This window comes from Podarcis pityusensis, assembly GCF_964106645.2.
Source record: "Podarcis pityusensis genome assembly, chromosome: 1".
NCBI classification, from domain to species: domain Eukaryota; kingdom Metazoa; phylum Chordata; class Lepidosauria; order Squamata; family Lacertidae; genus Podarcis; species Podarcis pityusensis.
The window spans coordinates 14,670,468-14,742,556 of record NC_138028.1 but is presented as its reverse complement, the minus strand read 5'-3'; the positions used below and the strand labels follow the sequence as shown (position 1 = coordinate 14,742,556).

At 44.9% G+C, this 72,089-nt stretch overlaps 1 protein-coding gene across 2 annotated transcripts; it reads left to right on the top strand.

Moving 5' to 3' along the window:
* Positions 1 to 19,761: 19,761 nt before the first annotated feature.
* TNFAIP2 (TNF alpha induced protein 2) lies at positions 19,762 to 53,046 on the top strand. Of its 2 annotated transcripts, XR_013977813.1 has the most exons (13): positions 19,762 to 19,887; positions 28,065 to 28,437; positions 31,001 to 31,640; positions 33,741 to 33,855; positions 36,683 to 36,805; positions 39,580 to 39,680; positions 40,463 to 40,564; positions 42,266 to 42,386; positions 44,055 to 44,177; positions 45,622 to 45,777; positions 48,165 to 48,286; positions 50,617 to 52,624; positions 52,665 to 53,046. XR_013977813.1 is itself a non-coding variant. In XM_080974107.1 (12 exons), exons 2-12 carry the CDS (start codon positions 28,074 to 28,076, stop codon positions 50,753 to 50,755), a joined length of 2,106 nt encoding a protein of 701 aa, XP_080830233.1. In that variant the 5' UTR covers positions 19,762 to 19,887; positions 28,065 to 28,073; the 3' UTR covers positions 50,756 to 53,046. The 2 variants fall into 2 exon arrangements, 1 of the variants encoding a protein (XP_080830233.1); XM_080974107.1 differs by having other exon boundaries at positions 50,617 to 53,046.
* The last annotated feature ends 19,043 nt before the right edge of the window (positions 53,047 to 72,089 follow it).

The following is a 72,089-nucleotide window of genomic DNA, read 5'->3' as shown; positions in this document are numbered from 1 at the left end:
TGATAAAATTATTATTATTATTATTATTATTACTACTACTACTACTACTACTATTACTATTATTACTATTATTGGACAGCACAATGTCCCTGCAATGTAGCAAACACTGCAATCTTACCCAAAAGTAACTACTATTGAATTAATGGGGCCGTCACCCACGTAAATGGGTTTAAGCTTGCAACCTCAGACTATGTAAGATTATTATTATTATTATTATTATTACTTCTACTATTATTAAAAAGTATGTCCTGCTGCATTTAGGGAGAACTTTCTCCCTTTAGAAAGCAGACCGCAACATCCCTATGGTTCTAGATTCAGATAGGTAGCCGTGTTGGTCTGATGCAGTTGAAATAAATTAAAAAATTGTCCAGTAGTACCTTAGAGACCAGCTAAGTTTGTTCTGGGTATAAGCTTTCGTATCTGAAGAAGTGTGCATGCACACGAAAGCTTATACCCAGAACAAACTTAGTTGGTCTCTAAGGTGCTATTGGACAATTTATTTTTTATTTATCCCTATGATGTAAGTCAGGGGTCTGCAACCTTTAAGACAAAAGGAGCCACTTGGACCCGTTTCCCAAGAAAAAAACAAACTGGGAGCCGCAAAAGCATTGCGACATTGAAAGCATGCGCGCCGCTGCCCTCCGATCTGACAGCGGGCGGGAAGGTGATGTTGGGACGGTGCGTGACTAACGCACGCACCGCCCCCATGCGACGTCACAGCCAGTACAGCGCCTGCCACAGTGGGGAGTGTCAGGGCGCACAATGCGCCTCCTCTCCTCACTAGTATCCGCCCCGGGGCCGCGGCAAAGGTGTAAAAGAGCCACATGCGGCTCCGGAGCCGCGGGTTGCAGACCCCTGATGTAAGTGATCCCTTGATCACTGAGTAAATAAGGCACCTTTGTTGGGGGGGGGGATTTGCTCTGTTTCTGGAGTGAGCCCTGTTTATTGCTCTGCAAGTTTGGTTGCTGTCAGATAAGCAAACAACCCCCCCCTCTCTTTTCTTTTTTAGATTCCCCACCCACTATGTTTCTTTCTAGAGGGTATTATTACAGAGGTAATCCTATGCATGCTTCCCCAGAAGTAAGTTTCACTGGGTTCACTGGAGCTTGCATCCGGGAAACCTAACGTGGATGCAAGTTAATTAATGATAGATATTTGTAGCTGCGATAGTTGCCGTTGGCCTTTTTCTGAAGCTGATCCAGTGCTGACAATGAGCGAATATGCAAACAGAGGCAATATCCACACTTATTTCTGCCTCAACCAGAGTTCTCTGACATCCCAAAGCACCGGTAATCCAAACCATAATCAGCATGGGAGCAAGACCAGGAGTCAGGTACATTTACAGAATTTCCTGACTGGCTTTGGTAAAATTCCTGGAACTTTCATTAAGGAAACAGATTCCATTAAAAAAAAAATGTGTAGACACTTCTGAGAAGTCAATGCTTTTGTTTACATACCCTGTCGTGAGCGGGGCTCCTTCGTGATGAAAGTGTTTTCCTGCTTTTGAGATTACTTTAATTCATATCTCCGGTGATTAATCATTAGGAACCTGGCTCCAAACTCTACACAAGCAAGGGAGATCTTCTTGCCAACATTTTAATTTTAATGTGTGTGTGTTTTTTAAAAAAAATCACCCTGTGCATAGCATAATGTATATGTCCGAGGGCAATTTACAGTGGAAATTAAAAAGTGCAATGCAAATTAAAACAAAACAAAAAAGATACAATAAATCCTAAACATAAAGTGACCTGACTGTGAAAGAGCTCCTTTGGAAACAATGGGATATGCTTCAGTGTACACGTGGATAAAATTGGATTGTGAGCCAATTAAAAACCAATAAATACAGTTTAAAACAGTTTAAAAAGCTTGCAGTTAAAAAAATAGTCACCAAAAATAGAGTGGGTCTAATTTACACCTTCTAAAGCAATGAGAACCAATTCGTAAATGTCTTCCAAAATTTGCATTTCTCTGAATTTTGCAATAAGAGCTCTCCAGCCAGGTACAAAAATGCCTATTACTGAGGTAAAGTGTGCTTAAAAATGCATATATTGGTGACAATAACCTACAAAAAATGCATATACAAGTGAAAGCAACATCCAACAATGCATTATATTAGGAAAAATTGCTTTGCAAAGGATATTTACATTAGGCAAAACTGCATACAGAATGTGTGTATTAGGAGAATGTTGATGAATCTTCATGAGGCCTTTAAAAATACTGCAAATTGAAGAACTAAATTAATGATTGGAAGAATGAGAAACGGAGAGAAGCCCAGACTGGTGGTATCACTCATCACTGCTTTACATAGAAATCATTAATCTGCTTGAGGGAATAAAGTATGTCTTAAAATGAAGGCCGAAAAGATCATTGAGTGGGCACCAGGCAAGTCTTCTTTGTTTGATTATTTCTTTAACAGAGTAACAATCCACTTTTAACACAGTTATAATCCAGCACTGCCTTCCCAGAAGATGAATCACTGCTCCTGACCGGAAGAGAGGGAAGAGCAACGCAATGGGGAGGTTGTTGCCGTGCAAACTTGTGTAGCAGTTGCACTCCACACAGCAAGCAGCTTTTAGAAATCCCTCTCCTTTGTTATAATAATAATAATAATAATAATAATAATAATAATATTTTTTTATTTATACCCCGCCCTTCCCGGTTCAGAAAACCAGGCTCAGGGCGGCTAACAACAAATTTAAAACACTTAATTGATGCAACAACAAAAAAAAAAAAGCATAAAATACAGTATAAAATGTGAATAACAATAAATTCAGAATTCAAAATCAATTTAGGGGGGAAATCCATCCAATAAACATTAGATGATCACCAGGGCTAGCTGGTTAAATTAGTCCTATTTGGGCCAGCGAGGAGACCAGGGGAGAATTAGCTGTGGGATCCCAGAGCAGGTAATCTTCATAAAAAGGGGAGGGGGAGAGAAGGAAGGGGAATAAAAGATCAGGCTAAGTTCAAATTGAAAGCTAGGCGGAATAGCTCTGTCTTACAGACCTGACAGAAGGAGATTAAATCCTGCAGGACCCTGGTCTCATGGGACAGAGCATTCCACCAGGTCGGAGCCATCACTGAGAAGGCCCTGGCCCTGGTGGAGGATAATCTGACTTCTTTAGGGCCCGGGACCTCTAAACTATGATTATTCATGGACTTAAGGTCATCTGCGGGGCAGACCAGGAGAGGCGGTCCCTCTCCTGTTGAACTCTGACTGTAATCACACTCTGAAAGGTCCACCCTTGGGAGAAGGAGAGCCAATCTCAAAGATTCCCTCAGAGAGGGTGAAAGGAAGGTGTTTTTGGCCGGGAGGGGATCCACTGGAAGAGGATGTGGGCTCCCTGAATCCAAAGCCATCCTCTTCCCTCAAAATGCTTCCAAAATGGGGGACAAACTATACTTAGCCCTGCAGCAATTGTTTCCCTCCTGCCAGACTCAATAAGATGGAAGGAATTTAAAAAATTCTGAACAGGAACGAAGAAAGGAAACCCACTGTTGGAGCAAGCCAAACGTTGCATAGGTTCTTTTCCCATCCACTTTTGGTTTGGTTTGTTAGGTTTCCTTTCCCAATATGTGCCTTACTTCTGTAAACTGTGGAATATGCTGATCCCATCTTGTTTCTCATCGGCCCTCACCAGCTAAGTTCGCTATTGGAGGAAGCGAGAATGAGGATTGTATATTTGCACCCATAACCCTTCTTCTTCCTGAATACTCTGAGGAGCTGACACAAACTCAGGAGGACAGGACAGGAAATGGGTATTACTGACTCCTCAGGAAAATTAGATGAGCCCTGGCAACTACAGGGGAAGCCAACCCATTGACAAAGGGGAACGGAATAAACATAATTCTCCTTCTTGGCTGGCTGTGAGGGAACAAAAATACAAAACAACTAGATTCAGGTTGTTAATTATATTCAGTGCTGTAAATGTCAGCTTTAAGAATGAGTTTAACTTGGTGCAATACCTTGAATAAATATGGCTGCGCTCCTTATTGCCTGTGCTTGGGGATATGGCATTTTGTGTAATAAACTTCATTTGTGATAAGTATTAAACTCCACGTCAAGTGTCAGAAGCTAAGAAGAGATTGCATATTTTTTTGTGATGGCTTTGTCTAAAGATATAATATTTGTATGGTCCATCTTGTCCAGCATCCTGTGGTCAAACAGAGGCCCTTGGGAAACTGGCAAGCAGGATTCTTCCCTCTTGTGGCTTCCAGCAACTGGTTTTTAGACACATTACTTCCTCTGACCATGGAAGCATGACACAGCCATCAGGGCTAGCAGCCATTGAGAGCCTTGTCCTCCATGAATTTGTCCAATCTTCTGTTAAAGCCTCCCAACTTTCTGAGTCTGCCCATGAGGTAGGCCTCTAGGCCTCCACAAGTGACTCCCTGGTCTTGTTTCAAGGGCTTCTGCTAGCAGGCCTCGATCTCTCTGTTGCTCTGCTTTCTCCACCCTGCTCTCCATCATGTCTGTCTTAGGCCCAGCCCTGCAGTGGACTCTGTCCCCAGAGTGGCCTTCCTGTTGACGTAGAAAGAGAGGAAGCTGCCTTATCCTGGTCCATCTAGCTCAGTAATGAATATCCGCAGTCACTAGTAGAGGTTCTCCATGGTTTCAGAGCAGGAACACTCCCAGCCCTACCTGGAGATGCCAGGATTTAACCCAGGACCTGTCAGTTTGCATTTCTTAGTACAGAAAGCATTGAACTGATGTGTAGAGATCTTTTCTATTCTACTTAATTCAAGAGGGTTCTGGAAGCTTCTCTGCGTGAAAGAAACAAGCAGAAGGTTCATGATGTTTGGGTTATTCCTTCAGAGAAGCTGAGTACAGCTGGCTTAAACTGGTTCCGTTATCTCTCCTGTCAAGGTCATGCTGACTATAATAATAGGCCAGAAGGAGCCTGAGTTTCACATTTTCTGTTTCTGTCTCTTTTCCATCTGGTGTGGTGTTCTGTACAGTGGAACCTCGGGTTGTGAATGTGATCCGTGCGGGAGGCACGTTCACAACCCGCAGTGTTCGCAACCCACAGCGCGTGTCTGCACACACGCAGGTCGCGATTTGGCGGTTCTGCACATGCGCAAAGTGCAATTTAGTGTTTCTGTGCATGCACGAGCGCCAAAACATGGAAGTAACCCATTCCAGTACTTCCGGGTTTGGCCCGGTGCGCAACCCGAAAACATGTAACCTGAAGCGTCTATAACCCAAGGTACCACTGTATGTAGTGTTAAGGTTTAGTCTTATTGTAAGTTATTGTAAGTTTAAGTTAAGTCTGCTGCAACTGGACTTTATTAGGGACAGTGCCAATCCTGATTGTATTGGATTTGTGACCATTATGCTCATTTGCCTTCAGTAGCAGTAAAGCTCTGCTGGATGAAATATAATTACCCCTGGTCTATTTGTGGGGGGGGGGGGATCCTGCAATGTGTTTAAGTTGTTACTCTGCTAACTATACATTAGAGTTCTGCTCTGAATCAATATTGAGTAGAATTCTGATGACAGGGCCTTCTTCATGAAAGGCCACTTCACCCGACCACTGAGTCCTTCCTCCAGTGTTATATCCAGATCCAGAGCCGGTCCAATATGACTGGCGCTTCAACTCCTTTAGATGGTCTGCCGTTTCAGGACCACGGCCAGGTTCATTTTCATTTCCGCAGGGCATGTGGTTTCCCACAGCACAAATGCAACGCTCTTAATAGAACAAGGGCATTTACACAGGACTCCACAAATGTATGTTATGAAGGAGCCCTCCGCCTCCTGCTCATTGCTAAGTGACTCTCTCATCTTTGCCAACCATCTTTCATCGCTCCCTTGCTGTCTTTCCTCCCTCCTCCTTCCCTTTCCCATTGTGATTCTAAATTCTCTAAAGGCCCAACACCTTTCTGCCAGGAATACTTTCTCGTGGATCTGGCGGGATTCCCCAGCCAAAGCTGTGTAGCCCAAACAGGATTCTGTGACCTTTTTGAATCAGCACTTGGTTTTTCTCAGCTCTAAATTTAGGTTTCCCTTACCACCACAATCCTCAGAATGCAGGCCGGGCTTTGATAGTTATATAAACAGCAGCATTTCGTCGTACATGTGTTTTGAATGTTCAAAGGCAGCAGGGGAAGTTACAGAGTGTCACAATATTAAAATTAGCATTCAGTATTTAACATTCAAATTTGTCTCCGGCACAGCGGCAGGTGACTTGGGAAAGTTGAAAGTGAAATGGACTTTGCTGCATAACTATTTTCAGCAGGGTTTCAGGTAACATAGTGTCCTCAGTTGGGAGGGCAAATGCTTTCTAAACGGCAGCCGGAGAGCATATTTCTACTTAACATTTTGAAAGTGCTTTAGAACAGTCGAACTACATAATCTCAGTGACTATTACAACAGCCCTGCCAGGTAGTGCAGTATTATATGGCCCTTCTATAAAACCTACATTAAAATTAACATAACTAACCCCCCAAAAAACAACAACAACCAGGACTGGTGTTGACAACATTGTTTTTATTTTATGCATATAAGCGTTCATGCTCTTGAGTGATATGGCCAGGGAGTGTTCAGCTTCTACAGATACATAGATTACTGGCTTTCTAACTAGCTAACAAACATTATATGTCTCAGAAAAAACAACCGGATGACTTGTTTATAGAAAAGTGTAGCATCTTGGTGATGTAATAAGACTCAAGAAAATGTCCAACCATACTACTAAAGAGCAGTATCTGATATAGTTACACTTAAGTCTGTATTTATTCATGCTTACACTTTGTTGGGCTTTCCCGTTACGAGATGACTTTTTATGCTGTGTTTGTTCTATATCTTGCATTTCTAAATAAAGAAATAAATTTTAAAAATGAGGAGAGAGGTTACTTGTTCCACTTGTGTTCATTGCCCACTTAGTTTTTGATTGGATTTGTTTTCAGTGCGAACCCCAGGCTTAAAGGGCGCTCAGAGGCCTACCAAGACGCCTACTTCTTAGCAAGTGGAAGACACTTACGCAGTGGTGTTATCACAGGGGCAAAAGTCCATTGCCTCTTCTCCTCAGAGATGTCACAGTGACTAACCAACCGTTGCCAATACATTCGACACCACATTCCCCATCGGGTTGGGCAGAAGCAAGTGGTTGTGTGCCGCATTTGGGGGGGGGGGGGTTGCAGCTTGAAAGGTTTCCACAAAACACTCCAGGCATGTACAAATGCCTGAAGGGTGATTAAGATCACAGAACAGTGAGAGGATGGGAAGAGGACCAGGCTAAAGGCCTTATTTAGCACAGCATCCAGATTTCTACAATGACCAAACAAATAAATGCCTGCGGGAAGCCCTAAAGCAGAACTTGCAGCTGGCAATGGCACACTTCCACCCCTGGCATTCTCTCAGTCCTGGAAGCAGCATTTAGCCATCCCCACTAATAATAATAATAATAATAATAATAATAATAATAATTTATTTATACCCATCCCATCTGGCTGAGTTTCCCCAGCCACTCTGGGCGGCTCCCAATCAAGTGTTAAAAACAATACAGCATTAAATATTAAAAACTTCCCTAAACAGGGCTGGCTTCAGATGTCTTTTAAAGAGAAGATAGCTGCTTATTTCCTTCACATCTGAAGGGAGGGCGTTCCACAGGGCGGGCGCCACTACCGAGAAGGCCCTCTGTCTGGTTCCCTGTAACCTCACTTCTCGCAGTGAGGGAACCGCCAAAAGGCCCTCGGCGCTGGATCTCAGTGTCCGGGCTGAATGATGGGGGTGGAGATGCTCCTTCAGGTATACAAGACCGAAGCCGTTTACAAGCCATTGGCAGCTTTATCCCAAATGGAGTTGTCTCACCACCTCTTGAAATTGTGTAAGTTGGTGGTCATCTTGTGGAAGCAAGTGCTATCATTTGACTATGCAGCAGAGGCCAGCCTGAGGGGGGCAAGTGGGGCTCTGTTTCACCAACCTCAGTTTGCCCACAGTCAGCTCTCTCTACACACACACACACACACACACACACACACACACACACCAAAGGGGTGACGTTGCCTGTCAGCCTCCTCCACTTTCGTCTCAGTGTTGCCCGTGTAAAACTCAACCAATTGGAGGATGGGGACAAAACTTGAATTTAGTTGGTCTGTGGTCTAAACCGCTGAGCCTAGGATTTGCCAATCGGAAGGTCAGGGGTTCGAATCCCCGCGACGGGGTAAGCTACTGTTGTTTGGTCCCTGCCCACCTAGCAGTTCAAAAGCACACCAGTGCAAGTAGATAAATAGGTACCACTCCAGCGGGAAGGTAAACGGCGTTTCCGTGTGCTGCTCTGGTTTGCCAGAAGCGGCTTAGTCATGCTGGCCACATGACCCAGAAGCTGTCTGTGGACAATTGCTGGCTCCCTCGGCCTATGGAGCGAGATGAGTGCCGCAACCCCTAATGGTCAGGGGTACCTTTACCTTTACCTGTCATAGGGGACGCGGGTGGTGCTGTGGGTTAAACCACAGAGCCTATGACTTGCCGATCAGAAGGTTGGCGGTTTGAATCCCTGCAATGGGGTGAGCTCCCGTTGCTCTGTCCCAGCTCCTGCCAACCTAGGTAGCAGTTTGAAAGCATGTCAAAGTGCAAGTAGATAAATAGGTACCACTCCGGCGGGAAGGTAAACGGCGTTTCCGTGCGCTGCTCTGGTTCACCAGAAGAGGCTTAGTCATGCTGGCCACATGACCTGTATGCCGGCTCCCTCGGCCAATAAAGCGAGATGAGCACCGCAACCCCAGAGTCGGCCACGATTGAACCTAATGATCAGGGGTCCCTTTTCCTTTACCTTTACCTGCCATAGGCTCTGTTCCAACTGCAGCTGAGCTCCCTGCCTTCTGCCCCACCAGCTCAAGGGGCATCACTTAGCAATGACGATATAGGCAACTCCCTATTTGTATACAGGGCTTGCATTCCGGGTCATTGTGCACTTGCATGAAATTACGTGAAATCAGAAACCCGTCGATAAATCCTGCAAACACGCTGTCTTGCCCTTTTAGTGATGTTTCAGTGATGTCCTTATGAGTCACTTCAGTGTTCGGCACTGTGCTCGTGCGCGCAATCGTGCACATATTGGTTGCACCTAAAATGGGAGTTGCCTGTTATGAAGAAGTGCTTTCTTCAGTCTGTCCTGTATCCTCCAATAATCACCTTCATTGAATGATTCCAGGTTCTAGGATAAGAAGAGTCCTTCTTCCTGTTCATAATTTTATTCACTTCCCTGCAGTCACCCTTTACTTGCCTTTCCCTCCTAAACGAAAAAGCAGTATGTGGCCTCGGTTGCTACAACCACATAAAGTTATCTTCAAGCAACAAAATATATCTAAACACCCAAAGTTCAAAGCGGACTACCATAAATACCGTGTGTCTCCTATTGTAAGGACTTCCTTGTTTTGTACTGGAAACCTTGCACACTATTTGGTGACGTTTCGTTTGGCCTAATAAAAGCATTATTGCCGTAATACGCGTTTTGGAATTTTCCTTATTTGAGGGACAAGGGAAGGCTGAGAAATGTCTACCCATTTTCCTGTGATGGGCCTTTGCTCCCTTCCGGATGACACTGGCATCTGCATCCCAGATCATTATCAGGCCTCCCAAGGGGGAGGAGAAAAAGCATAAATCCTTTCCTTTGTTAGCAGATATCTACACACCCAAGGTACTCAAGCGCCAGCCTGCTCCACGGCAGCCAAGAAGCTTATTGTCAGATGAAAGGTGACATTTCCAGCACTGAAAGAAATTCTTTGTGCAAGTGTTGGCCGGGGGCTCTGCTGAGAGAGCCAACGCCATTAATCCAAGGCGTTGTGTGTTTCCCCCAGGCAAAATGGACATGCTTAAGCAGTAGCACTTGGTTCTAGATTATTGACTCACAGTGATGTAACTGTCTGTATACAGCGGGGGGGGGAGGTTAAGAGGGCTACATTGGCAGGCAGCCACCCCTCCAAGGATCGCATGGCAACATTTCCCATCATGCGTATACACACATGCAGTTCTAGACCCTCCAAGTGTCCCTATTTTCCGGGGACAGTCCCAGATTTACAAAAGCTATCCTGGTTTCTGATTTGATCCCAGAATGTCCCGTCTCTACAGTGGTACCTCTGTGAAATATACTCGGAGTCGAGAGTGGATTTCATGCTCTTTATTCAGCTCATAGTGGTGAGGAGGAATGGAAGTTCCCCCAGAATGTCTGCTTTATATACATTGTTTACACAATGGGCCCCACGGGATTGGCTAATTCTGGGATTCTCCTGTAGGCCAATCAGGTTGCGGATTCACTTCCACCTGGAGCTGGATGGGGTGGCTCCTGTGGACCAATCAGACTGCTGCATTCTGAATCCTATTGTTCTAGGACCAATCAGACTGCTGCATTTTGGATCCTATTCAACTCAGTACTTAACACTCTGGTTGTGAATGGGATCCATTACGGAGCCCCGTTTGCAACCTGAAAGGAACGCACCCCATGTCTGTGCACACGTGGGTTGCGATTTGCCACTTCTGCGCATGTGCACGATGGCATTTTGCATGTCTGCGCATGCATGAGCGGTGAAACCCGGAAGTAACCCTTTCCGGTACTTCTGAGTCACTGCGGGACGCAACCTGAAAAGACGTAACCTGAAGGTAACATAACAAGAGGTATGACTGTATTTTCATCAGAGAAATGTTGGAGGGCATACAGCACACATGCAGACCACACCCCTAAACTCATCAGACTCAGAATTTCTCTTTAAGGACATTTATGTGTGTGTGACCATTAATAATATCCAGTGATTATAGATTCCGTATTTTAAAATGTTATTATATGAAGCAGCTTCCTTTAATTGCCCTGAACTCGCCAGAAATTTTACTGAATGAGTCTGATTCTGTTGAAGAAGAATAGCTTCTCTCTTTTTTTACTGTTAATGATTTAATAAATGCCTGTTGTGTCTGTTGTCTTGTCCTGCATAACTAAAAGGGTGGCTGGGAGGAGGGGGCGGGACTCAACTTGTTTGGGGAATGGAAACCCCCCCGTTTTTAAAGCCTTTCTTCCAAAGAAAGCTACCTTTGAAGGTGACTCGGAAACTACAACTAATCCAGAATGCGGCAGCTAGACTGGTGACTGGGGGCGGCCGCCGAGACCACATAACACCTACACTGGCTCCCAGTATGTTTCCGAGCATAATTCAAAGTGTTGGTGCTGACCTTTAAAGCCCTAAACCGCCTCGGTCCAGTATATCTGAAGGAGCATCTCCACCCCCATCGTTCTGCCCGGACGCTGAGGTCCAGCGCCAAGGGCCTTCTGGCGGTTCCCTTGCTGCGAGAAGCAAAGCTACAGGGAACCAGGCAGAGGGCCTTCTCGGTAGTGGTGCCCGCCCTGTGGAACGTCCTTCCAGCAGATGTCAAAGCAATAAACAACTACCTGACATTCAGAAGACATCTTAAGGCCCGTTCAGGGAAGTTTTTAACGTGTGATATTTTACTGTATTTTTGGTTTCTATGGAAGCCGCCCAGAGTGGCTGGGGAGGCCCAGCCAGATGGGCGGGGTATAAATAATAATTTTTTTTTTTTTTAAATAATCTTTATTAAAGTTTCAAAAGGTTACAAAAAACAAAACAAAAACACACACAAAAATAACACAAAACACAACATAAAAAATTCCACCTTTTAAGTCTCATTTTCAATAACTTCTTTTCATGACTTCCCCACGCCTCCCCTTATTGTATTCCAACTCCGATTGTTTATTCAAGCAAGTTTTTATCCTTAATGTCCTAATCATAATTTATTAATTTACTTAACCATAAATTATTAATATGATTCTTTATAATAATTTTAAACCTTAATTCATTATTATCCATTAATTTAGATTATTTAGCAATTTTTAGTATATATACCTTAATCATACATAAAAAGAGAAAAAAAAAAAAGAGATATAAAAACAAATAATAAAATACCTTCCCTAAGATTGTCCCTAATTCCCATCCACAGATTCCCCATTCTTATAATAATAAAGAGCATATAGTTTTACACTGCAAAATAAAAATCAGGCCCCCTTTGGACTTCTAAACCCCACCCTTCTCTTCCCGGTTTCAATCCCAAACCAAAGTCCAATTAATCCATCTTTTTAGCCTGGTGACCTTACGTCCGAGGCTCTCGAATCTCTCTCAGTCCCTTTCCGCCGGCTTCTTCGAAAATCTTTCATACTGAACACCCCAGGTCGGGGAAGTACCTTCTCCATGTTAACCATATTTCTTCCAGCAAGGCCTACTTGTTTAGAGGTGGAGCTCCAACTCTGTTTCTTAAGTCTATATGTCCCAAATAATCCAGTTTTCATCTTAGTCGAATTGGAATTCTTCTTGGCAGGTCTCCGGCTCTCTTTTATCTTCTGTAACTTTTCAGCCACCCCTTCTTTCTGCTCCTCCTGTTCAGCTGATGTCTTAATCTTTGGTTTCTTTTCTTGTCCAGCTGCCTGTGTTTTGTGCATCAAGTCCCTTTCCAACTCAGTAGGTATATTTTCTATAAATAATAAATTATTATTATTATTATTATTATTATTATTACTCCATTCTGTTGATAATTTTAGAGGTCATTTTGTATACAAGCCCTTGGAATATCCTTTTTTTGTGATAGGCAGTGACCAGGAACCCAAAACCACATGCAGTATTCCAAATCTGGATATGTCACCAATCTATAGAAAGCTACTCTGAGATCCAGCTCTGAGGGCCTTCTGGCGGTTCCCTCATTGACAGAAGTGAGGTTACAGGGAAGCAGACAGAGGGCCTTCTCGGTAGTGGCGCCCGCCCTGTGGAACGCCCTCCCTTCAGATGTGATGGAAATAAGCAGCTACAGTGGTACCTCAGGTTAAGTACTTAATTCGTTCCGGAGGTCTGTACTTAACCTGAAGCACCACTTTAGCTAATGGGGCCTCCTGCTGCTGCCGTGCCGCCGGAGCACGATTTCTGTTCTCATCCTGAAGCAAATTTCTTAACCTGAAGCACTATTTCTGGGTTAGTGGAGTCTGGAACCTGAAGTGTATGTAACCTGAGGTACCACTGTATCTTCTCTTTAAAAGACATCTGAAGGCAGCCCTGTTTAGGGAAGTTTTTAATATTTAATGCTGTATTGTTTTTAACACTCGATTGAAAGCCGCCCAGTGGCCGGGAAACTCAGCCAGATGGGTGGGGTATAAATAAATTATTATTATTATTATTACTATTACTATTACTATTATTTTGATACTTGTTCTTTTATGCCCTCTTCTAATCAGTCCTATTCCAGTGTTATTTTTCTGGAAAAAGAAGTGCCAGAACTCACCATGAACACCTCCCTTGTTGTCTTATAATGGCAACAGTGCCCACCTAAGAGGTGCTGGAACTAGTTTCATTGAGTTGTGGTTGAAGAAAAGCTCTGAACGGTGCCCTTCTCACCAAGCTGTAATTTAAAATAAAACTCCATCTATCAAATCTGTCAGATGGGGTTAGGCACAAAGACTTCCAACACAGCTTAAATTGTTTCATAAAAATGAAACTGTTTAAATAGATTAGATAAACATATCAAAGATGATGAAGGAGCACGATAAAAACAATAAAACGATAGTAAAACCAACCATTTAAATGGCAGGAAAAACCTCAAACAAATCATAAAACCAAAAGCAGTAAAACCAGCTAGACGGTTTTCCGTAGCATTCTAGCAGCCTCATACATACTCTGAAATTCCAAGACACCCAAAAAATTGATGTGGTTTTGAAACTGACGGCTAAAACCATCAGTTTCGAAAGGTTTGATCCAACTTCTTGATTCAAAATGGTGTCCCACTGTATCCAAACATAGATGAAAAACTTGCTCCTTGAGGTCAGGAACCATGATACAAAATTTATTTATAGCATCTTAAGAGGTGCCAACAAAGGTCTGTATAGTTAAAGCTATGGTTTTCCCAGTAGTGATGTATGGAAGTGAAAGCTGGACCATAAAGAAGGCTGACCGCCAAAGAATTGATGCTTTTGAATTATGGTGTTGGAGGAGACTCTTGAGAGTCCCATGGACTGCAAGAAGAACAAACCTATCCATTCTGAAGGAAATCAGCCCTGAGTGCTCACTGGAAGGACAGATCCTGAAGCTGAGGCTCCAATACTTTGGCCACCTCATGAGAAGAGAAGACTGCCTGGAAAAGACCGTGATGTTGGGAAAGATGGAGGGCACAAGGAGAAGGGGACGACAGAGGACGAGATGGTTGGACAGTGTTCTCGAAGCTACCAGCATGAGTTTGACCAAACTGCGGGAGACAGTGGAAGACAGGAGTGCCTGGCGTGCTCTGATCCTTGGGGTCATGAAGAGTCGGACACAACTAAATGACTAAACAACAACAACAAGAGGTGTCCCAGTGGACAGCGAACAAACAACTCTCTCTCTCACTCTCTCTCTCTCTCTCTCTCTCTCACACACACACACACACACACAAATATCTGACTAAGTGTATTTAATTTACAGATGAGAACCAGATGTTGCTGAACCACATTGCCATCATCCTTGGCCTCTGTGGTTCAGCAATGTCTGGGGAGCCAAAGTTTCCCCACTCTGGATTTAAACTGGCTGGCAGCAGTTCCCAATGGTTTCAGGAGGAATCTTTCCCAGCCCTGTCTAGAGATACCCAGGACTGAAGTTAGGACATTTTGCCATTTGCATGCCAAGAATGTGTTCTACCACTAAGCTATGGCCCTTCCCTTTCTGCAGTTGGCTGGATACGCTTGCCCTGAAATTTGTGTTGAAGGCGGTACCCATGTTTGTGGTTTAATCTCGTGCCCCTCTGCCACAAGTGTTTGTGATATGCAAGGATGTGGTATTTGTGGGCAATGCGCAGTGAAGGTATGCTATACGGATAAGACAACCTTTTATGGAAGCTGTCGGCAGAACAACAACTTTTACACCACGGTTCAAGAGGCGCCATGATAAGTCAAGTTATTCTGGAAGTTCTTTGCAGAGAAAGATTGTGGTTACCTTAAAAAACAAAAGATTGCTAATTTCAGTGCTAGAAACAAAAATCATATTTGTTTAGAAGAGAATCACTGGGTTGTTCTTTTTAAGTGTTTTTTGTTGTCGTTGTAGTTGTCTTGCTAGCTGCCCTGAACATTTTAGGAAAAGCAGGATATAAATGTTTTAAAATCAGTCAGCACATCACACAGTGCGATGTCCCGACAGACCACTTGAAAATGACTGAGGGTCTTGGCAGGCCACTTCATGGCTTTTTTTCTGCTCGTTGTAACAATTATAAGGCATTGTGCTAGATGCTGTATGATTTTTATTTAATTTCATAAACTTTATACACTGCTTGATTGTAAAAAAAAAGAAACAGTTTACGAAAAGGTAAAACAATAAAATCAAGAAAAAAATTACAATACTTTAAAACACAAAAAAACCCTTTAAATATTAAAAACAGATTAAAATCCACACCAGCATTTCTAAGCATCTGGGTAGGCTTGCCTAAACAAGGATGTTTTCAGCAGGCACCAAAAAGAATACAGAGAAAGTGCCTGGTTAATATCAATAGGCTGCGAGTTCAAAAGTGCAGGTGCTGCCACATTAAACAATCAAGTTCTTGAGATTCCTGCATTGCATTGGGTTGGACTAGATGACCCTTGAGGGACCCTTCCAATTCTACAGTTCCACGGTTTGATTTATTATATGTTGCATTTGATTGCATTGCAGCATGAACTCCATAGAACTGCAATACAAATGCAACACAAGAAAAAAGAAGAAGTAATAGAAATACAATTAAAAACCAATAGGAATATTTTATTTATTTATTTGCATTTATATCCTGCCTTTCTTCCCATTTCTCCATATAAATCCTCACAACAACCCTGCGAGGTAGGCTAGGCTGAGAGTTCTTAGACTGGTCCAAAGTCACCAAGACTTCTCGTAATAATGTTCCAGCAACTGCATCACACTGGCTCTCACGACACCAGTCCAGGTCTCACACCACACAGGTTGTGCCTGTTGTGTTAAACAAAGTTCTTTGATGTTCAGTGTAATACTTGTCAGTTGGAGTCTGAGGTCAGATTCAGCATTCAAGGCTTCAGAATGTCTTGAGCTCCTTTGGGAGGGAGGCTGATATGTAAATAGAATGAATGAATGAATGACTTGTGCCTGCCATTCACAGCTGCTGCTCCCCCCATTCCTCAGACACGTGCCATGGACCACCTGCATGAAGCTTAAGGACCACAGGCAGCCCACGGACCACAGTTTGGGAACTCAATGCAGAGTACCTATTGTATTTATAATGACTTAAGTAGCAAAAACGAACAACCTTCCTCTGCTGTTGAGCTACAAATTGACCTTGTTCCTGCAGTGAGTCAACCTGCGGATACATTCCATCAAGCTGCTGTAGACAGCAATGTGTCTCATAATAATAATAATAATTTATTATTTATACCCCGCCCATCTGGCTGGGCTTCCCCAGCAACTCTGGGCGGCTTCCAAAAAAATATTTAAATACTATAATACATCAAACATTAAAAGCTTCCCTAAACAGGGCTGCCTTCAGATGTCTTCTAAAAGTCTGGTAGTTGTTCTTCTCTTTGACATCTGGTGGGAGGGCGTTCCACAGGGAGGGTGCCACTACCGAGAAGGCCCTCTGCCTGGTTCCCTGTAACTTGGCTTCTCGCAGTGAGGGAACCACCAGAAGGCTCTCGGTGCTGGACCTCAGTGTCCGGGTAGAACGATGGGGGTGGAGACGCTCCTTCAGATATACTGGACTGAGGCCGGTCAGCACCAACACTTTGAATTGTGCTCAGAAACGTACTGGGAGCCAATGTAGGTCTTTCAAGACCAGTGTTATATGGTCTCAGCGGCCGCTCCCAGTCACCAGTCTAGCTGCTGCGTTCAGCAGCAATGTCTGGGAAAACAGGAATGGGTTCTAACAGGCCAAACGTACACATAGAGAAACTGGAATTAAAGACCCATTTGTGATACAGGATCCCAATCTGGAAGCACGCTAGATGAATTTGTAGAGAAGTCCTAAGAAGAAGAACCTTGGTGGATCATATCAAAGCATTCTCTTCTCACAGTCGTCCTCCAGAGTCCTATGGGAAGCTCACAAGCAGAGAATGAGCCCAAATCCTTTTCCCCTTTCTAGCTTATTTTGAGCTTTGACCTCCCTGGACAAATGTATTTTCCACTTCTGCGTTCCATTGTTGTCCCTTCACTTCTCCATATATACAGGAGTCAACAGATCTGAAAAGGCATCTATAGTTTTAGCAAAACCAGGATGTTTTTCACTTACTCGTGGAAAACCCCAGACGGAAAAGAATAACCCTTCCCTGGAAAGTCCGAACAGCTAAACTAGTATTGAAAACGCAGTTAACAAAATTGGTTGAATGAACAGACACTTTGAATGAATGACAACTTGGAAGGAAGCACACCCTGTAACAATAGCACCTACATTACCAGACAACCTCATTTTGCCAAACCTGCTATGGAATTTATTTAAAGGACAATGCTAAATGAGAAAGGGAAGGTGTGCCTATTTCAATGGTGATTTTCATCTTCTTGTTAAAAAGAAGAAGTCACTTAGACTTAAAAAAAAGAAGTTCTGGAATATTAAAATGCACTTCCCCATCTAGGGCTGAACGTCTTCTATGTGAAGGACCATGGAGATAAGGACAGGCTAACAGACCCTAGGCCACAACAAAGGCATGTCTCCCCCAACCCAAAATGACAGCTATATGCATCAAGGTGACAAAGTGACAAAGGAGATGGTTCCTGGGTACAGTTTCATGTGTGCAAGCTCTCTCCACCCGATTAAAAAACTGCACGATTATAGGTGTCGCCTTTCAGGTTTTGCTGGGAACACCTAGACACCAGATATGGGCAGTGGTTGAAGGCAGGACCAGCAGGTGAGGCCTCACTACTCCCAATACACCTGAGGGGCTGGGAGGAAGACACAGGACTGTTGTTTGAACTCCACCCTTCATGCTGTGCATTAAAAAAAAAAAAGGATCTCCTTTTTGTTGTTGTTGTTGCAATGTCCTCCAGAACTCCTAGGCTCTACCAGCTAATCATCAAACTCTGGGCATTCTGTGCCATTACTCTGAAGTACCAATCATAAGAACAGGGTTGCCAACTTGAATAAAATATTGTGGGGGGGGGAGGCAGATGAGCCCTGCCCTGTATAACCAATCACATGACATGGCACACACACACCATTTGAATGACAGTACAGTGGTACCTCAGGTTACATACGCTTCAGGTTACAGACTCCGCTAACCCAGAAATAGTGCTTCAGGTTAAGAAATTTGCTTCAGAATGAGAACAGAAATTGTGCTTTGGCGGCACGGCGGCAGCAGGAGGCCCCATTAGCTAAAGTGGTGCTTCAGGTTAAGAACAGTTTCAGGTTAAGAACGGACCTCCAGAACGAATGAAGTACTTAACCCGAGGTACCACTGTAAAGGTAAAGGGACCCCTGACCATTAGGTCCAGTCATGGCTGACTCTGGGGTTGCGGCGCTCATCTCGCTTTATTGGCTGAGGAAGCCGGCGTACAGCTTCTGGGTCATGTGGCCAGCATGACTAAGCCGCTTCTGGCGAACCAAAGCAGCGCACGGAAACACCGTTTACCTTCCCGCTGGAGTGGTACCTATTTATCTACTTGCACTTTGGCATGCTTTCGAACTGCTAGGTTGGCAGGAGCAGGGACCGAGCAACGGGAGCTCACTCTGTTGCGGGGATTCGAACCACCGACCTTCTGATTGGCAACTCCTAGGCTCTGTGGTTTAACCCACAGCACCACCTGTGTCCCTTTTGAATGACAGTGCCCATCCTCAAATATTTTACTGAGGAGGCCGAAGAGACCTCAGTGGCTAGGAGTTGGCTCCTGTGCATAAGAATAGAAGAAGAGCCTGCTGGATCAAGCCAATGGCCCGTCTAGTCCAGCATCCTGTTCTCACAGTGGCCAACCAGGTGCCTGCCTGAGACTCTCAAGCAAGACCTGAGCGCAAGAGCAACTCTCCCCTCCTGTGGTTTCCAGCAACCGCTATTCAGAAGCATTGTACAGTGGTACCTTGGGTTAAGAACTTAATTTGTTCTGGAGGTCCGTTCTTAACCTGAAACTGTTCTTAACCTGAAGCACCACTTTAGCTAATGGGCCTCCCGCTGCCACCACATGATTTCTGTTCTCATCCTGAGGTAAAGTTCTTAACCCGAGGTACTATTTCTGGGTTAGCGGAGTCTGTAACCTGAAGCGTATGTAACCCGAGGTACCACTGTATAGCCATTCATGGCCCACTCCTCCATGAATTTGTCCAATCCTCTTTTATTTACTTGATTTAGGGGGGCTGCTGCTCTCCCACCCACTACCCACCTTGGCTACCCCTTTCTGTTATTTGCCCTGAATCTCCAAGCATTCAGCTTCACTGAGCGCAACGAGAGAGGGACCAAAGCTGTTCCCTGCCCGCTCTCTCCATCCTGCCACGCATGATTTTTTTTATAAACTTCCGTCGTGTCTCCTCTTCCTGGCTTTTTCTCCAAATAAATCCCTCGCTCTGAAAATCATTTGAAGCAGACCCTCCTGCGATGCCTACCCCAGGCTTTTTGCTGCCATTGAGGAGAGAACAAGTCCTGGTCATTTTCTTGCTCTGCCTTGACTTCTCTCCCTGCGCTCCAGAGTAGGAAATCCCGCCTTCTGGATTTTCCTTGCGCATCTGTAACCACCTAACCTGATGCAAGTTAGACGGAATTTCCAAAGGCGCCCACGCGGGAGCGGGGGAAGGTGGCGGGCGTGGTAACTTCGCTTTTCCCCTCCTCTTCCTCCTCCTCCCTGCTTTATAACCCTGGGTGCTCTCTAGAAAATTAGAAACCGCGCTGCAGCCAGCCCAGGGAGAGGGACAGAGAGAGAGGAAGAGGAACCATCCCGTCGTCCCCGATCCAAAGTCAACTAGAATCCGCTGTAAGTCCTTCTTGCCCCGCTCCCCAACTCCTCATCTCAGGGCTGGGTCCTTCTCTCCCTCCACGTGGCTGATCTCAGACCGCCTTAAGGGGGTCGCCAGCCCCTCTTCCCCTCGCTGGTCGACTTCTTGACCCGCCTGCCTTGCGCTCTGCTGGGAACCCGGGAGCTTACTGTAAACCGAGCTCTCCGCGTGGTCTTGTGCAACGACAAACTCTCCAGGTGAGTCCAGCCAGGACTTGTTATTTTTCGCCCCTCTGGCTGATGCCCCCCGATGAACTGATGCCCTTCTAACTGCAGCCTTCACAGGCTCATCCAAAATTTACCCCTGGAGCTCCCGGAAGAGGGAAGAGGGTGGCTGGTGTAAAGAGTGTTGTGTCACTTCGTTGCAGCAACAATGTGTGAAAATTAAGTTAATCCGGGCAGGGCTGGGTTTGGCAAGGTCTGTGGTGGTTTGCTGTGGAAGCCTAACCGTGTCTACTCAGAAGTAAAGCCCACTGAATTCAGTGGGGCTTACTCCCAGGTAAGTGAGCTTAGACTTGCAACTGTAGGCAGTGATGGTCACAGCTTTGTTGTTGTTATTGTTTAGTCGTGTCCGACTCTTTGTGACCCCATGGACCAGAGCACGCCAGGCACTCCTGTCTTCCACTGCCTCCCGCAGTTTGGTCAAACTCATGCTGGTAGCTTCGAGAACACTGTCCAACCATCTCGTCCTCTGTCGTCCCCTTCTCCTTGTGCCCTCCATCTTTCCCAACATCAGGGTCTTTTCCAGGGAGTCTTCTCTTCTCATGAGGTGGCCAAAGTATTGGAGCCTCAGCTTCAGGATCTGTCCTTCCAGCAGTGGCGTAGCGTGGGGGGTGCAGGGGGGCCCGGCCGCACCGGGCGCAACATCGGGGGGGGGCGCGCTCGCACTCACAGCTCTCTGCCCCTACCTGGCTCACTCACTCTCTCTCACTGCAGTGCTGGCTGTGCGAATCCGAGCCGAGCCGCTGGGTCGCCGCCCACTGTGGAGGGGGTGGGTGCCAGGCGTGAGGTGCGGAGAGAGAGCGAGGGACTATCTGGGGGAGGGACAGTGCAGCGGCCGCCCAGCGCAGCGCTGAGCACGGGAGAGAACCACACCAGACCAGGCAGCAGCAAGAAGAAGCTGGCAGCGGCGGCAGGTTAGGGGTTAGGGGGCGCAAATTACTTGCCTTGCCCCGGGTTAGGGGGCGCAAATTACTTGCCTTGCCCCGGGTGCTGACAACCCACGCTACGCCGCTGCCTTCCAGTGAGCACTCAGGGCTGATTTCCTTAAGAATGGAGAGGTTTGATCTTCTTGCAGTCCATGGGACTCTCAAGAGTCTCCTCCAGCACAGCTAGATGCTGCTTTGTATGTGTGACTCGGGCAGCTTGGGGCGGAGGACCTGTGACCCTCTTGATGTTGAACACCCATCAGCCCCAACCAGCATGGTCAGTGGGGGATGGTGGGAGTTGTAGTCCAGTTACATCAAGCGGGACACAGGTTTCCTACCCATGGTGTAGCTATTTCACCCTGCAAAGCAGATGTTGATGCATCTGGATCTGGCATACAGCTCCTGATTATGGGACTCTGGTGGGACCTAAACTTTGAGATCCATTGACTAGCATTTCTGGGTTGGACTGTAACTCATGTCAGCAGAGCATGAGACTCTTGATCTCAGGGTCAAAGGTCCCTCCATTGCAGGGGGGGTGGGACAAGATGACCCTCATGGTCCCTTGCAGCTCTACAATTCTATGATTCTGTGATCCAAATTGGAACTCCTGCTCAACTCAGAATTGCACAGAATAGACAAGGGCACAGAGAAGTTTCCATGCAGTCTTTGAGCTTGTCTCACACTGTTGACGCTAGTTCACACTAATGTCAAATACTGTACCTCTTTCACATGTGACACGGACAAGCACATGTGAGACTCTCGCATGCTCTGTGTGTGGATCGTGTGACTGCAATGTTGAATGTGGAATTCTGTAGTCTCACTGATCCTAAGCATTCTTACTCACAAGCAGACCTGGCCAATGTTTTATGTTTGCATTACTTTATTTAGTGTAAGCGAAGAGCAGTTTAAGCTTATCAGGAAAATGACTCAACAACAGGGAGTTTCTGCTATTGCACAGGCTTTAAAAAACATAATCTGCCTCAGCTCTTCCAAGCAAACCCGACGAAAAGACCTTGAGAGTCGTTGTTTTGCACTTGTTGAGAAGGAAAGGTGACTAAGAAAGAAAAAGTTGCACCCTTTGAATCCAGTTTGCTCACAGGAGAAGAGAGTGGGATGGCATGCTTCTCTCAATACATGGCCAGGTCTCAGGAGCCTCTGATGCCTTGCTAAAATAAATGCAAAGCACTCAGAAGAAAACGCTGTTAATAGCTTTGGATTTACTAATCCGACAACCTAACCAAAGTACCTAATAAGAGTCAAGCACAGTATAGTGCCTTTCCTGTTCCTAAAAAGCTCTTATGTAAATGGTGCATTCGTTTCATGACTTGGAAATCAAAAGTGCTTTATGGCACTCATGTCCTGCTTGTGGATTTCCTACTGTCAACTGGCTAGCCACTGTGAGAGCAGGATGAGGGACTTCTATAGAAGCAATCATATGGGGGGGGGATCTGGATGGCTGTCTGTCTGGGATTCAATAGTTGCAAGGTTCCTTTTCTGAGCAGGGATTCTGTGGTTGCAAGAGTCTCACACTAAGCAAGGAGTTTGACTACATGACCCCCTAGATTTGCAGTGTCCAACTGGGTGATTAAAATAAAAAAAATCCTTCCAGTAGCACCTTTAAGACCAACTAAGTTAGTTCTTGGTATGAGCTTTCGTGTGCAAGCACACTTCTTCAGAAGTGTGTATCTGATGTGTATCTGAAGAAGTGTGCTTGCACACGAAAGCTCATACCAAGAACTAACTTAGTTGGTCTTAAAGGTGCTACTGGAAGGATTTTTTTTATTTTGACCATGGCAGACCAACACGGCTACCTATCTGCAACTGGGTGATTGTGTGTGCTCCTACTTTTTATACTCTTTACTGTGCAATCCCATGCATATTATATGCTCAGAACCCTTTCAGTTCAATGCATCTCACTCCCAAGGAACTGTGAATAAAACTGTATTGCAGCCTGGATTATCTTAAATCTGCAATTGTACAGTGGTACCTCAGGTTACATACGCTTCAGGTTACAGACTCCGCTAACCCAGAAATAGTGCTTCAGGTTAAGAACTTTGCTTCAGGATAAGAACAGAAATTGTGCTCCGGCGGCGCGGCAGCAGCGGGAGGCCCCATTAGCTAAAGTGGTGCTTCAGGTTAAGAACAGTTTCAGGTTAAGAACGGACCTCTGGAATGAATTAAGTACTTAACCCAAGGTACCACTGTATAAGCAAAAGGCATTTCCTTTTCAGTTTAGGAAAGTAAATGCCACCAGCTGTTTGCCTCAGAAAAGTTCCGTCTGTAATCAAATAAGTTGTCCCTAATCCAAAACAGATGACTCGCATGAGCAAAGGTTTTGGAATGGGAGCAATGGTGGGATTGAAACATGATTTAGGGGAAAACGGAAAACGAAACTGAAAGGAGCAGCACTGGAAAAAGTATACTGTATACTGTTAACATATCATAGAAGGTGCCACACTGGGCTCTTTTGGGAGGAAGAGCAGTCGACACATGAGATAATGATAATAAATAAATTTAATTGTACACTTAGCATGGATCATTATTTAGGAAATCTACGGTGTGCCATTGAGAAACCTGATTTTATTCTGATTCAAATCAACTGCTCCCTTCCTTTTTTATAATGATGTGTTTGCAAACTTTAAATCAGTGTGGTGTAGTGGTTAAGAGCGGTAGACTCGTAATCTGGTGAACCGGGTTTGCTTCCCTGCTCCTCCACATGCGGCTGCTGGGTGACCTTGGGCCAGTCACACTTCTCTGAAGTCTCTCAGCCCCACTCACCTCACAGGGTGTTTGTTGTGGGGGAGGAAGGGAAAGGAGAATGTTAGCCGCTTTGAGACTCTTTCAGGTAGTGATAAAGCGGGATATCAAATCCAAACTCTTCTCTTCATCAAGGCAATGCAAAGATTTTTAAACTAACTCACCCTGTACATAATCCTCTAATATAAACATGAAGTTTAATCAAGCAGCAGGTGGTATATTTAGTTGTCCATAGACATGCTTACATGCATCGTTGTTTAGGAAATAGACGGTGTGCCATTGGGGGAACTTGATAATAATCAATTGTTCAAATCTGCTTCCCCCCCCTTTTTTCATGATGGTTTTTTAAAAATAAATTGCTGTTTTGAATTGCCTTGATTTAAAGTTTTCAAACCAACTCACCCTGCTTTACAAGGTCCCCGTGCATAATCCTCTACTAAAAAACACTGAGATTCCTGATTGCAGGGGGTTAAGGGATCCTCAGGGTCCCTTCCAACTCTACAATCATATTATTCTGTGATAATAAATATCATGTGAAACATTTTTTTTTAAGTTTTTTTAAAAAAGGGAATTCCGGAGTGCAGTTTAACAAAGGGAGAACTGCATGGTTTCCGCTATCCTTCTTGGACAACATAAACTTGGAAAATTATACAGCCATTGTTTCCGAAATATAATTAGTGCTGCATCAAAGATGTATCCCTCCCTTGAGACGCCTGTCTAGCTTCCGTGTCACCACTAAAATAAACAAGAGAGTTTGCCTGTTTAAAACACATTATTCCAGAAACCATGCCATGTGACCGTTCCAGTGGCAAGGCTGCTGTCACTCACATGTCCCTGAATCATTTCTTCTTCTTCTTCTTCTTCTTCTTCAAGTAATTGAACACTTTTTCCACTTCACTGGAAAATCTCAAAAGAGTAAAAGAAAGAAAGAAAAACAAACTCTGCTGAAGTCAGTGACAAATGTTCCATTGGGACCAATGAAATCAGTTGGTGCTCACTGTGATTTTTCCATGAATTAATGTGGGGGAGATTATGGGCATCATCATTGTACAGATGGACTTTCTCTTCCTCTCTCCCCCCCTACCCCACATGCAGCCCCCACTATCAAACTGTTCCAGAGCATGTTTTTTTTAGGGGTCAAGGGAACTGCAGAGAAGGGGAAACCCATTCTGCTAATAATGGTGTCCATTCCACTGGCAGACCCAGAAGTATTTTGCACAAGAAAACTCAAGTGGAAAGGGTAGCCTTATCTCACACTTCACAGTCCTCTCTATCTGAAGGGCCGCCTGGTCCATGTGCGGTTTAAAGATAAAGAATCGTGGGGAGGGAGAGCAGATGGGCTTTGGAGTTGGGTACCAAACTGGGCACGTACACAGCTCAGTTGGCCACACTCTTCTCCAATATGGTAAGATGTGTTCCTATTTCCATGATAATAATTACTTCGAAATTTACATCTATATACAGTGGTACCTCTGGTTAAGAACTTAATTCATTCTGGAGGTCCGTTCTTAACCTGAAACTGTTCTTAACCTGAGCTACCACTTTAGCTAATGGGGCCTCCTGCTGCTGCACGATTTCTGTTCTCATCCTGATCAAAGTTCTTAACCTGAGGTACTATTTCTGGGTTAGCGGAGTCTGTAACGTGAAGCGTCTGTAACCTGAAGCATCTGTAACCCAAGGTACCACTGTACATATAAGTTAGGGACGCGGGTGGCGCTGTGGGTTAAACCACAGAGCCTAGGGCTTGCCGATCAGAGGGTCGGGGGTTCGAATCCCCACAATGGGGTGAGCTCCTGTTGTTCGCCGCAACCCCAGAGTTGTCCGCGACTGGACCTAACGGTCAGGGGTCCCTTTTCCTTTACATATAAGTTAGTGTGTACCGATTCCTTGTGTGTGTAGATCTGTGTTCTCTTTGGCACTATATCTTGGTGACACATTCCCTAGGAGTCAATGGCTACCCTAGGAGATGAGGAGACCTCCCCTTTTGTGGCGTGTATCTGTTGTTGGGTAAGGACAAGCCATTACATTTATTTTTGCTGTAGGGGTTCTCTTGCGTGTGCTTGGCTCTGTACAGGCTATGCACTTAAAGTACATTCTCTCTCCCCACCCTGTTCCCCCAAGAATCATGGGAACTGTAGTTTGTTAAAGGTGCTTAGAATCATAGTTTTATGGAGGGTAAATTACAGTTATCAGGATTCCTTGGTGGGGGAATAGGCTTTAAGTTTACGGTGAACCTCTAGCAACATAGCACCTCCTCGTTAAAGGGTCCCTTGTGCTTTCCACACACTGATTTGCACTGTGTTCTCTTTAATATAATTCATCAATGCTTCCTGAATATTTTCCTTAGCTTAGTTGGGTGGAGAGCAGTGATGGCCAAACCATCAATCTGGGTGGAAGCTGGCATGCTCCATTAATATAAAACAAGACCACACTGGGACACAGTCTGTTATTTTAAAGTTCTGAATACCTGAAGAGGAAACCATCCTTCTAACCTTGGATGTTGCTAAAATAAAATGTATCCTTGACTGCCAAGAGTGCAACATGAAATGTGAAACTAAGGTCCAGACACCCCTTAGTCCCAACTGCTGTAGAAGTCTAATTAATTTTAATTTGTTATTGTATGAATCTCATTCTACTCTAGGTACACAGGTGTGCTATTTTTTTCTCTTTTGATAATAGATTTTCAGTGTTAACCTCAAGGCGTTCCGATTAAGACCATCTCCAATTACCGTATTTTTCACTCTATAAGACACACCTGACCATAAGACGCACCTAGTTTTTAGAGGAGGAAAACAAGAAAGAAAATATTCTGAATCAAATGTTGTTGAAGAGGCTTTGCGTGGCTATCCCTGAAGCCAGGAGAGCAAGAGGGATCGCTGCACAGCAATCCCTCTTGCTGTTCTGGCTCCAGCGATAGCTGCGCAGCCTGCATTCGCTCCATAAGACGCGCACACATTTCCCCTTACTTTTTAGGAGGGAAAAAGTGGAGTCTTATAGAGCAAAAAATACGGTATATCCAATTATAAGGGAATTTGTTTTAAGCATCAGTTTCCTCTAATAAATTATCTGGATTGTGTTAGGGGCCTACACAGTTCCTGGCATGAATAGTTGTTGGCCATCAAGTTTTTATTTTAAAACCTAAACCCTTTTTCAGCACCAGGGCCACTCCTCCTTGATTTTGAAGCCCCCACAACTATGATTTGTTCACCAAACCATAAGTAGTTGAGCTGGGGCACTATTGAATGCCTGCTAAGAGCAACAGACCCTCAATCATTTCCTCAATTAAAATAGGAATGTCCTATTCCTAATAATAATAATAATAATAATAATAATTTATTTATATTCATCTAACTGGGTTGCCCCAGCCACTCTGGGCAGCTTCCAACATATCTGAAAACATAGGTAAAGTTAAAGTTAAAGGTAAAGGTAAAGGGATCCCTGACCATTAGGTCCAGTCTCGGACAACTCTGGGGTTGCGGCGCTTATCTTGCTTTATTGGACGAGGGAGCCAGCTTACAGCTTCCGGGTCATGTGGCCAGCATAACTAAGCCGTTTCTGGAGAACCAGATCAGTGCACGGAAACACCGTTTACCTTCCCGCTGGAGCAGTACCTATTTATCTACTTGTACTGCATGCTTTCAAACTGCTAGGTTGGCAGGAGCTGGGACTGAGCAACGGAAGCTCACCCCATCGCAGGGATTCAAACCGCCGACCTTCTGATCGGCAATCCCTAGGGTCTGTAGTTTAACCCACAGCGCCACCCGCGTCCCATCTGAAAACATAACAAACCACTAAACATTAAAAATACCCTTCAGATGTCTGCTAAAGGTTGTATAGTGACTTATCTCCTTGGCTCGGAGGTTGCATAACTCCATACCCTCCAACATCTCTCCATTGAAAATAGGGACATCTTAAGGAAAAGCAGGACATTCCAGGATCAAATCAGAAACTTTGACAGCTTCTATAAATCCGGGACTGTCCCTGGAAAATAGGGACACTTGGAGGGTATGAGAACATCACTCAGATAAGTGAACTTGTATGTGTCACAAATGACACGGTGTCCACTAAAAGTGCTGTTGTGCTACTAAATATTTAAATAAGTATCAGCTTTTTTCACTGTTTTGTTAAACACAGGAGCTGGTCACTGAACTTTTCTTCCTCTGTCTAACCTTTGACCATTGGATGGTTTTCCTTTTTGGCTTCTTGAATGCAAATCCTTCAACCTGACAACTTCTTAATTGTCATTTGCAGGCTTAGAAGATGATGGGAATGAAAATGTTCACCATATTCTCTAGCGGTCCTGTAAAAGCTGAGGATTCAAAATCTAAGGTCAAAAGTGAGGACCCCAAGCCTTCAACGTCTTCCGAATCAGAATTTGACTCCACGTCAATCGAATCCTCGACAGAAGAAGCTCCACCGAAGGACAAGGTGAAAACTGAAAGTCAAGGGTTGCCTTCGAAAAACAATGCCACATGCCATTGTACTCCTGAGCAAAATAACAAGAAGAAAATGAAGAGGGGATTCATTGGTGGTCTGAAGTACTTTGCACTTGGAGAAAACAGAATAAAACCCTTAAGAGAAGAGAAGGACCCTCCAAATGAAAAGGAAAGCAAACCAGTTACAGGTACAGTATGACCACCCCGAAGGACCACCTGCCCCCAACATAAATTTGTCCATCAATTAAGATTCTCTTCTGACCAAATTTATTGGTCTCTTAGATCAGGGGCTTCCAACATGGTCTCATGGGCACAACGGTGTCCTTTTACATATGTTTCCAAATGTATAAAATACATTTAGAAGTGCATACTCAGAGAAAAAAACGTTTTATAAAAATGTTTTCTCATATAATAAAGAAAATGCATTCAAAAGCATGTACTTATAAAAAAAGCATGTACTTATATACATATTTAAATATAGATTTTTCTGCAATATTAAAAAAAAAAAAACCTAAGATTGATGCGGAAAGAGGATAGAACAGAGTTATGAATGAACACATGTGAACTTGGCATGGGCTGATCCCTCCATCCCTGGGTATCAAGAGTATTGATCCTTCCTGTGTCACTGATCTAAAAATGCAAGTGGAGAAGGCAACAGAGCCCGTGCATGGCAAAAAGAAAGCTAGCACATCAGGGGAAATCTTCCAGCTCAACGCTTTGCTTGCTTTGCTCATTTTCTACTTGCAGGGAATCATAGACTCAAGGGGAGTGAGGACACATTAGGACCCACAGCTCCAGGTGTTGAAGCTAGAGGCAGGAAGCAGTTTAGGGGTTTATGTGAACACCCCCTCCGAGATCTTGCAGCCTGCCACAGTTAGCATTTTTAAGTGCTTTACAGAAATAAGCAAGGAACCACAAATGTGCTCGCCAGTGGCGAACACCACTTTTGCTCCGGGAGAGCACAAAGAGAGACTTTTCCCTTCTCCGAGGCCTGGAGAATAGCGAGGGCTCTCTATGATGCCAGGCTTTCAGAAACATAAGAGAATGGCACTACCAATTCTGCTCTGAAGGCACTTGGAAAACTGTGAGACTCCTTCTTGTTGTTTAGTCATGTCCGACTCTTCGTGACCCCATGGACCAGAGCACGCCAGGCACGCCTGTCTTCCACTGCCTCCCGCAGTTTGGTCAAAATCATGCTGGTAGCTTCGAGAACACTATCCAACCATCTCGTCCTCTGTCGTCCCCTTCTCCTTGTGCCCTCCATATTTCCCAGCATCAGGGTCTTTTCCAGGGAGTCTTCTCTTCTCATGAGGTGGCCAAAGTACTGGAGCCTCAGCTTCAGGATCTGTCCTTCCAGTGAACACTCAGGGCTGATTTCCTTAAGAATGGAGAGGTTTGATCTTCTTGCAGTCCATGGGACTCTCAAGAGTCTCCTCCAGCCCCATAATTCAAAAGCATCAATTCTTCGGCGATCAGTGAGACTCCTTGCTTTCCTGTATATATACCCAGGGCACTCCCACTGCTGGTTTGTGAAGGCATGTGATCATGACATGAGTCACAAGCCGCCTCTGTCGTGCAGTTTCTTGAGAAATAGTGTGTTTTGATGCATTCCACCCTAAAATCAGCTTCTATCCCATTTGAAAACTTAAGGCATATGAAGCCATCCATGCCCTCTATCTGCCCACTGGTGTGGACAAAGAGTTGGCAACTTGTAAATACATCCAGCCACACTGAACATCATAATGATAAGCAGAAGTGATCTGAAATGCTGCAGCAGCATCGACTTCGCTGTGTTTTAAGCTAGTGATGTGTACACATCCTCAGTGTACACCAGGGTTTCCCAAACTTGGGCCTCCAGCTGTTTTTGGACTACAACTCCCATCACCCCTAGCTAGCAGGACCAGTAGTCAGGGATGATGGGAGCTGTAGTCCCAAAACATCTGGAGACCCAAGTTTGGGAAACTCTGGTGTACGCTAAGGCAGGAACTCAAACACCCACCCCAAGTCAGGCATGACAGTCCCATGTTCACTGTCTTGAGCTCATTGTAATGTCTGAAGACTCCCTTGGCAGAGGAAGAGTCCTGGCAAGATCACATTCTCTCTGGCTACCAGTTGCTGGAAACAATAATATAAATTGCTGGAAACAGGGACAAGACATCTATCGTTTCTACTCTCAAATTATGAGCTGTGCATATGTCTACGGCCTAGGACCCTTGTACTCCCAGTATGCCCCACGGAGAGCCTCAAGGTCCATAAATAGCAACACCCTAGAGGTCCCGGGCTCTAAGGAAGTTAGATTAGCTTCAACCAGAGCCAGGGCCTTTTCAACTCTGGCTCCGGCCTGGTGGAACACTCTGCCTCATGAGACCAGGGTCCTGCAGGATCTGATTTCTTTCCGCAGGGCCTGTAAGACAGAGTTGTTCCGCCTGGCCTTTGGCTTGGAGCCAATTTGATTCCCTCCTCCTCTTCCTTTTTCTTTTCTCCTCTTGTGATGAGGCTGCATTTTAATATTTTAATATTTCAATATTTTAATGTTGTATTTTAATTTTGTTTTAAAGTTGTATTCATTCAACTTGTTTTTATTATTGCTTGTTAGCCGCCCTGAGCCCAGCCTTGGCTGGGGAGGGTGGGGTATAAATAAAAATTATTATTATTATTATTACTGCAGGATGTAAGTTAAATGCATGGACAAATGAAATTTGAATCTCCATGTTATTGGGTACCAAGTTGTTCTTCCTTTTGTTTTGCCAGCTGACCAAATCAGGGAGCTGATTAAAGATCAAAGATTCTTTGATGCCAGCCAACATCTCCTGGCCATGGAGAGGGAATGGCGCAGTGATTCTGGCAGCAAGCGCAAAGAGGACCATGTCGACCCTCAGAGTGAAATTGAAGATCTGTTTGGACTTTTGAAGCAAGAGGTCCTCAGGATCATCCGGTCGTCTGTTAGTATCGCAAAGGCTGAGCCAGAACTCCTGAGGGATGCAGTGAGGACAGTAGCAGAACAGGTGGAGGAGGACAGGAGGTGCACATTGGAAGAAAAGGCATCTGGGAAAGCTGCGCATTGCCAGCCCAGAAGATGGAAGGATGAGTGGAGGAGTACAGTCCAGGAGTCCGTAACCGACAGAATGAAAGAGCCTCCGTTTGACAGCAACGAGGGCCTCTCGACAACTGCCCACAGCTTCCTGCACATGGGGAAGGCTATGAAAGATGACCTGATCACTGTGGTGAAATACATCAAGTGCCATTACCCAGAGGACTTCCAAGTGTGCAGCACCTATGCGCAGTTCTACCACAAGTGCTTCTCTTCTCAGATCGAGATGGTTGCCCAGTTCGAACTGGGCAGGAAGGACACTTACCTCCTCCTCACCTGGGTGCAGAATATCTATCCAAAGTAAGTAGCGGTTTTGCCCTGTGTCCGGGTTACGCTGCAGGTCTGGCCAGCCCAAAAGCAGACAGTGTGCCTCTCTGTTCACTGGCTGAACCGTTTCCTCTTTCCCACATCTCAACATCTACCATCCAAATTCTGCCTCAAACAAACCGTTGGTTCATAAAGAGTCAGACCATTAGTGCATCTAACTGTCAATTGCTCTCAGGGTTTCAGACAGAGATACAGTGGTACCTTGGGTTAAGAACTTAATTTGTTCTGGAGGTCCGTTCTTAACCTGAAACTGTTCTTAACCTGAAGCATCACTTTAGCTAATGGGGCCTCCTGCTGCTGCCGCGCCACCGGAGCACGATTTCTGTTCTCTTCCTGAAGCAAAGTTCTTAACCCGAGGTAATATTTCTGGGTTAGCGGAGTCTGTAACCTGAAGCGTATGTAACCTGAGGTACCACTGTATCAGGTCTACCTTTTGCATGCGAAGAGTGTGCTCTACTACCGAGCTATTCTGGACCTTCCCCTTTACACTCTGCACTCAAAATGAGTTATGCTGAAGGAGCACTGCAGAAAATGGAATTGAGGGATGAGATTCGAAAACATGTTTCACATGTTTACTAGGGCTTTGAGGCTACCTTTTCCGCATGGCAGGCTTTTGTCCCACACCCTTGAAAAATGCTGGTTCTGAAGGTTAAGGAACTGCAGAAGCAGAATTTCAACAATCCAGGCATCCAATGAAATGTAGGCATGTTTTAGTGGGGGGGGGGTGTCCAATGCAAGAGAGGCTGAGCCAGGGCAAACAGGAACTGAGCAGAACAGCTTTCTGTTCGTAGTCTGATCTAGTATATGAAAAAGTCTCCTTTCTTCCGTTGATCAGAATGGGGTGACAGGGCTCAATTGACTGTGGCATGTTCTGCTGCTGCATATTTGGATGCTTTTGATGGTGATGACAAAATATATACCGTATTTTTCCTTGTATAACACGCCACCATGTATAACATGCCCCCTATTTTTTGGGACTCCAAATAAAGAACTCCCCCATATGCACAATCCGTGTATAAGACAACCCCCCCAATTTTAAACTTGGAAAAAATAGGGGGGGAATATTGTCTTATAAACAGAAAAATATGGGGTGGGTGGGTGGGTGTATGAGACACCCATTTTGATTCTAATGGGAATCATTAAGCAATGGTTTGCAGTGAGATGGGGTTATGGCTAAACATTTCAAATATTTCTGGTAACCCAATTGCCACCAGGTCAGGTTTGAAATTTTTGTGTTAATTCGCAAAGCCCTATATAACTTGGACCCAAAGTTCCTTACAGACTGCCTGATTCCTTGTGCTCCACCTTGATCACTGGGGTCTTTTCATGGGGCACTTATGGGGGTCTCACATGCCCCTAAGATTTGGCTTCAGGGTGGCAGGCCCTGTTTCCCACAGGCATCTGGTTGGCCACTGTGAGAACAGGATGCTGGACTAGATGGGCCCTTGGCCTGATCCTGCAGGCTCTTATTATGTCCTTATGACTACAGTGGTACCTCGGGTTAAGAACTTAATTTGTTCCGGAGGTCCGTTCTTAACCTGAAACCGTTCTTAACCTGATGCTAATGGGGCCTCCCACTGCGGCTGCGTTATTTCTGCTCTCATCCTGAAGTAAAGTTCTTAACCCGAGGTACTACTTCTGGGTTAGCAGAGTCTGTAACCTAAAGCGTCTGTAACCTGAAGCGTCTGTAACCCGAGGTACCACTGTACTTCACTTGAACTCCAATTCCCTTTCAGGTTTCTTGTGTGTTGAAAAGCAGTTCCATTCCACTCTCTTAACGGGTTCTTTAAAATCCTTTCCCCACCACTGTTTCAGTGCCTCATGCAAAGTACTGTCCTTGAGTCCCCAATAAAGAATTTGCTGGATCAACTGTTTGCTCAAGGCTGTGAACAAGTCAGAAATGTAAAAACACTGGCTATGCAACGTAGACCGTCTTCACATTGGAGCCAAGTATTCTGTGGCTATGCAGTCAAGTCTGCTTTCACATCTGTTTTTCTTTGGGAATTGGAATCGGAATAATCAGCTTCAATGAACTGCAAGGGATGTGAATGTGATCTTCTTTTGTCATTTCAGTGAAATCAGAAACCACCCCATTTTAGTGAAAGACTTAGACCAAGCCCATCTTGGAAGCCTTTTGCCGCTCAGGCAGATCAAACAGTTTGAAGTGGCGTACCTGACTAACGAAGTGGTAAGAGGCCTGTTTGTTTTTTATTCGTAATCTGTCCAGGCACTGTTACAAAATGGATTTTGTAGTCCACCCAGTTTGTGTTTGAGCAAATAAGAGCACCTTTTCACTTTCTGCTATGTTTACTATGGCCCCTATTGTGTTGTAATAGGAGATCCCAAAGTAAGAGGGTGTGTCATGCAATATAGGAGTTGGCCAGGCCTCGTGCAAGGCAGGCACAATTGTCCGCTGATGTGAGCTCGAGTCCAACCATAGCTGGTGCTCAGGGCAGGCTCAGATTCCCTGCGCTAAAATAATGTGACTGCCTAGGACCCACGTTCCTACGGGACCGCCTCTCCTGGGATGCCCCGCGGAGGACCTTAAGGTCCACAAATGACAACATTTTGGAGGTCCCAGGTTGCAAGGTGGTTAGATTGGTCTCAACTAGGGCCAGAGCCTTTTCAGTGCTGGCCCCGACTTGGTGGAACGCTCTGTCACAAGAGACTAGGGCCCTGTGGGACTTGACATCTTTCAGCAGGGCCTGCAAGACAGAGCTGTTCTGCCTGACCTTTGGTTTGGACTCAGTCTGACCCTTATGTTTCCCTCCCCTTATGGTTTTGATCTATGGGCTACTATTAAAATGAGACTGCATTTTAAATTGCATTTTAACCTCTATTTTAAATTGGTGTTTTTTTCCCCTATTATGTTTTTACTGTAATTTTACTGATGTTAGCTGCCCTGAGCCCAGCTCTGGCCGGGGAGAGCGGGGTATAAATACAATTTATTATTTTTATTTTTATTATTATTATTATTATTATTCTTTATTATCTTGTATGTGAAATGAAAGTATGTGTTGGGGGGGAGGGAGAATTGTGAGATGGAGCTTGGGAACTGCTGTGATTGTGCAAGGTCACAACCTCTCCTGCTGCAGAAGAACTTGGAAGACTGTCTAAAGGGGAAGAGGTGACTTGCAGAAAATTGCACCATTTTCATTTGCAAAATGCCTTGCAAACATTCTCCCAAGCACATAGGAGCTTAATTGGAAGAAAATCTCTCTCTCTTTCTTCTTTTTCCCAACTATCCATGTTCTATTTTTGTTAGTGGTTGTGGAAGCAGGGATTCTTTTTTATTCTTCTTCTTTTTCTATGCCACTTTTTGTTCCAAAGCAGCTTACAAACAAAATATAAAAATAACATAAATCGTATTGTAGCCTTATGAGGCTTTGCCCTCGAGCGAGAAAAATATTGCGCCCGGGAAAGGGAGATGGGAGTCAACAGACACTCAAGGAATAGTTCGGAGAAAAAGCTTTTATTTCTACCATCCATGAACTGGTAGAAGGAGCAAGTGTGATAGTTCACAAAAACATGCACGAGTTCACAGTCATATGCACAGAGTATATATTCCCCTTCCAGTTCCCTCCCCTTTCTCCTCCCTCAGGAGTCCTGCCCCATGTTGAGGTTTCCTGAGCATGTACAGAAAGCTCCTGTCTTGGACTCTTGGACTCTTGGCACCCTTCCTAGGAAAGGGGGATGAGAGCGGTTCAGCATGTCCAAAGATGTTGCAACTAGAATGAGATAAAAGTCAGTTCTCAGGCCTGCTCTGACAGAGTCTATTCATTAGCCTTTTGAAGCCTTCTTGTACTGATAAAAGTAACGGTTTGCCTTGCAACAGCAGAGCAAATGAGCAGATGCTTAGCTGCTGAGAAAATGATTTTGAAAAGCTTTGAGCCTGCTTTGGGGGGGGGACTTCGGGCCTAGGTGGGGTCACCTGTCCTCACCTTCCTTCAGTATGGAATACTTAACAAATCATCAGTAAAACAATCCCAAATCCCAAATAAAACAATTACCATTTATGTAACCCTATTAACAAAACAACCAAAAAATAAGCTAAACATCACAGTTACATCAAAAATCATATTATAGGATTCACAAAGTACAACAGCATTCATATCTATAAAACAATATTAACAACATTAACAAAATAGCAACAAAACAAACAAAGTGTTGAATTTGTACATGTGCTCTCCCCTCCAACATGACTCATAAACTTTCATTCTATTCAATGCATCAAAATACACCTGCATACAAATGCCACCTTTCTATGTGAGAATTTGTTATTACTGTTTGAAGAATTTTTAAAAATGGGGTTTATAATCTGCCCTTCACCGTATATAGTTCCAGGCTAGGGAAACACACAATAAAACAGGAAATAACAACACTCTAAAATCAGTATTCAGAACATTAAATGATAATTACAGTGGTACCTCAGGTTAAGTACTTAATTCGTTCCGGAGGTCCGTTCTTAACCTGAAACTGTTCTTAACCTGAAGCACCACTTTAGCTAATGGGGCTTCCCACTGCCGCCGCTCTGCCAGAGCATGATTTCTGTTCCCATCCTGAAGCAAAGTTCTTAACCTGAAGCACTATTTTTCGGTTAGCAGAGTCTGTAACCTGAAGCGTATGTAACTTGAAGTGTATGTAACCTGAGGTACCACTGTGTACAATCACAAACAGCATTCCATGTGAACAGGCAAACAAAAGACAGGTGAAACAGCTCATAGCAGCAAATCTCATTCCCTCCCAAAGGGGACAGCTGAACAGGTGAAGAGGAGGACAGGGCTCCTGGCCCTTTAATAGTTGTGTAGAAGCTACTTGTGCTGAAATGTCCCTTTCGATGCAACTAAATGTGTAGGAGTCCCGCCCTTTTTTGCATCTGGCCAACTTAAAGTTGAATCCTAGACCTTAAGACCCTTCAGACACTTTTGATTGGCCCTGCGATTGGTGACAGAGTAACTGAAACATGAACACTGCTGCTAATCTGTGTTTTGGTGTTTTCTTCTTTCCTTATAAAGGATGCTGCTAAACGCTCCCTGGCTAACTGTCTGCAACTGGAAGTCCAGAAGTGGGCAGAGGGAAACGAGCCACCAAAACTAGCTGGTCACTATCACAGTGAACTTCATATAGATGCCATCCAGGTAATAAAATATGTCATACGTGTGTGTGTGTGTGCACGCGCGCGCACGTGTTTGGTATATATGAAATACACACAGAGAGAGAAATAAAGTGGTACCTCGGGTTAAGTACTTAATTCGTTCCGGAGGTCTGTTCTTAACCTGAAGCACCACTTTAGCTAATGGGGCCTTCTGCTGCCGCCACGCCGCCGGAGCCCGATTTCTGTTCTCATCCTGAAGCAAAGTTCTTAACTTGAAACACTATTTCTGGGTTAGTGGAGTGTGTAACCTGAAGCGTATGTAACCCAAGATACCACTGTACACAGAGTTACACCATCAGCTGTTTAAAATACCGTATTTTTCACTCTATAAGACGCAGCAGACCACAAGACGCACCTAGTTTTTGGAGGAGGAAAGCAAGAAAAAAAAATTTCTGAATCTCAGAAGCCAGAACAGCAAGAGGGATCACTGCACAGTGAAAGCAGCAATCCCTCTTGCTGTTCTGGCTTCAGCCTGCATTTGCTTCATAAGACGCGCACACATTTCCCCTTACTTTTTAGGAGGGAAAAAGTGAGTCTTATAGAGCAAAAAATACAGTAAATACTTTCCTTCATAGGGAACGTATCTCACTTGCCCTTGCCTGAATTAAAATTTGGATTTAGTATTATGTCAGTCAATCCCAACAGATCCTAGAAGTCAATAAAATTTGTCTCCTGAGATACGGAAGCACCCCCCCCCCAAAAAAACCCCTCATCTTAGAAGGCCTTATTCTACAGATTTTCTGCAACAGGAATAAATGCTATTTGACTGTGCCACCTCAAATTTATCTGATTAATCTCTGTTACATTTGCCAGAGATCAGCTGAGGATATAAACTGGTCAGGCCAGAGAGGTGACATATCTAGAACCAAGTGAAACAGAGTCCCACCTTTGATGGAAAATAGCAGTGAAGCAGGGGGCAGGAGTTCTCATCCTCTTCCCTTTTTGTCCCTCCCTCCTTCCTGTCGCCATTTTCCTTTATCCCCTATGTGCTTATTATATTGCACAGCCACATTCCCCGATCCAGTGCATTGCTGGATGCGCTTGAGGAACGCTGGAATAGTGGATTGAGGACCTAGGATGTCGCTTCCAACTCTTACGATTCTAAATCCCGTTAAAATCAGTGGGAAGTGAAGCACAATTCTGTGTATGTTGAACGGGACTTACTGCTTGCCACTCAACCATCTGAGTTTGCACTTAGAGGGAATGAGAAGGATAGCCAACCTAAGACCTTCGGATGAAGGGTGTTGCATGTTGAGGTCCCCAAGCCACCCCTATGACTCACACATCACACATAATTTTTGTTTAAGGTTTTTGACATGATTTTGGCCACAACTTTATTAAAATACAAGCAATGTGAGTGGTTGCTTAGGCATTGGTTGCAATTATCTGACCCCGCAGGATGCAGGTGGCACTGTGGGTTAAACCACAGAGCCTAGGACTTGCAGATCAGAAGGTCAGCGGTTCGAATCCCCGTGATGGGGTGAGCTCCAATTGCTAGATCCCTGCTCCTGCCAACCTAGCAGTTCGAAAGCACATCAAAGTGCAAGTAGATAAATAGGTACCGCTCTGGCGGGAAGGTAAATGGCGTTTCCGTGCACTGCTCTGGTTCGCCAGAAGTGGCTTTGTCATGCTGGCCACGTGACCCAGAAGCTGTACACTGGCTCCCTCGGCCAATAAAGTGAGACGAGCGCCACAACCCCAGAGTCGGTCATGACTGGACCTAATGGCCAGGGGTCCCTTTACCTTTACCTTTATCTGACCCCGCACGGGGACAGACTGACATTTGCACACCCATGAAGTCAGAAAGGGAAAACATTTTGGGGAGAAATGAAGCTGGGCACCAGACCCTCACCTCTCCCCGCATGCTCCCAGAGGCTTGCGCGGCCCAAGCCCAATGCAAGGGACTTGGACAAAAGCATGGCAAGCCCCTGGATTCCTTTAACGGAATTCCCTTGCAACACCAGCATTGGAAGGGTAGGCACTTACCCCTCCACCAACCAATTTTTTAACCAATGCCTAACCGCAAACCTTACAAGTTGTGACAATTTGCTATGCAGTAGGCAAAAACCAAATGGCTCCCACCCATCAGCCAAATGGACAAAATTCCTACCAGACCCCTGCCCCAAAAGCAGGCGACCCCATGACAGGTATAGCAAGGTCAAGCGCAAAATCCCCAGTTCAGGGAGGGTGGGCGGGTGATCCGGTGCACCCAGCAAAAGAGAAAGCCCAAAGCTGGGTGCCCAATATTTAAAACCTTTGAGCCCAACCCACAAATTGGTAACATCGAAATCTCCCCAGAAACACAAGTACCCAATCATAGCCTGTGGCCATCCAAACAGATCTGCCCAGCAACAGTGGGGTGGCTTGCTAGACCCCACCGCAACACGTGCTCTCTATTAAGAACACACTGTATACAAATTTAATAAATAAAGAATGATCATAGAATCAGAGCAACTGAACACATGTTGCTTGAAACCACAGGAGGGGAGGCTACCACTGGTCCATCCATGCCTCTGTCTGTAGAGCATGTGGCTCTCAATCTCAGGTTCATGGGTTTGAGCCCCATGTTGGGCAAAAAGATTCCTGCATTGAAGGGGGTTGGACTAGATGACTCTCAGGGTCCCTCCCAGCGCTGCAAGTCTGTGGAATCTTTGGAATCCAGCCCACCACTGTTCTTATGTTCTTAACTACGGATTGCCGGATATTAAAGTAGGAGCTGCAGTGGTGACTCTTGGAATTTTGTGTGTGTGTGTTTAGATTATCCACAACAAACAGAAAGAAGCTGAAGGCATTTCCGCAGAGCTTGGCAAGCAAATGTCAACGCTGGTTTTGGAAGAGCTCCTGGCCTTTCTGCAAAGGTAGGATAGCAAGGTCACGAAGGAATGCATTTCAGATCATGTCAGCGCAGGCTCTGAATCGGATAATAATAATAATAATAATAATAATAATAATAATAATAATAATAATAACAACAACAACAACAACAATAATAATAATAATAATAATAATAATAATTTTTATTTATACCCCGCCCTCCCCAGCCAAGGCCGGGCTCAGGGCGGCTAACAAGCAATAATAAAAACAAGTTGAATGAATACAACTTAAAAACAAAATTAAAATACAACATTAAATATTGAAACATTAAAATGTTAAAATGTAGCCTCGTCGCAGGAAGAGAAAAGAAAAGAAAAAAGGAAGAGGGGGAGGGAATCAAATTGGCTCCAAGCCAAAGGCCAGGCAGAACAACTCTGCCTTACAGGTGGAAAGAAATCAGATCCTGCAGGGCCCTGGTCTCATGAGGCAGAGCGTTCCACCAGGCCGGAGCCAGTGTTGAGAAGGCCCTGGCTCTGGTTGAAGCTAATCTGACTTCCTTAGGGCCCAGGACCACTAGGGTGTTGCTATTTATGGACCTTGAGGCTCTCCGTGGGGCATACCGGGAGAGGCAGTCCATAGGTACAAGGGTCCTAGGCCATGAAGGGCTTTAATGGTGAAAACCAGCACCAGATGCCAGCTTTCTCAATAATAAATTTTATTAGTTTTCGATTACCATAATCCAATAATAGCCTCATTATATCAATGCCGAATTATATACAGATGCCAACATTCTAACCCTTATCTCATTCCCCCACTGGCTCTCTAGCTACAAGAAGGCACTGGACATTTTCATGAGGGAGAAGAAGAACAACAACCAATACTTTGAAGCGACAGTAGTTACAAACATGAACAGTTGCTTGGGTTTTCGGTAAGTAATGAATGGCAACGATATCGTTCTGCAATACGCATAGTGGGAGGGTCAAGTACATGGGAGCTGTGAGAATTGGGACTGATGGGAATCGAAGTCCAAAACATCTGGTGGGCACCAGCTTGGCAAAGGCTGTCACAGAGGGTCAGCCAGTCTTAATTTAGGCCGGAATCCCATGTTTCCCCGTGGCCGGTACTGGGTGCCTCTGCAGACATATCAGTGACTAGCATCTATAAAATGATTCATACTTCATTTTGTCCAACCCAATTCCAGAAGACGGAAGCTTTGTTTATGTAATGAATATGGTCAAACGGATGAACTTCACCAATGGTTCAGTGCCAGACTACATCCCTGCAGGGTGGGTTGCAGTGTTTCAGTGGAGACCCAATTATATATTTTTTTTTAATTCCTATTTTGAATGCAAGTCAAACATGCAGCTCCCAAGTACCATCTGAAAAAAGGCGCAACCTTCCTTTCATAAATAGGAAGGAACACTTTCCCTAATATGGTTTTCCACACCAGGCATTTTAAGGGTGCCCCTGAGCACATGCAGAGTGGTTTTGTGTTGTTACATAAGTTACAGGGAACCAGGCAGAGGGCCTTCTCGGTGGAGGCGCCCACCCTGTGGAACACCCTCCCACCAGATGTCAAAGAGAAAAACAACTACCAGACTTTTAGAAGACATCTGAAGGCAGCCCTGTTTAGGGAAGCTTTTAATGTTTGATGGACTACTGTATTTTAATATTTTGTTGGAAGCTGCCCAGAGTGGTTGGGGAGACCCAGCCAGATGGGTGGGATATAAATAAATCATTATTATTATTATTATTATTATTATTATTATTATTATTATTCGATGTTGTATATTGGCTAAGAGGGAAGCTCCACCTCTGCCATAAATCCATTAATTTAGTTTGCTAGACTTACATGACAAGGTAAGGGGCCCTGTGGCACTTTACAGGCAAGCAAACATAATTTGTTAATGCTGGGGGGGGGTGCACCATTGCTTAGGAATTTGATGGCACTGGGTTTATCTGCATTCTACCAGGATGGCTCAAGGGACGCAGATGGCGCTGTGGGTTAAATCACAGAGCCTAGGACTTGCTGATGAGAAGATCGGCGGTTCGAATCCCTGCGACGGGGTGAGCTCCCGTTGCTCGTTCCCTGCTCCTGCCAACCTAGCAGTTTGAAAGCACGTCAAAGTGCAAGTAGATAAATAGGTACTGCTCCGGCGGGAAGGTAAACGGCGTATCTGTGTGCTGCTCTGGTTCGCCAGAAGCGGCTGAGTCATGCTGGCCACATGACCTGGAAGCTGTCCGCCGGCTCCCTCGGCCAATAAAGCGAGATGAGCGCCGCAACCCCAGAGTCGGTCACGACTGGACCTAATGGTCAGGGGTCCCTTTACCTTTACCTTTACCTTTTTACCTTTAGCTTTACCTTTAGCTTTACCTTTACCAGGATGGCTCAGTTGGTAGAGCAGGGGACTCTTCATCTCAGGGTTGTGGGTTCGAGCCCCGTGTTGGGCAAAAGATTCCTGCATTGCAGGGGGTTGGACTAGATGACCCTCGGTGTCCCTTCCGACTCTACAATTCTATCATTCTATGAGTTCATCAACTGCGGCTGCAAGAGCAGAGTTAAAGGCAGCAAGTGACATCATGAAACAATGGCAGGACAAACCACAGCTTCTTTCTTTCTTTCCTCCAGGTCCCACGCTGAAAAAACTTCAGGACAGGACTATATCCGAGTGAAAATTGTTAATGCCCTTAGTGACATTGAGACCGCTGGCTGTGATGTGCTCGTTCAATGCGTGGTTCAGGAACTGCAGGTAACCCTACAGCTGTGTGATACACCTCTGGGTTTGCCCTGTGGATAGCTCAATCAGCAGAGCATGAGACTCTTAACCGCAAGGTTGTGAGTTCGAGCCCCACGTTGGGCAAAAAACACCTACAAGGCAGGGGGTTGGACTAGATGACCCTCGAGGTCCCTTCCGACTCTACAATTCTGTGATTCTACTACAGTATATTGAAGGTGGCAGAAATGCCGCTCCTAGGACAACGCCACTCAGCCAGTTAAAGGGTATGCATAGAAAGAGGATTAAAAGAAATAACTCACCACTCTGGAAACTTATGCAGAGGGCAGTATAAAAAAAATACAAAACAAATTATAATGAATAAGGCGTCCAAAAAGGGCAATAAGAACTTGGTTCTTGCTTTTCTCCTCCCTTCTGCCATTCATGCATCAGGGCCGGGGCATCAACCGTTGGCCAATATTTTTTATTGTCTGAGGCAAAGGGCACTGAAATATACTCGGAGTCGAGTGTGGATTTCATGCTCTTTATTCAGCTCATAGTGGTGAGGAGGAATGGAAGTTCCCCCAAAATGTCTGCTTTATATACCTTATTTACACAATGGGCCCCACGTGATTGGCTATTTCCGGGATTCTCCTGTAGGCCAATCAGGTTGCGGATTCACTTCCACCTGGAGCTGGACTGGGTGGCTCCTGTGGACCAATCAGACTGCTGCATTCTGAGTACTATTGTTCTAGGACCAATTAGACTGCTGCATTCTGAATCCTGTTGTTCTAGGACCAATCAGACTGCTGCATTTTGGATCCTATTCAACTCAGTACATAACAGGCACGATGGCACCCTCTCCTTATTCCCACTGTACCAGTGGCTGAATCTTACTTCAGCCCTGGCAACACTTCAGAATAACATCCTCCACTCTACTGACAGGCAGCTTAGTCTCTGTCCTCCAACAGAGAGGAGCAGCCCCAGGGCTTAGGAGGAATAGCCAGGAGACTGCTATTGTTGCCGTCCCCCAGCACCTGCCGCCTAAGGCGGCTGCTTCACTTTGCCTAATGATGGGGCCGGCACCGCCCACAAGCCTGGAGAAGGTCAGCCTGTTCTTGCCGTTCCTCTTCGCCACTGCAGCCGGCTTGATCTGGTGAGGAAATGGGATGAGCAAGGAAACAACCGTACTGGATGGAAGTGAGAAGGAGCTTCCACTGCCTGCTTGCTCATTGTCTCTGTCTGGGAAGCAAGTTGTCGCAAGGTGAGGCAGAGGAGGAGGAGCTGGCAACAACAGACTGATAGGGGAATAAGACAGAGGGTGGGGGTCTTCTTGCCCAAGGCCTCCACCCCGTATCTGGAGTCAGCACCGCCAGGTGAAAAAGAGGAAGGGGTTCCTGGGCCTTTAATAGCACCTGCTAAAATTCCCTCTTCTGCACAACTCTTAACAGTGCAGGAGTCCTGTCCCCTCTTTGCATCTAGCCACCCTTGTTGTGATGGACCCAGCCTGGAAGGAGAAGGGTTAGTGAGAATTGTCTGAGGTTACTGGTTGCCCTGCCCTCGCCAATCTTAGTAATGTAACATACCATATTTTGAAAGACTTTTCAGTTCCTTTTTCCTAATGTGCAAAAGTAGCAAAATGCAAATGTAGGAAATTCTGTTCCAAAACCTGAACTGTTGCTCTTGTGTTGAACTTTCCCCCAGCCTATTTTTAGAAAGTTTACCCAGAGAAAATGGGCTTCCTGCACTGATATTATTGATGAAATCATAGCAACCGCCATACATCATGTTTCTACGCTGAGAGCTCTCAAAGACCCTCTTCGCCAGGTAAGCTAATGAAAAGGAGGAAGTTTTATGTTTTTTCAAAGACCGGCACTGGGATTAATCAGTTCCTCTAGCCTAAGGCTGAAAATGGGCAGTACAGTGGTACCTTGGTTTAAGAACAGCTTAGTTCATGAACAACTTGGATTAAGAACGCTGCAAACCCGGAAGTAGGTGTTTTGGTTTGTGAACTTTGCCTTGGAAGCAGAACATGTTCCGCTTCCTGTTGAGTGTGTTCCATTTGCAAATTGAGTCCCCCGCTGCTATGGGAAAGCACGCCTTGATTTGAGAACGCCTTGGTTTAAGAGTGGACTTCTGGAATGGATTAATTTTGTAAACAAAGGTACCACTGTAGTTTATAAGAGAGTTTAAAACTGAGAAAGGCTTTGTTTTTGATGCTGTACGCACACATTTCCCTTATGTATAAGTGTAGTGCACCGTGTAGTGTTGGAGAAATTTAAAAAGACTTCCTAGACTGGAGGTATTGCTCCCAGAAACCCAAAAGAAAAGGATGGAGGCACTAGGTGAAAATATATTGAAATTCAGGGGAGAAGTGAAAGGCTGGGGAAAGGGTTTAAACCACCCTTTGTTGATATTCTGCAGGGATCCAGCATTCACAGTTCTAGATCTGCTGCCGAGCATTTTAAGTTTGGCTCAAAGAAGAGACTTCCTCCGTTTCAATTCCTTGGCCTACCAAACCAGCTGTGCTCACTTATCCTTCTCTACTGCTTGTTGTCCTTGACCTTTTTTCAGTTTCAGAAGCTCAAGGGCTTGACCAAACCACAAGAGCCCTTTTCCTTTGAAAGCTTGCTTTTCGTTCCAAAAAGCCAATGTAAACTCACAAGGGAAGGGTCATGCATTCAAATTTCCTACTTTTGTCTTCTTAAAATAATCTACCCAGCTAATGAAGTTAATTATGAGAGCCAACAGTCAACGTGCAGCAGGAACTCTTCGGGGGGGGGGGGAGGAGTTTATGGTTCCCATCTGATAGTTCTTATGCTTTGTACATCGTTCACGGTCATAACTCACTCAATGTTTATTTTTTCTGAAGTCTTTTTGGAACAAATTATGGCCTATTAAGAGAGCTCGTAAGCTAACATGGTTACAGTTCAATAACACCCCCCCCCCCAAAAAAAAAGCTTTCTGCATTTCAGCTATATAATTTAGAGAGATGTTTTGTTGCTGCTATCATTAAACAAACGGGAACAAAAATTCTTTGCAATCCAGTACAGATCACTCAGGAGATCTTCCAGTAAACCCCAATCTGCCTTCTACCCATTCCTGCTCTAGATAATTATAAAAACCAGTTTGTTTTCAGAATAACCAGTTAGGCAAGTTTGGAAAGTCTTTCTCTTGGTATTTTTAGAATTCAAGCTATATTGATTTGTGTGTGTCTTCTCTCTCCTTCGTCTGATCGCAAAGGACTAACTACTTGCTTCTTTTGCTGTAGGCTGTCATTGAGAAAATTCACTTCTTTCTGGTCCAAGAGTACATTTCAAGGCTTATGAAGAAGAAGGTTAGCTTGAGGACCCCAGAACTGCAAAAGAACTTGTCTGAGCTCGTCCAACAGCATGCCTCTATTCTGTGCACGTTTTGCTTAGAGAATGTAAGTCTTGTTTTTCACCATGGGCTTTTCGGTCTCAACATGCAGCCCCTGACATTTAACAAGCTACTGCTGCATGCTGTTAGGGATGATAATAATAATAATAATAATAATAATAATAATAATAATAATAATAAAAATTTTATTTATATCCCGCCCTCCCCAGCCGAAGCTGGGCTCAGGGTGGCTAACAACAATAAAATAATACGACATTCTAAAATCATTTCATTAAAATTAATTCAACTCAAATTGATGGCAACCATTAGGCTAAAGTTCTGTGAAGTTTGCCAAAGGAGGGAGTCAGGCTGTGCCCTAACCAAAGGCCTGGTGGAACAGCTCTGTCTTCCAGGCCCTGCGGAAAGATGTCAAGTCCCGCAGGGCCCTAGTCTCTTGTGACAGAGCATTCCACCAGATCGGGGCCATCACTGAGAAGGCCCTGGCTCTAGTTGAGGCCAGTCTAACCTCTCTGTGGCCTGGGACCTTTAGGATGTTTTTGTTTGAAGACTGTAAGTTCCTCTGTGGGACATACCAGGAGAGGCGGTCCCGTAGGTATGAGGGTCCTAGGCCGTATAGGGCTTTAAAGGATGAGAGAGAAATGTGATTCAGTTTGCATTTAAAGATGAACCTACCTAATTTTCACTTTCTGAAACAATGCACGAAATGAAGCACAGCCATCCTTCGAATCTTACCCTTCTCCAGATGTTGCCATGCAGTTCTCCAGCCAAGCAATGTGTACAGAAATGCATGTACCCATGTAGTGTGTGCATAAGAATACACATCTTTGTGAAAAGAATGTACAAAATTGCATTGCCTTGGGGAAGACTATTTGCAAAAATTCCTGTGTTGGGCAAAATCGCTTACAAATCTATATATTAGGAGAAATTCACACCAGAGTGTCGGTGAATTTTTGTGAGGATATATTTATATATATATATAAAAAAGTAATCACAAACTGATGGGCAAATGTGGAGGACTGAAGATTAGAAAAAATCAAAATTGATAGTCACCCATCGCTAGGTGCTATGAAGCATTTTTTGTGCATAATGCTCAGCACGTATGGTTGGGAATAAGCCTTGTTTGACATCCTCATTTCCAAATAAGGGCAGGTCCAAATCATACATTTAAAGCACATCCAACACATATTTAAAGCACATGCCTTCTCCAAAAGAATCCTGGGAACTGTCGTTCTCTGTACTCTTAACAAACTACAGTTCCCATGATTCTTTGGGGAAGCCATTTGCTTTAAATGTGTGGTGTGGATCATCCCGACACATGCACAGGCAAGAGAGTTGACAAACAAAAATGGCAGGAAAGGGGAGGCTAACCGGACTAGAACCCACAGTCCAAGTTTAAGGAGTCCAAGATCAGGGCAAGGAAGAGGTCAGAACTGCATGAAAGCCACGCAGTTGTCCAAACAAGTTGGCATGCTCAACCACCAAGCTTCAAAGGTGAACTTCCTCATGAGGCTCCTGGGCCTTGCGAGACTGTTGAGTGTGCAGACTAAACTGAGGTGGGTGCATCTCTTCCCAGTGACGGATGCGCCACCCAGGCTGTGCCCCCCACTGCAGCCCCTGGTTCCTCTACCTCTAACGGTGGGCTGGTGCTCTCCCTCTGTTGCTGTGCTCCAGTCTCCAGGGCTGAAGAAGGGAAATGGGATGCCTGCTTCCCCAGCCAGGGCTGCCACATCCCATCTCTTCCAGCCTCTGTGCCCTGGCCTCAACCCCCTCAGGTCATTCTCTGATTCCTCCTCCTCCATCTCAGCCTTCTGCTTCATCTTTGAGCCCAGCAATGTCTCACAACTCACAACTCTTGGCTTCCAGTGAACAAATTTTAGCAAAACATATCTTTGGCAAGATATATACCACATCACATCTGTATATTAAGCTGTTATAATATTATTTAAGATGTATAATCTGGTATCATGGTTATAATGGAGCCAGATGTCTGTCTTCATATCCACATGTCTTCGGTGTGAAATGTAGAGTGCCGCAGTCTAGAATTTCTGTGTACTTTTATAGGGCAGGGTATTGAGATGCAAGAAACATGAGCTGAAGAGGTGGGGACATTTTGAGGGTGCCAGATATTCGACATCTGGCAAAAGTTGAAGTGTGTGTTTTGAAATGTTCTTTAGCAGAATAAATAAATAGCAACATAGTTTTCAACCTGTTTGCCTTCATGGGACATGTTTCCAATATGGCTTGTCTGCCAAGAATCTCCTGAGCAGATTTTTTCAAATATGGTGGGGACTCTGCCTTGAGGGTCTCAAGGTCTCCATAGCAGTCTAGCCCTTTCCAGCCTTGTGATTCTATATTTTGAGTATATGGGTGGCCTAATTTTTATCTGGGAATCTGCATGTTGACTGACTCAATGTGGTCTTTTTAACTTGATAGGGGTCCACTGCCAAATGGCTGGGTTATGCTCTCCCAAGCCTGGCTGAAATCATCAAACTCCAAGGTACAGATACCGTCATGGTTGAAGTCGGAATGCTTGCCAGTAAATATCCAGATATCAGGTAAGAGGAAAAGAATTTATGACCTCACTTCTCGGGTTGCCAACACAGAACCACCCTATGTAGATCTCCTCAGATGTAATTGGGGCTTACATAGAATTGTTCATTCAGTTTCTTGGACAGGTTCCTCATCCCTGAGCCTCACTAGTTTGCCTTCTGTGAAATGGGTATTTTATTGTGCTTTGTGAGGTCCAGTGTGCATGTTGGGTTGGGTTTGCGCCCCATGGCAGCCAATTTGTGGTGGTGCCCAAATGTACCCATGGGCCCCAAAAGGTTGGCAACTCCTGGGTTACTTGGAAACTTTGAGCCAGTGTGGCAGCAGTGCCACACTTGGGTAAGATAGCTGGTTGCTGACTTTGAGCCACTGCCTCAGCACCACCCCCATGAAATAAGACACCACAGATTTGGTAAACTTGAGTAGTATAATCCAGCTAGGACGTTTTTGCAGCAGGCAGACATAACTGCTGATATAATCACATGCCTGCCATCTTCACAGAGCAGGCATAGGCAAACTCGGCCCTCCAGATGTTTTGAGACTACAATTCCCATCATCCCTGACCACTGGTCCTGTTAGCTAGGGATGATGGGAGTTGTAGTCCCAAAACATCTGGAGGTCTAGAGCAGTGAAAGCATGAGATTGCTCCCTCAACAAACGCTTCTCGCTTCTCTCGCTTCTTCCAGACGTAGCCTGGCGAAGCCTAAATTAGGCCATATGTTCACTATAGCACCTTTAAAGCACAATCATACCTTTTTTGTAATGTTTTTATTTATTTTTCATGGTACAGGCGATACATTTTGAGAAAGCAATTGTTACAACAGTAAACAACAAATAACTTGCCCTGATAAAATTACAGACTTTTGTCATGCTGTGTAATAAAGTTTTGTTTGATTGGTCTAAGAGATCACGCCACATTTTCCCATGAGTGTTGGGTGGATTCCTGCCTCCGTCTGAACAATTTACGTATTCAATAAACATTCGCCACATGTTATAAAAGGAAAAGGGGTTGTGTCTTCCCTTTGCCACTCTGGCCTGGCTTATTAATTTCCCAGTCAATGCTGTTGACCGTACTCTAGTATCTGTGTCCAGCACAATGCCAGTTTTCCAACATCTAGCAGCAGTCATGGTTTCCCCCAAAGAATTCTGGGAATTGTAGCTGCTGAGAGTTTCTAGGCGACCCCTATTACCTTCACAGAGGTACAATTCCCAGTTTAACAATCAATCCCTCTTCCCAGGGAACTCTGGGAATTGCAGCTCTGTGGAAGCTATGTCTATTTAAAGTGGTATCACAGTGCTTTAGCTGCAGGTTGGGAATCTATTCCCACTTCAATGAAACACTTCCACACCTGGCATTTTGCTGGCGAATTGATACTCTAAATTAGAGTGCCAATCCCTCCCATCCCATGCATTAAAAGGGTGCCTCTCATACTGATTGCCACTAGTCCTCATGAGTACAGGAGCACAGGAGGCAGAGTTAATGTCAAGAGAACTGCAATGTTGGCTGTAAACTCCCCCAACAGGAAATACCTGTTGAACAACAAGGTCCTTCCTCTTTTAGTCACATCCCGTCACTTGCTGCCTTTCCTGCTAGGAAAGACATGTAGAAACACTATTCGATACGTGTATCTTTTAATATTCTCATCTGCAGGGCAACCAAATTGATCAAGGGGGTAGATTAACTTTCCTATGAGGAAAAGTTGCAGAGTTCTGGTTTCCCCAGCCACTCTGGGCGGCTCCCAACATAATATTAAAAACATGATGAAACATCACACATTAAAAACTTCCCTAAACAGGGCTGCCTTCAGATATCTACTCAAAGTCAGATAGTTGTTTTTCCTTGACATCTGAAGAGGGGGCGCCACTACCAAGAAGGCCCTGCAACTGCACTTGACGCAGTGAGGGAGCTGCCAGAAGGCCCTCAGTGCTGGACCTCAATGTCCGGGCTGAACGATGGGGGTGGAGATGCTCCTTCAGGTATACTGGACCAAGGCCATTTAGGGCTTTAAAGGTCAGCACCAACACTTTGAATTGTGCTCGGAAACGTACTGGGAGCCAATGTAGGTCTTTCAGAACCGGTATTATATGGTCTCGGCGGCCTACTTGCAAACTTCCTACAGGTATCTTGGTCAGCCCCTGTGGGAACAGGATACTGAAGTAGATCGGCCATTGGCCTGATTCCTGCAGCCTCTTCTTAGGTTCTTAGATAAATCAGGGACAGTAGTCGAGTTCAGAGAGTTGGGAGTCCCAGATTTGCTCTCTTTCGTTGAATATTTCTACTGCCTCTGTGTTGCTGTATCCTTTCAAATTCTGACGCTCCGTGTTTCCTCTTTGACAGCAAGGAGCACCTCTCCGCCATCTTGTACATCAAAGGAAACTTGTCCCGCAATGAAACCAGAAACATCCTGAGTGTGCTGGACATCGGCATAACTGCTACCTTGCCCCACAAACACTTGTTTTCAACAATCAGGGTGTGATGAGCTTGCCTGTTGCCTCTTGCTTGACTCAAACAGCTGCCATTCATGGGAGACCTGAATTCAGCTCCAGCCTCCTTCCAGACTCAGCCACATAGTTCAAAAACCAACCCCGGGTCCTAGTTTTGGGAAAAGCGGCTTGATCTTTATGCTGCTACCAGAATGCCAGGATAAAATGGAAGTTGGCTTAGAGGTCCCACCAGATTCAAGGGCCTGTGAAGTCTCCAGCATTTCCTCTGCCGCCTCAGTTTTCCCCATCTCGAAAATGGGATGGAATCTCTGTCAGGCTACCTCACTTGGGTGGTGCTGGTGTGATGCCAAAGGGAAGCCTTCGCTTACTGTTCCTTGTTAAAGCACTTGACAGAAAAGCGCAGTAACTCTTTGCACATGTTTCTTCCTTAAAGGGGAATAGAAAGAATCCTTTGTAAAATGGATGGAGGAAAATGGAAAAGTCCTCAAAATGTAAATAGCACTTGGAATGTGGTCTTGGTTTTTTTTATTAAAAACAAAATGAAGTAGAAACTCCCAAAAGCTGCTTCTTCGGTGAAAAGCCCTTTTGGGCTCTAGGTAGATGACTGTGAAAACCACATGTAAAATTGCAATGTTTTGCTCGATAGTTTGTATTGATAACGTACTAGCATCTTAATGACAGTCTGTGTGATATCAGGATTGCTGTTGGTGTGGTTTAGGGATTAGATGCTACACTTGGAACTGGGTTCAAGTTTCTGCTTCGGCCACAAACGATGGTTTTCAGGCAAGACACCCTGTCCCAGCCTCTCTCTTTTTTCTTTTTCTTTTTGAATTTCATTTCTCTTTTTTTAAACCTTTCTGTAAACCACTTTGATGGCGTCAGTCTGTGGAGCAGTTTGTAAATAAGATAAACAGCCAGCCTCACAAGGTTATTGTCATAAAATCAATGAAGTATTTTCATTTACGCTGCTTTGAGCTGCTTGGAACAAGCAGGATACAAATGTTAATAATAATAATATTAATATTAATAATATTGTTAATGTATCTATAAAACGATTGTAAATATGCCACTGTACAGATGTTGCTTCAGTGTTTGCTTGTCAGTCTCCTGGTCCATAGTGATTGTTTTGCTATTCAGTGGTTGTCTGTTTTTTTAGTTAAAGCATCCCATGTTGTCATTGTATACCGAGTTGTACAAAATAAAGATGCACTTACAATATTTAGTAAAGGTGTCGTTGATCTCTTCCCATCCTCCAGCTTTTAGGAGCATGTTTTGAAAGCCAAGGGTTAGAATTTGCCCCCTAGAGAAAGTGGAAAGCAAGAACAGAGACGTGGTTAATGCCAGAAGTAAGACAGGAAAGGGAAAAAAGTCTGGAAGCTAAAATTTGAAGACAGGGCAGGTCCTACTGTTGGGTAACATGGGACCAAAATTTTTGGGATGCCATTAAATCATGGATTTTTACACTTTAGGGAGACCAGAGTATTTGCTACCCACCAACGTCAAGGGGATTTCTTTCTCTTTAATGCTGCCCACCAGATCACAGTTTGCTGGGATGTTTTTGCCTCTGCGCGTGGGTCTGAGAATGTTCTGAACAGTTCACATTGAGTTCATGAAACATCACACCCTGACCTGTTCTTAATGCATTGTTGACCACATCTACGGACTGCGATTGTTATGTTCTTTCAAGTCATGCAATATCAATCACTAGTAACCATGTGCTCCCTTTCCCAACCTTCATGATTAATGCCCTTGCATTGTACAGTGGTGCCCCGCAAGACGAATGCCTCGCAAGACAGAAAACCCGCTAGACGAAAGGGTTTTCCGTTTTGGAGGTGCTTCGCAAAACGAATTTCCTATGGGCTTGCTTCGCAAGACGAAAATGTATTTCGAGTTCCTGCGGGGTTTTTTTCCTTTTCCCCCCCTTTTTCTCAAGCCGCTAAGCCGCTTATCAGCTGATCCTAAGCCGCTAAGCCGCTTAACAGCTGATCCGTTAAGCCGCTTATCAGCTGATCTGCTAAGCCGCTTAACAGCTGATCCGCTAAGCCGCTTATCAGCTGATCCGCTAAACCGCTAAGCCGCTTATCAGCTGATCCGCTAAGCCCGCTAAGCCGCTAATAGCGCTAAGCCGCTAATGGGCTTGCTTCGCAAGACGAAAAAAACCGCAAGACGAAGAGACTCGCGGAACGGATTCTTTTCGTCTTGCGAGGCACCACTGTATTCATGTTAACCAATCAGCAACAAGCACATATGTGGTAATGCTGTAATATTCAATAAAAGGGACTCTCCGAGACATGCTCGAGAGATGCCTCCCGTATGACACCTTGTCATTCGTCTGTCGTTTATTTCAACCCAACAACAGTTCAAGCCTGGCCCAAAACCCAGGTCAGCACCTGTCTATGCTGAATGAATGAATGAATGAATGAATGAATGAATGAATGAATGATTTATTGCTTATACCCCGCCCATCTGGCCGGGCCTCCCCAGCCACTCTAGGCGGCTTCCAACAGGATATTAAAAACACAATAAAACATCAAACATTAAAAACTTCCCTAAACAGGGCTGCCTTCAGATGTCTTCTAAAAGTCAGATAGTTGTTTATTTCCTTGACATCTGATGGGAGGGCATTCCACAGGGCGGGTGCCACCACCGAGAAGGCCCTCTGCCTGGTTTCCTGTAACCTCACTTCTCGCAGGGAGGGAACCACCAGAAGGCCCTCGGCGCTGGACCTCAGTGTCTGGGCTGAACAATGGGGGTGGAGACGCTCCTTCAGGTATACTGGACCGAGGCCATTTTGGGCTTTAAAGGTCAGCACCAACATTTTGAATTGTGCTCGGAAACGTACTGGGAGCCAGTGTAGGTCTTTCAGGACCGGTCACCTCAGTGTAACCCAACCCTCAAAGCTGCCACCACTGTTAGATTCACCAACCCAAGATTCTCGCTTTGCACACTGGACATCCCCAATATGCCAAGGAGCATGAGTTAAAGACCCCACTCTGCTTCCTGAAGCCTCAGCAGAGGAAGCCAAATATACAGTCACCAGAGAGGTCTGAGACACTGGTTTTAGGACCAAGGCTTTAACTATGCAAAAGTGAAGAATGTATGTTTTATTGTTTGATAATACTAAAATAGCATCATGACATGAATCCTGTTGCCAAATAGGAATAAAAGATTTAAGAATCATAATAGTTAAGAATTTAGGAACATCTAGAAAAATGCAAATGCACACAAAAATGGCAAGCCTAACTTAAGGTAAAGGTAAAGGGACCCCTGACCATTAGGTCCAGTCGTGACCGACTCTGGGGTTGCGGCGCTCATCTCACTTTATTGGCCGAGGGAGCCGGCGTATAGCTTCTGGGTCATGTGGCCAGCATGACTAAGCCGCTACTGGCAAACCAGAGCAGCACACGGAAATGCCGTTTACCTTCCCACTGGAGTGGTACCTATTTATCTACTTGCACTTTGACGTGCTTTCAAACTGCTAGGTTGGCAGGAGCAGGGACCAAGCAATGGGAGCTCACCCCGTCGTGGGATTCGAACTGCCAACCTTCTGATCAGCAAGTCCTAGGCGCTGTGGTTTAACCCACAGCACCACCCTCATCCCTTCAAGCCTAACTTAGCCTAATATGTTACCAGCCTAATATGTTACCAGCCCTCTTCATCCCCCAGAAGAGTCTCTTGTAGCAACACATGCCTCTCTCCTCAGCCTACCAGAAGACACCTCAGCTGTGTCATTCCAGAACCCTGAGTCCAGTCATGAACCCGTGACAGCACAGCTGAAAAATGTTGTTGCAATTAACAAAGTGGTCAGTACAACCTTGAAACCCAGGAACCAAATAACACGGGTGCAGTAAATTTGATGTCTGCTAGCAAATAGCTGACAGAGAAAGCTGTCTGCTTTTTCATGATCCCAGATCTTACCTGGAAGTCTAAGCTGCTTTGCTGAACCAAAGTTTTAAACACAGAACTAAAGTTTGGGCACAGACCACAGATCTCTCTCTCTCTCTCTCTCTCTCTCTCTCTCTCTCTCTCTCTCTCTCTCTAGATATATATAGATACATATACACATACAGCGGTACCTCTGGTTACGTACTTAATTTGTTCCAGAGGTCCGTTCTTAACCTGAAACTGTTCTTAACCTGAAGCACCACTTTAGCTAATGGGGCCTCCCACTGCTGCCGCACCGCCGTCGCGCGATTTCTGTTCTCATCCTGAAGCAAAGTTCTTAACCCAAGATATTATTTCTGGGTTAGCGGAGTCTGTAACCTGAAGTGTATGTAACCTGAAGAGTATGTAACCCCAGGTACCACTGTACATACATACATACATACATACAGTATCTTGTTATGGATACTGATTGATGTTATGGATACAATATTGATCCAGAGCAGATGGTGTTTCGTATTCAGTGGTCTGTATTTGCCTGAGCTTGAATCTGGACTAAGGATTCTGAGCCCCTGTGTTATGATTTGATACATGATATCCAATCACAGAACATTTCAGGATTTGGGCCTCTGCCATTGGCCCTTAAACTCTTGAGTCATGATTCGCAGCTTGGAAGTTGAGACAGCCAATAATGTTGGGAGTGGGAGTGGCCCAGACTTTCAGAAATGTGTTTATGCAGTTGCTTTGCCCCTGTTGCCCAGTTCTGTAGTTCAATAAAGGTTCTTGCTGTTATCAATGTGTCTTGCCTCGTGGGAACCCACCTACACTTCAGACAATTAACTGATTTCTCATACACAGGAATTCTGCATATAAAACATATGAACAGAAGAGGAGCTTTCTTGGATCCAGCCAATGGCCTTTCTAGACCCCCCATCCTGTTGTCATCATGGCCAATCAGATGCCAATGTGAACCTGCAAAAAGTACTTGAGTGCAGGAACACTTCCCCCACTTGTGATTCCCTATAACTGGCCATCAGAGACATCCTGCTTCTGACAGGTGTGTTGTCAAGCAATAAAGAACACCTGAGAAGTTGTGTTCTCTAGCAATCCTTCCTGTCCGCTGTTCTTCCTGGCCTTTTCACATCCCTCTTGCAACGACTGCCTGTTGTGGCTCCAGTGAAAGAAATGTGTCAGGCAACAGAGTTGATATGTACTAAGTTGAATAGGATCCAAAATTCAGCAGTCGGATTGGTCCTAGAACAATAGGATTCAGAATGCAGCAGTCTGATTGGTCCGCAGGAGTCACCCAATCCAGCTCCAGGTGGAAGTGAATCCGCAATCTGATTGGCCTACAGGAGAATCCTGGAATTAGCCAATCACGTGGGGCCCATTGTGTAAATAACGTATATAAAGCAGATATTTTGGGGGAACTTTCATTCCTCACTACTATGAGCTGAATAAAGAGCATGAAATCCACACTCGACTCCGAGTATATTTCAAGAGTGAAAAGCATAACTGTAGAAGGAGAACACATACTGTTGGGCCAGATAATATTTGTGTAACCGAGCCAGAGAGCTAACGAACGCCATGTGCCAGGGTCTATCATAGCAGCCAGCCTTAAGTGAGAAGAAAATGGACTTCCTGTAGAACGGCTGAGCTTTCAAAAGTGCTTCTGAGATGCCGAAAGCTATTTGGTGAGAAAGGATGGGGGTGGCTACTTTCCCCAAACATGAAAATATTGCTTCTGGAGCGTCTTGAGAATACCTTGGAGATGGCATGCAAACCCCAAATATGTGGATAAGCTGGATCAACTATGGAAAGTCACAATCAGGGTTTTTCAGGTCCAGACAAGGGCTGGTATCTCTAGGAGAGTCCCATGGAAGAGAACATCCCACCAGCAGCATCTTCTCCCACCGCTGCTGCTCATGGTTGGTGGATGAAGGAAGAATGAGGAGTCACATGATCCAGCTTTAGGATATAAAATAAACAAGAGTGGTGTGTGTCTGTTTACTTGCTTGTTTGTGTCTGTGTGTGTGTGTGTGATATCTTTTAGCTGTGTCTGTGTTTCCTATAAGGTAACTCGAGTCTGGGGGAAAAGCAGAATATGTGAGAGAGAGAGAGAGAGAGAGAGAGAGAGAGAGAGAGAGAGAGAGTTAGTTTACAGGCCACAGTGCATGGCTAATATGCTATATGTAGGAATGGGCAAATCAGTTGCTCTCTGTTTCTCATTTTTCGTGTCTTAAGTTCTCTACATTTCCACATCAGTTAGTGATTCATTTATTTCTTAAGTTCATCAGCATTTTAGTGAGAATTTCTCATAACAGACACATTTCTGAATGCATTTTTTCCTAACGTATTACATTTTTGCAAAGCATATCTCCTACTACAGTCCATTTCCCTACACAAATTTCGCTTCACAACTATATACATTTTTATCAACACTTTAATACAGTAGTACGTCGGGTTAAGTACTTAATTCGTTCTGGACGTCTGTTCTTAACCTGAAACTGTTCTTAACCTGAAGCACCACTTTAGCTAATGGGGCCTCCTGCTGCTGCCGCACCAGAGCATGATTTCTGTTCTCATCCTGAAGCAAAGTTCTTAACCCGAGGTACTATTTCTGGGTTAGCGGAGTCTGTAACCTGAAGCGTCTGTAACCTGAAGCGTATGTAACCCGAGGTACTACTGTATATGCATTTATTTGGGGGGGGGGTTGGGTTTTTTTACACATTACTTGGCTGGAGAACTGCATTGCAGAATTCAGAGAAGTGTGACTTTTGAAGAATGGTTGTGTTCTCATTCATTCATTGTTTCGGGAAATGTGAATTAGGTCAGTTTGCCTTTGAATACAAATTGAAATCCTTCCCTTACCCATTCTTAGTTGGAGCTTTTGGGGCAGTGAGGATCTGTTTGGTTGGCTCTGTGGACAATTCCTTCTTGACCTCCCTCCAAGTCCATGGTCTTATCCTCTGAAGATGAGGAATCGGACCCCATGATCATAAAAGGCGCACCATGTGGAATACCACTGAGCTAAAATAAAAATGAGGAAAACTGCAAGCAGATGGCCTGGCTACTTACAAAAAGAAATTAGACCAAAAGGAGAGCTGTTTGCCTACAACTGAAGCATGATCTGGCCAGTCCTAAACAGAGGAAGCACAAGTTAGTTCCACTCCACCATGGTGCCCGTGACCTTTGAACATTGGATGGTTAATCTGGCATTTAGCGTCCTAAAAAGCAGAGACATCACCTTGCCAACAAAGGTTTGTATAGTTAAAGCTATAGTTTTTCCAGTAGTGATGTATGGAAGTGAGAGCTGGACCATCGAGAAGGCTGATCGCCGAAGAATTGTTGCTTTAGAATTATGGTGCTGGAGGAGACTCTTGAGAGTCCCATGGACTGCAAGAAGATCAAACCTATCCATTCTTAAGGCAATCAGCCCTGAGTGCTCACTGGAAGGACAGATCCTGAAGCTGAAGCTCCAATACTTTGGCCACTTCATGAGAAGAGAAGACTCCCTGGAAAAGACCCTGATGCTGGGAAAGATGGAGGGCACAAGGAGAAGGGGACAACAGAGGATGAGATGGTTGGATAGTGTTCTCGAAGCTACCAGCATGAGTTTGACCAAACTGCAGGAGGCAGTGGAAGACAGGAGGGCCTGGCGTGCTCTGGTCCATGGGGTCACGAAGAGTCGGACACGACTAAACGACTAAACAACAACAACAAAGTACTTGGGGAGAAGTCTTAGCTAGCGTGAACAAACAGAGGAGTTGCCCTACAGAAACAGGCCTGTGTAAGCGAATACCATATCATAGGAAGTGCTTCAGAGCGTTCTTCTTGTGTTTATAGCACAATGTAAAGCCTCTCTTTGTTCCGCTGCCTGATGGAGGCTCATTTATTCATCCACTTAAACTAAAACAGCAAATTAACACTGGGGAATGCATGAATCATGCAGTCCCATTTCCTCCCATCTGATGCTGATCTTAGATTTCAGCCCCTCCACCACTCCCCTTGTAAATTTTCCCCAGAAGCTCAGGTTGTCTTTGCACAGGAAGTTCCACTCCTCCACCCTGGATCACTGAATAAAGATACATTTGTATACTGTGTTAGTTTAAGGCAAATTGACTTGGAATTTAGGAGCAGAAAGAAATTGCTGCTCTCAGCTCTCAACAGGTCTGGAACTTGGGGTTCAAGGACGTCGAGACACCAGTCCCAACACAAGCAAGCCTTGCAGACAAAACCCACGCAAGGGAGTGCCCATTTGCTTGCCCAGTCCTGGGACTCTGGCCGCTTGCCACACTGTGCCCACCCCACTCTTCAAAAGGTTGGGGCAGGGGGGCATGTTGCCTGTTGGATCAACATCTTAGCTTGTGCTTTTGCCCTGTGTCTATAACTCTTTAAGTACTCGCTGCACCTTGCAACCTGTAAATATGGGACCTCCTTTGGGCTGCTATATGTGTCCTAGAATTGAGCTGTGAAAAGAAGAAGAAGAGTTTGGATTTGATATCCCACTTTATCACTACCCTAAGGAGTCTCAAAGTGGCTAACATTCTCCTTTCCCTTCCTCCCTCACAACAAACACTTTGTGAATGAGGCTGAGAGACTTCAGAGAAGTGTGACTAGCCCAAGGTCACCCTGCAGTCGCATGTGGAGGAGCGGGGAAGTGAACCCGGTTCACCAGATTACGAGTCTACTGCTCTTAACCACTACACCACAGTGGTGTCCCCCAAAAAATTTCAACAACTTTGCCCCCCCCAAAAAAAGCTCATAGTTGTCATATGTAACTGAGCTCTTGCTGCTTCAGCTGTATGACATATTTCTTTTCTTTTCAAAATAATATTTATTTGATTTTACAAGTGTGGAATTATAACAGTATAAAATACATATTCACAGTGCTTTTTTCCGGGGGGGACGCAGGGGTATGCATACCCCTAAACATTTTGTGAATCTAACAAGAGAAGAAACAAACAAACAAACAAATTAGTTTCTTCTCTAGCACAGTGAATCTTCAGTTTCGTTGCTACCCCCGAGGGCAGCCTATAAAACAGTGATTTTCTTGAGTCAAAATGAGACTACCCCTAAACATTTTTAAAGAAAATATGCATATCCATATTTAAAGATTTCTCTGAATCTCCGGACTTCCTACCATCCCCTCCATGGGTCCTTTTGTCAACCTTTTCAGCTGCATATTATTCCATAATCCATGTTTTATATCTCTCCATATTGTCCATGGTAATTGCTACATTACAAGCGTTATTGCAATCTTGCTAATGTTTTCATCTGCTTACAGTGGTCTCCTAAATAAATTATAATTTTTTCCCATTCTTTATTGAAGTTTTTGTCTTCTTGGTTCCTGAGCTTTCCGGTCAATTTTGCCATTTCGGCGTACTCCATCAGCTTGGTTTGCCATTCCTCTCTGGTAGGGACACTGCATGACATATTTCAATTGCTTTCTCCAGAGTAGGATCCCTCAGAAGTCTTTCCTCTAATTTCTGCTCTTTCACACTGAATGCAAATTTATCACTCAGTTACTTGCTTTGAGTTCATCGACAAACTTTTCCGTAGTGTCTCCATGTATCTGTGAATGCTTCCAAATGATTCAGGCACCACATTCTCATGAGAAGTGAAGTATATCCTGAATCATTCAAGGACTTCTGCTATATCTTCTGCCCTTTAATGAGGAAAACCACCAAATCTTCAGCAGAATTAAAAAGGTAAAGGACCCCTGACAGTTAAGTCCAGTTGCGAACGACTCTGGGGTTGCGGCTCTCATCTCGCTTTACTGGCTGAGGGAGTCGACGTTTGTCCGCAGACAGTTTTTCCAGGTCATGTGGCCAGCATGACTGAGCCGCTTCTGGCGAAACCAGAACAGTGCACGGAAACGCCGTTTACCTTCCTACCAGAGTGGTACCTATTTATCTACTTGCACTTTGATGTGCTTTGGGACTGCTAGGTTGGCAGGAGCAGGGACCAAGCAATGGGAGCTCACCCCATCGCGGGGATTCGAACCGCCGACCTTCCGATCGGCAAGCCCTAGGCTCAGTGGTTTAGACCACAGCACCACCCAACAAATAGCAGAATTGCTAATTGCCATTTCTTTCTGACATTTTCTGTTCCAGCTGCAGTGAGATAACGTTGAAAAGCTTTCTCCCAATGTTTCCAACTGTCAATCAAGTTGCCGTGTAGAACCCAGTGGAGGCAGCAGCTGGAATGTGCTCATAAGCTAGTAAATGTATGCAAAAATGTAACAACAAACTCTCAACACTCCCACAAAAAAGAAAAGAAAAAAGATATCCACACCAACTTCTGGAGCCATCCAACATCCAGTTCTCAAAGGTTCTGCAGAACAAACGCAATGATCCCCAAGCCCATATGGCGTACAGATCTACAGTGGTACCTTGGTTCTCAAACTTAATCCGTTCCGGAAGTCCGTTCCAAAACCAAAGAGTTCCAAAACCAAGGTGCGTTTTCCCATAGAAAGTAATGCAAAATGGATTGATCCATTCCAGACTTTTAGAAACAACCTCTAAAAAAAGCAATTTAACATGAATTTTACTATCTAATGAGACCATTGATCCATAAAATGAAAGCAATAAACAATGCACTGCAATCACACAATCAGTCAATCAATCAATCAATCAATCAATAGCTGAACTGGGTTCCAGACAGTCACAAAAACAAAACAAAAAATAATAAAATAATAATAATAAATTTTATTTATATCCCGCCCTCCCCAGCCGAAGCCGGGCTCAGGGCGGCTAACAACAATAAATAGTACAAAAAAGAGCTGCAAAAACAAAAACGCAAAAGAAATAGCCAAAACAGACAGACCTCAGCATAACACTCAAAACAGTAGTGTGGCACTCAAAACAGAAACGTAACACTCAAAATGGAGCATGTTCGGCTTCCAAAAAAAGTTTGCAAACCAGAACACTTACTTCCAGGTTTGCAGTGTTTGGGTTCCAAGTTGTTTGAGTACCAAGGCGTTTGAGAAACAAGCTACCACTGTATTATTACATTCAAAGAGAAGCAAATACGAGCACACACATCAAGAGAAAGAATGCTAGATAAATGTACTTGGCTGATCAAATACTTTTCTCCTATGCTGGCAAGCAGTTCATTGACTGTAAAGGGTCATTACACGTTGCCCATGTGCCAACCTGATTTGTGCATTAAAGTTTTTGGTAGATAGGGACCTAGGAATTTGCATTCCTCAGCAGAGGGGCAGCACAGACATGGGAGACATGCAGAAGGAAAGAGTGAGGAAGCCCCATTGCACTAGAAAAAGCCCTTGCATGGGCTTCTGCTAGCAGGACTAGTTAGCTGAATCCTGCCCACATGGCTTTTCCATCTAGTTGAATATTGTCTACAATGACTGGCATGGATTCTCCTGAATTTCAGACAGGGGACATCTCGCTTGAGATGCTGGGGACCCAACCAGGGACCATCTGTGGGCCAAACAGGTGCTCAGCCCATGGAGTCATTCTGGTTTTATGCTACCTCCAGCAAAGCTCAGAATACCGGCCTCTGGAAAACTAACAATGAGAGGGGGGCTACTGCGCTCATGCCCTGCTTGTGAGCTTTGTGGAGGCATCTGGCTGGTCTCAGTGGCAAACAGGAAGCTGGATAGATAGATCTTCGGATAGAGTCAGTGTGGTGTGGTGGTTAAGAGCGGTAGACTCGTAATCTGGTGAACCGGGTTCGCATCTCCGCTCCTCCACATGCAGCTGCTGGGTGACCTTGGGCTAGTCACACTTCTTTGAAGTCTCTCAGCCCCACTCACCTCACAGAGTGTTTGTTGTGAAAGGAGAATGTTAGCCGCTTTGAGACTCCTTCGGGCAGTGATAAAGCAGGATATCAAATCCAAACTCTTCTTCTTCTGATCTGGCAGAACTGTCTTAATTTGCAAGGAAAGTGCAGAATGAAGCATCTGGGCCACAGAAATTCATTTGCGAGAATAAGGGAGCTTTATGAGCCAAAAGGCATTCTCTAAAATGGCACGTTATTCTTGCAAACCACAACACAAAACTCTTGCAGAAGAGTGGAAATTCCAAACTCGATGAAAAAAAGCAGCAGAGATACTAAACGGGGGAAAGAACAAATTGCATTCTAAAGAGGCAAGGCCTCTTTATTTACTCCTGGCAACAGTCGGTTTGCTTTGTTTATTCAGTAAGAATCACAAACCATCCTATGTATTCATCTGGCTCAACCAGTGTCATTTGGGAATTTGGGTTTCCCCCCGTTGGGTGGGCGGGCCAGGTTGTGTAAAGTTCACCAGTGCAACTTACATTAAGGGATTTTTCTTTCGCTTTCTTTCGGAGCGACTCTTACACCGCTCAATGCTCAGATGCATGACCCCAAATCCATCAGCCACAAATTATAGCATGTCCAGATGAGGATTTCAACATTCCATCTACTTGAGTTTCCTGGGATCAGTTTCTGTTGATGCTGCCCAGGGACATGGATAGTGCTGGATTTATGTATAAGCTAAACAAGCTATAGCTTAGGGCCCCACTCTTTTGGGGGCCCCAAAAAAATTTAAAGGAAAAGACACCTGGGTGTACATTTCCAAAATATAAGATAAAAAAAAAAAAAAACCTACATACAGCAACAGTGTTTTGTGTTGTGTCGGCTCCTGTGATGTAAGTAATGGGCCCCGCCTGCTAGCCTGCTCCCTAAAATATCACTGCTTTGCTCATTTCTATATATAGGGAGCCTACATTCTGCATGGACTGATTGCATGGCAACATGTGCAAATGGCTTTAGATACCTATTAGGTCCATAAATCACCATATAGTATATATTCAACACAAAAAACAGTGACAATTTGTTGTTGACAAAGGGCAGCTGGACATATATAAAGGACCCCATTACCTTCAGTAGCTTAGGGCCTTATCAAACCTAAACCCGGCCCTGGACCTGGAGAAGGTGCTTCTCAGTATGCAGCTGTCTGCATGCACTCTCAACCCTTGCCCTTCTTGACTGACACAGGTATATGGCTTGGGAATATTCCTAGGTCTATCCTTGTGACTGCGGGCACAGATTTCCTCAGTGGCCAAGAGAACTTTTTTCCAGCTTCATAGCTGCTCCTGGACAGGACTGGCTTGACTGGACTACTGCAATGCGTTCTACATTGGGCTACTCTTGAGGTCAGTTCAGACACTGCAGCTAGTGTAGGGTTGCCATATGTCCGGGAATTCCCAGATACATCCTCTTTTGGAGATCCTACAGGGATCTTTTAACAGCTCTCAGCACCCTTAAGAACTACCGTTCCCAGGATTCTTTGAGGGAAGCCATAATGGTTTAAAAGTGGGAACACGTTGCTTTCAATGATGGTACTCCAGTCTTGACCTGAACTGAAGCACTGTTTAACCCCATAAAAGTAAAGAAAAACCCTTATGAGGAGAAATAGGAGGCTTCATATCTATGTGGGATAGCAGTTCTCAAGCACTTCAGTCTGTAACATGGGGATTTTACCTTCGTGCAAAGCATGAATGTCCCAAATGACAGCTGCAGAGATGCAAATGCTCTCTAGGGAAAAACCCATCTCTGCCAAGTGCGTGACTCAGAACTAGCTCTTGCCTCTATATTTTTGTCTGTGTGTATTTGTAATTTGCAGCCTGCCTCACAGCTAAGAAAGGCAACAGCTTTCAAGAAACCATGTGATTTCCTAGAATGTTTTTCTTGAATTTCAGGTGTGTTTCAAACGTTTAACCACATTTCTGCTGACTGCAGACCCCAACTAGGGTGCACCCCGAGCTCATCTGTACGTATCTTTTGCCCCACCTTTCCAGGCACTTTGAAGTTCTGTGTCTATGCGCTCTTTGCAGAAACACACACACTTTCCCCGGGAATACATTGATGCTGAATATGAACAAATTTGGGTTTTTTGCAGCTTGCCATTTGCTCTGATTCTGTTTTTTGTTTTTTGTTTTTTGCAGGTAATGTGCCAGGGCAAAAAACAAACAAACCAAAAGTGCCTAGAAACATGGCACAAAAGGAAGTCCAGGTGAGTGCCCGCCCCCCTTGACCACCAAGTATGTTGTTAAGTCATAGCGCTTCATTGGCATTTTAACTTTTTATTACCTAAAGGTTATCTGACGGCAATGCTAGAGCGGTATTTATTTATTTATAAAATCAATAGGCCACCCCAGGGAGCCACACGGAGAGGAAAACCAAACAAACAAAATCACAATAAAATAGCATCGCAACATCCAAAATCACTCTGAGACAGAGGGAAAGAAGCCACACAAGGGCAGGGTAAAGAAGGCAAGCAGAAAATTCAAGCTGAAAGAGTTTTGCCTGCATCCTGGAGCACCACCTAGTGGGAAACGTGCCATTTCATTTTGCTGTATAGTCAACTGCACTGAGAGAAAGGTCACTTTGCAAGCCCACACAGGTAGCAGGTCAAGGTGAAGGGAACCCTGACTGTTAGGTCCAGTCGTGGCCGACTCTGGGGTTGCGGCGCTCATCTCGCTGAGGGAGCCAGCGTACAGCTTCCGGGTCATGTGACCAGCATGACCAAGCCACTTCTGGCAAACCAGAGCAGCACATGGAAACACTGTTTACCTTCCCGCCAGAGTGGTACCTATTTATCTACTTGCACTTTGACGTGCTTTCAAACTGCTGGGTTGGCAGGAGCAGGGACCGAGCAACGAGAGCTCACCCCGTCGTGGGGATTTGAACTACCGACCTTCTGATCGGCAAGCCCTAGGCTCAGTGGTTTAGACCACAGCACCACCCGCGTGCTCAAAGGCGCAGGAAAGAGGGGCGCTTTTAACTCTGGAGATAGCAGACCGCCCAACTGAAAAATCTTTCCTGCCCTGGCATGTGCCTTTGACGCTGGAATTTGACACTGCCGAAAATGCGGGGCTATTGCAAAACAACAGATCTGCATCATTTACCTCTCCACAAACACACAAACACACACACAATCTATTGCATAGGTGATCGCTAAGCTGGATCCTTATCTCCCCCACAACTGCCAAGTCAGGTCTGGCATGAGAGAAGGGCTGTCCGCCCCCCTGTCAATCACCAGACATCACAACTGCATCAAGTGACTCATTTTTTGCCTGCACAGCTGTTCCTGGAATTATGCAAACACCCAAGGCCAACTGAGTGCCCAGGGCTTTTCTAGCTGTGCCTCCAAATTCCCTTTAGCCCAGATGCAGGGGTGGGGGTCATGTTCAGGCCTGCCAGCTAGAGCTACCCTGTCCCCCAGTCTTGTACTATGGGTCAAGGGTCTGAAGATGCTAATGCAATGTTTTCAGGGTGGAGCAGAGATGGCATTGAGGCATTGCCTGGAGCTGGAACTTCTAAGAAGGTCTCCTCCTAGACCAAGATGCCCTCTGAATCCATAGCCTTTCCTTGCCAGAGATGCAGGAGTCTGAGCCTGTTAGCATTTGTACTGTACAGTGGTACCTCAGGTTACATACGCTTCAGGTTACATACGCTTCAGGTTACAGACTCCACTAACCCAGAAATATTGCCTCGGGTTAAGAAGTTTGCTTCAGGATAAGAACAGAAATCGGGCTCCGGCAGCGCGGCGACAGCAGGAGGCCCCATTAGCTAAAGTGGTGCTTCAGGTTAAGAGCAGTTTCAGGTTAAGAACGGACCTCTGGAACAAATTAAGTACTTAACCTGAGGTACCACTGTATTTGTTAGAAAATGTATTTTACAAAGAATAAATTGTACTGGGGGTGGGAAGAAGAATGTCATCTTGGTCGTCACCTCAGACAGCAAAATGGCTTCTGGGGGCCAGACGTCTGTATACAATGGGGTTTTGCACATATGAATTGACATAGTTCCTGTCCCTGGAGCATGGTGAAATTCTCTTTGAGCCCACCAAACTGTTCGCTCGCTTTGCATATACAGTGGTACCTCGGGTTACATACGCTTCAGGTTACAGACTCCACTAACCCAGAAATAGTACCTCAGGTTAAAAACTTTGCTTCAGGATCAGAACAGAAATCACACGATGGTGGCACAGCAGCAGCAGGAGGCCCCATTAGCTAAAGTGGTACCTCAGGTTAAGAACAGTTTCAGGTTAAGAACGGACCTCCAGGTCAAATTAAGTTCTTAACCTGAGGTACCACTGTATGGCCTCCCTTCCGAGAACCAAAACTGAAACCAGCCAGCTCTGGAAAGCACAGGTGTTACCCTTTGCTAATTTGGGGAAAGTCCTACGGAGAGTTAAAGGGCACCGTCCTTATAATCATCTCTTTAAAGAGCTGCAGATGTTTGTGAGAACCCCATGAAAGGCAACTGCAGAAACATCAGTTTTTCTTCTACTTGAACCACGACATAACCTCGGGGTCTTGTTCTTTTTTTAAGTAAATAAGACAAGTGCTGTCATGGCTGACCTTTTATTTGCACCACAAGGGATTATCTTTCACTGCTGTTCATGAAGTCAGCCACTCTTTTTTCCATGCTTTCGGTTTCAAATGTGCTCACACTGCAGCATGGCTGGGCAACGCTGAGCAAAATGTTTGGAAATGGTCCGATGTGCTGTATTTAGGAGGCAGGAGTCTGTGCAGTGCCCTTGGCATACGGCAGTTTTCTAGGTTTCTATAGCAGCATAAAGTTGAGAGCAGGATCTGAGGCCCCATTGCGCAGGAACACAGGAAATTCCTTATACTGAGTCAGAAGATTGATCCATCTGGCTCATTATCTGTGCCATTGCTCAGCAGGGCCGTCTGTCTTTGAAACAGGTTCCAGGCACTTTGGCTTTATTTAAGTCCAGTAGCCAGGGATCCCTGCTTACTCATAGAAGGGTAGAATCATAAAACTGCAGAGTTGGAAGGGACTCCGAGGGCCATCTAGTCCAAGCCCCTGCGATGCAGAAATCTCAGCTATAGCATCCACGACAGATGGCCATCCAACCTCTGCTTGAAAACCTCCAAGGAAGGAGAGTCCACCACCTCCTGAGGGAGCCCATTCTACGGTTGAACAGTTCTTCCTGTCAGAAAGTTCTTCCTGATGTTTAGTCAGAATCTCCTTTCTTGTAAATTGAAGCCATGAGTTCAAGTCCTACTGTCCAGAGCAGGAGATAACAAGCTTGCTCTCTCTTCCATATGACAGCCCTTGAGATATCTGAAGATGCCTATAATATCTCCTCTCAGTCTCCTCTTTACCAGGCTAAACATACGAAGCGTCTCATAAGGCTTGGCTTCCAGACCCTTGCTCTTTTTTTTAATAATTTTTATTGAGTTTAAAGGTAAAGGGACCCCTGACCATTAGGTCGAGTCGTGACCGACTCTGGGGTTGCTGCGCTCATCTCACTTTATTGGCCGAGGGAGCCGGCGTACAGCTTCCGGGTCATGTGGCCAGCATGACTAAGCCGCTTCTGGCGAACCAGGGCAGCGCACAGAAATGCCGTTACCTTCCCGCCGAAGCGGTACCTATTTATCTACTTGCACTTTGAGGTGCTTTCGAACTGCTAGGTTGGCAGGAGCAGGGACCGAGTAATGGGAGCTCACCCCATCACAGGGATTCGAACCACCGACCTTCTGATCGGCAAGCCCTAGGCTCTGTGGTTTAACCCACAGTGCCACCTGCGTCTCTTTATTGAGTCTGCATTTATTGAGTTACATTTACTCAATGTAAATGTAAACTTTATTGAGTTTACATTTTACCATAATCACATTCCATTCCATAATCTCATAGCCAAAAAACAATGCTCAAACTGACTTCCCCCCATCCCACTCTCTGGCTTTCATAAATAATCCCTTACATCTTAGCATTTCTATAACCACTTATTTACCTTCTTTCTTACTTAATAAAATTCACCTCATTAAATGTAAACCAGCTCCCAATATTAACATTACAAAATATTTCAACTCAAACCTACAAACGTTTTCAAATGTTGCTTCCAGACCCTTGTTCATCTTGGTTGCCCTCCTCTGAACACAGTCCAATTTGTCAATATCCTTCTTGACTTGTGACACCCAGAACTGGGCATAGTATGGTGTGGTCCTCAGCCTACGGAAACCACATTTGGTTCCTCCTCCCACACACTCCAAGAGGAAGTTCCCTCTTCAGGTATTTGCCCTTGACCCAGGAACATGCTATATACATTTGGTTGTCTACCCAGCATTTCTTGAACAGTGGGTCCAACAGACAGTCCATTATTCAATAACTGGCTCAACAGGAAGTGATCTGACCATGACAAGGGACTGATGTCAATTTCAGATCATCCTCTTCCTGCTCAGCTGAGAATGCAAGGTCCAGGATGTATTGGGAAATAATTTATAATGAATTGAAAAAAACTGTTTAAAAGTACTTTTCAAAAAAAAACAAAAAAAAAACAGAGTCCATTTTGTTGGGGATAATTCAGATGGAAATTCCCAAGTGTCAAAAAAGGTTATTTATGTATGCCACTACTGCAGCCCGTGTTTTGTTAGCCCAAAAATGGAAAACAAGCGAGGTCCCAACCAAAGAAGAATGGCAACTTAAATTGATGGAATATATGCAGCTTGCTGATTTAACATACAAAATAAGAGAACATGAAGAACATACGTTTAAAGAAGATTGGAAAACATTTATTGAATATATGGGTGGACATGTGTACATTTAAAAACGCTGGCAGCATTAAGATCAATTCAACAGTGTAGATAAGTTTTGGCTAAGATCAAGTGTAGTATCTGTTCTTATCAGTTTAATATCTGATATGTCCTCTGTTTGAGGACTATATATTAAATGGATTTTTAGAGCTGGGAGATGGAATAGGGGCTTGCTCCATCCACTCCATGCATTGACCTGGGATTGCAGTACCTCCAGGAACAGTGCACAAAAAACCAAAAAAACAGTGTAGATAAGTTTTGATGGATGTAATAATGGAATACTGAATGGTTTAGCTTATGTAAAATATGCAGGGATTTATGGTATGTAAACTGATCCACGGAAAGAGAAGAAGGGAAGTCATTGACTGAAAGTTGTTTAAATGAATATTCTAAAATGTAAAATAGGAAAACTTACTAAAATTATAGAAAAAAAGAGAGAGAGAAAGCAAGGTCTAGAGTGTGGTCGATGATGTGTTGAGACAGCCCCATGGTTGTCATGGTAGCCATGAAGTCCTGAGCTACCCCAAAGCCAGTCATCTTGGCATAGATGTTGAAGTCTCCCCAAAACCAGCAGTCTGGGAGTCATCCATATCTCCTCTGAGACCAGCTCTGTCAGCTGAGCCAGGGAGACTGCTGGGCAGCAAGACCGGTGGTAAACCAGCAGAATACTTAATGTGTCCCCATTGCCCAGTGCCAGGAACACTGCAGAACATAGTCCACAATGTCGAGAAGGCTACCCCTGCAAAATGAAAGCACCAACTTTTCCATTTCTTTGCTTCATCCTTGTATGCCTTTGTATCCCCACTAGATGGCACTTGGTGCATTTTCTCTGGATGTTTTCGCCCTCCTGCAGCTGACAGGATCCCTGTAAATACAACCAAATTTCATAGAATCATAGAACTGTAGAGTTGGAGGGGACCCTAAGGGTCATCCGGTCCAGCCCCCCTGCAATGCAGGAATCTCAACTAAAGCATCCATGAGAGGTGGCCACCCAACCTCTGCTTAAAAACCTCCAAGGAAGGAGAGTCCACTTTAAACAGTCACGGCTTCCTGGGAACTCTAGTTTATTAAGGGCACTGAGAGTTGTGAGGAGATCCCTGTTCCCCTCACAGATCTACAATTCCCTGATTGGTTTTTCAATCGATCCCTCTTCCCGGGGAAATCTGGAAAATGTAGCTCTGCGAGGGGAAAAGGCATCTCCCAACAACTCTCAGCGACCAGAACAAGGTAGAGTTATCATTTATTTTATGGCAGCGGTAGGAAACTTTAGCCTGTGAGACAGAGGCCATTCTGTCTTCTCCTCAGGTTGCTCCTCACGCCGTGTCCCTCACCAGCCTTTCTTACTTGGAGGTGCATAGCAGCACCAGGACCGTGGAACTGAGAAGCTGCAACGTTGTGCATAGCTGTCAACTTACAGATTTGAAAATAAGGGACCAGCAGCCAAAATAAGGGATTTTCAGAGCACAGGTATGTTCAACTTCTGGGCACCTCCGAGCCAAAGGCAGAAAGCCCAGCTAGCAGCCAAACGAAGCCTCAAGCGGTGGTTCCCACAGCGCAGCAACCCGGCAAAGGGGATGCAGCAAGGAAAACCACCGTCACCTCTCCGCTGGGAAGCGCTGAGCAAAGGCAAGTCCCCAGGCAACGGAGCCGATTTGATGGGCACAAGGCATGCAAGCTCCACCCCCCGTCGTTCTTAGACTCCTTATTGGGTGAGCAACGCAGCCAAGAAACACAGTTGGAGCCTCCCTCCTCTGGCAGGGAGGGAGGGAGAGGAGCTGCTTCCTTTGAAACCCAGGAAATTTAAGGGACATCATCAATAAGGGACAGCAGCAGGACACAGCGCTGGGATAAGGGACTTTCCCACCAAATAAGGGACAGTTGACGGCTATGAACTTTGTGATGTCTAACGTGTTTTTCATTCCAGGTCGAGAAGCCCAGCTGATGCAGCGCGGCTGTTCTGTTTCAGGCTGCAAACAGAGTGAAACCATCCAGAAGAACGAAAGCGACATTATAAATGGCTTCTTCTTCTTACTCTGTTGTGATGTTAACATAGGGGGTGATGGGAAGGTTGGAGGGACGTGTGACGTTATGTCTGATAACCATTCTTTTCATGCAGGATGTGTGCCTGGGTCTTCCAGATTGCTGATGTCTGACACGAAGATGGTCAGGTGTACCAGTGCTCAGGACAAAGCAAAAGGGGGAGGCAATATGGGTATTTGGCAAAGGCACCTATTGGTGATGATGACAGTGACAAGGCAAACCCGGAAAAAGCCAAGATGTTAATGATTGGATCGGACATGTGGGTTCCAAAGTCACAGAGCGATATGCTCGGCAAACATAGTTTCAGATTCAGACAGAGTTTCTGATGGGAACTATGACAAGATAAACCTGGGAAAAGCCAGGATGCCAATGGATGGGTCTGACATGTGGGTTGAGAAGTCACGAGGCAGGAAGCATAGATTCTTCCTTGGGTATATTGATGCCTGCTTGGAAAGTTTCCTTCCACTGTGATGATGCTTCTTGCTTAACTGGATTGAGAGATTATAGGGAGCATGGAAACCTCTGGCTTCTGCAAAGCTGGAATGACACCCACTCTGTGTGTCATTGCATACGGCCCCTGGAAAGTTCCCTGCAAAGGAATGTGGCCCTTGTGCTGGAAAACATGCCCTGCCCCAGTTTTATGATGTCCCCCGGCCCGTTATCAGGGTAGATGAAGAGTGGGCTGTAATTTCTTTCCATAATAAACAAGCAGACAGTTAAATTGCTACTGAGATGCTCCCATAACTGCGAGGCCCAAAGAGATGAAGGCCCAGCTGCTGCCATTGCACTTGGCAGCTGAGTTGATTAAAAGGCCGGCCAAAGAGAAAGACATTTTTCTCCCTCCCCAGCAGGACAAAGCTGGCAACGACTGTGACCATCAGCTGTG

Excerpts from the sequence above, each read along its gene's own strand:
- TNFAIP2 (XM_080974107.1), top strand. The coding sequence starts at position 28,074 with ATGATGGGAATGAAAATGTTCACCATATTCTCTAGCGGTCCTGTAAAA. Across the intron at positions 31,641-33,740 it reads GTGCAGAATATCTATCCAAA|TGAAATCAGAAACCACCCCA; the intron begins GTAAGTAGCGGT and ends TTGTCATTTCAG. Across the intron at positions 36,806-39,579 it reads TTCATATAGATGCCATCCAG|ATTATCCACAACAAACAGAA; the intron begins GTAATAAAATAT and ends GTGTGTGTTTAG.